The sequence below is a fragment of the Macaca fascicularis genome, chromosome 2 (assembly GCF_037993035.2).
Source record: "Macaca fascicularis isolate 582-1 chromosome 2, T2T-MFA8v1.1".
In the NCBI taxonomy this organism is placed as follows: Eukaryota; Metazoa; Chordata; class Mammalia; order Primates; family Cercopithecidae; genus Macaca; species Macaca fascicularis.
Genome location: NC_088376.1, coordinates 101,806,887 through 101,878,975, shown reverse-complemented (window position 1 = coordinate 101,878,975; position 72,089 = coordinate 101,806,887). Strand labels below are relative to the sequence as shown.

Genomic DNA, 72,089 nt, shown 5'->3' with positions numbered 1-72,089 from the left:
GTTCTGTGGGGCAGAAGGCTGACGTGGATGTGACTGGGCAAAAATCACCATGTGGGCTGGGCTGCATTCCTCACTGGAGAATTGTTTCCAAGTGCTTTTGGCCAAATATAGTTCCCTGTGGTTGCAGGACTGAGGTGTCTGTTCCCTTGCTCTCCATCTGTTGGGAGCTGCCCTCAGCTCCTGAGGCCTCTATCTGGTCTTTGCACGTAATCCCATCAGCTCAAGACTAGGTAGGCCAGGGACCTGGTCAGGCTCTCCAGTTCCCCTGTGTGCATTTCTCTTCTTGCACTCGGAGAAAGTTCTATTCCCTATTTTAAAATATTTTTTTGAGATGGAATCTCGCACTGTTGCCCAGGCTGGAGTGCAGTAGCGTGATCTCAGCTCACTGCAACCTCTACCTCCTGAGTTCAAGTGATTCTCCTGCTTCAGCCTCCTGAGTAGCTGGGACTACAGTTGCCCGCGACGACACCCGACTAATTTTTGTATTTTTAGTAGAGATGGGTTTCACCATTTTAGCCAGGATGGTCTCCATCTCTTGATCTCGTGATCCGCCTGCCTTAGCCTTCCAAAGTGTGGAGATTACAGGTGTGAGCCACTGCGCCTGGCCAGTTCTATGCTCTTAGAGGCTCATGGGATTAGATTGGACCTCCCTGGATAGCCCAGGATACTCTTCCTAAGGCCTGTGGCAAAGCCCTTTTGCTGCACGACATAGTCACAGGTCTCGGGGGCTGGAATCTCCCACCACAGTTACTGATCCACTTACTACAGCAGCCTGGGAGGTGCTTTTTGTTGCCTCTGGTTAACAGATATCTTTTGTTTGTTTGTTTGTTTTGCAAATTGGCAGGAACATGAAGATCCTTTTTTTTTTTTTGAGACGGAGTCTCATTCTCTTGCCCGGGCTGAAGTGCAGTGGTGCAGTCTTGGCTCACCACAACTTCCACCTCCCAGGTTCAAGCAGTTCTCCTGCCTCAGCCTCCTGAGTAGCTGGAACCACAGGCACGTACCACCAAGCCTGGCTAATTTTTGTATTTTTAGTACAGACGGGGTTTCAGTATGTTGGCCAGGCTGGTCACAAACTCCTGACCTCGTGATCCGCCCGCCTTGGCCTCCCAAAGTGCTGGGATTACAGGCGTGAGCGACCACACCCAGCCATGAAGATCCTTCTTAAATGAAAAAACCGTTCCTCTGACGTGATGTGAGGTTGTTGGTGAGACTGATAGCAGTGGAGACAGGTCCATCAGAAATGAAGCTAAACTTTGTTTTCTGGAGTATTTTGATGGCCTGCCCTGATCATGTAAGTTTTGCTAAGAAGTCATTAGAGTAATTCCTCTACTGGAAGAAACACCATATGGGGAATTTGGGACCTTCCCTTTTCAAGTTTTACACAAAGGACTCTTCATGGGCGAAAAGTACATGATTCCAGGTCCATTTCTAGAATGGAAACAGCTGCATCAACCCAACAGCGATTCACATTCCTGAGTTTGAGAGAATCTGATTGTTTCAAGGCTGAAGCCAAAAGCCCAATAAACAATGTTTGTACCTTTATTCGTAGTTAGGAATTAGGTGCATCCTGTGGTCAAGCAAACAACTGATGGTGGTCACCAAGTAGTTTAAAACCAAGTAGGACCTCATTTTATCATGTGGGTGTTTTTGATTTTCTTAACTAAGTTTTTATTTTCCTGTGCAATAAATTACAAACTCTGACTTGAAATGCATTTCCTTTAATAAACCAGAATCTAGGGCCGGGCGCGGTGGCTCACGCCTGTAATCCCAGACTTTGGGAGACCAAGGAGGGTGGATCACGAGGTCAGGAGATTGAGACCATCCTGGCTATGGTGAAACCCTGCCTCTACTAAAAATACAAAAAATTAGCCAGGCATGGTGGCGGGCACCTGTAGTCCCAGGTACTCGGGAGGCTGAGGCAGGAGAATGGCGTGAACCTGGGAGGCAGACCTTGCAGTGAGCGGAGATCACGCCACTGCACTCCAGCCTGAATGACAAAGCAAGACTGTCTCAAAAAAAAAAAAGAAAAGAAAAAAAAAAAAGAAACCAGAATGTATAATCCTAAGGTTTTTAACCTGGCTTTCAGGACTTTGTGAAGTCCCCAAAATCCTGTGCAACAATTTTGTGTATCTGCATCCATGTGTGTTTATGGGGAGATGATTTATAGTTCTCCATACTTTTTCAAAGTGGTTGGATTCCAAAAAATTTTAGAATACACCACTTTGGCCTAGTGTAGTGGCTCACACCTGTAATCCCAGAACTTAGGGAGGCTGAGGCAGTAGGATCCACTGAGGTCAGCAATTTAAGACCAGCAACATAGCGAGACCTCCACCTCTACCAAAAAAAAAAAAAAAGAGAAAGAATGCTGGGCATGGTGGTGCACACCTGTGGTTCTAGCTGCTCGAGAGGTTGATCACCTGATCCCAATAATTTGAGGCTGTAGTAACTTAGAATTATACCACCGCACTCCAGCCCGGGCAACAGAGCAAGACCCTCTCTCAAACAAAAACAAAAACAAAAAACCATATCTCTTAATATACTATTGTTGTTGGTCAAGTATCAGATTTTGTTTAAAAACTAAATACTCTTTTTATTTTTGAGATGGAGTCTCGCTCTGTCGCCCAGGCTGGAGTGCAGTGGCATAGTCTCAGCTCACTGCAAGCTCCGCCTCCTGGGTTCACACCATTCTCCTGCCTCAACCTCCTGAGTAGCTGGGACTACAGGCGCCTGCCACCACGCCTGGCTAGTATTTTGTATTTTTAGTAGAGACGGGGTTTCACCGTGTTAGCCAGGATGGTCTCGATCTCCTGACCTCGTGATCCACCCACCTTGGCTTCCCAAAGTGCTGGGATTACAGGTAAATACTCATTTTTAGCAAAGTTGTACAGGCCTACAGCTCTAAGAGTCAGAAATTAACAAGGCTTAGGACAAAACCCAGCAATCCCCCACCTTACCTTTCTCCACTCTGATCCCTGCTCCTTGGAGGTTACTGTGTTTATGTTTTAGCTCGTTCTTCTAGATTGTGTGAAAGACAGGGAGGTGTCCTACTATGGAAGACAAGGATTCAGGCTGCTTACCTTCCCCGCTCCTCCTGTTGCCCACGTTTTTCTCCCCCATCCTCTCAGTATAATTATTGTGATAGTGAGGCCAGGCACGGTGGCTCGTGACTTATCCCAGATTTTTGGGAGGCCGAGGTGGGCAGATCACTTGAGGCCAGGAGTTGAAGGCCAGCCTGGCCAACACAGTGAAACCCCGTCTCTACTAAAAAATACAAAAATTAGTCAGTTGTAGTGTTGCACACCTGTAGTTCCAGCTACTCAGGAGGATGAGGCACAAGAATTGCTTGAACCTGAGAGGTGGAGGTTGCAGTGAGCTGAGATCGCACCATAAGCTGAGATTGCACCACTGCACTCCAACCTGGGCAACAGAGGTAGATTCTGTCTCAAAAAAATTATTTTGATAGTGGGATACATAGTATAATAGTGTATATATTTAGTATTCTTCCTGGTTTTTGGCCCACAGCTTCTAAAACCCTTGTAATTTCCTGAGTGATAGGAACATCATTGGTTATAATATTTGGTCTTAGGTTTCAATCCCTGACACAAGAGCTTCTAAGACTTTGGGAATCTCTGGGGTGATAGGAGTGTCTTTTGTATGATAATGAGATGACAGGGGGCTTCGGCCCCTAGACAGGTTCAGGATCAGGGCTGGTTGCCAGAAAGATGAGTCATGATTATAGAGTTGGACATGTCAGCCCCACACCTACCTCTGGGAGGGGAGACGAGACAGGCTGGAGATTGAGCTAGTCATGGGTAGCCAGTGACTTAATCATGTTGATGTTATTAAAACTCCATAAAACCCTCTAAATACTGGGTTTGGGGAGCTTCTGGTTTGGTGAACTCATTTGGTGCTGGGGAGGTGGCACTTCCAGGGACGGCATGGGAGCCCCGACCTCTCTGCCCCGTGGTGTGCCCTGTGCCTCTCTTGCATTTGGCTGTTCCCGTGTTCTCTTCTTTGTAATAAACCAATAAGAGTAAGTAAGTGCCAAGCACTTTGCGTCTGTCACCTCTCTTACTTTTTCAGCAACACTGTGTGGCAGATAATGTCCTCATTTTGCCGGTGACAAAATGAGACTGATGCATTGAGTAACTTGCTCAAGGTCACATAATAAGCGGAATTCAAGCTCTGACTCCGAAGCCTGTGCTTTTTTTTTTTTTTTTTTTTGAGACAGAGTCTCGCTCTGTCGCCCAGGCTGGAGTGCAGTGGCCGGATCTCAGCTCACTGCAAGCTCCACCTCCTGGGTTTACACCATTCTCCTGCCTCAGCCTCCCAAGTAGCTGGGACTACAGGCATCCGCCACCTCGCCCGGCTAGATTTTTGTATTTTTTAGTAGAGACGGGGTTTCACCGTGTTAGCCAGGATGATCTCGATCTCCTGACCTCGTGATCCCGCCGTCTCGGCCTCCCAAAGTGCTGGGATTACAGGCTTGAGCCACCGCGCCCGGCCCGAAGCCTGTGCTTTTAACGAGCATGCTGCATACGTGGCCTCTTTATTTGTTAGGAGTTTCGGTGTCTCTAGGGCCTGACACCAAGTTGACCATTGTGGCCTAGAGCTGTTATAAGGGAGCTTTTAGCGGCCCTGCTGAGAACAGAGCCAGCACCTCCGGATTGGCAGGGCAGGGGCTGTTCCTGCTGGGAGCTGCAGGTCACTCCCTGTAGCCCTTGGCTGATCTTGCTCATCCACTCCCTCCCTCATTCAGTAGTTCCTGAGTGCCGCCTGTGTGGAGGAGAAGAAGGCAGCCTTGCAGCCCAGGTGGGGCCTGCAGGTACACAAAGGGAGAGGCAGCTGTGCACTGAGCTGGCTGTAGGCTGGGACAGCGTGGCTCCAGAGGTGGTGATAGAATGCTCTGGGACTGCAGAGGGAACACATGCTTGTGAAAGGGAGGAAGGGGCAGTCAAGTACTGCCTCCGCAGAGGAGGTGTACTTGAGTTGGACTTTGAGGGAGGAGTTGGATTTCCACAGTGGAACCGAGCAGCTGAGGCTTTCTCAGCAGCTGAAGATTACAGCCAGCCAGCCTCAAATGTTCAGTTTTTCCTGAATTCCCTTTTTTTAAGAGAGTGCAGTAAGTTTTCAACAGAGATAAAGCAGTCACCTCCATGTCATTCATGTTCTGCAAATCCTACGTGTAGTTTTTGATGCTTAGCAGATGGGGGCAGCCTGGGCCATAAGAGAAGAGCCTGTGTGTCCACTTGTTTGGACATCAGTCAGGTGTGGCACAGGGCAGTGATCACTGCCTTTCCCTGAGGAACTCAGTTGTACTTTTATGTGGAGAGGACAAAGAAAGCTGTTGTACAGGGGGCAGGAGACATTTCACCTGCAAAGCAAGGCACAAAATACATAGTCTGTGCCCTGTATGAGAAACCTAGCAGAACTGTGTGCTGATTCCCACCCCTGCCTCCCCTTCTGAGAGCGAACCGTCCATTGTACCATGGTGGAAGGCATTTCTGAAGCCTCTGCAATCGGAGTGATCTGTTACTTGCCCATTGAGCCTTAGGGGCAGCAACCAGATGGTGTGGCTGAAACACAGGCCTTGGCCAGACGTGGTTGGTCATGTTGGTTCTGCCACTGATTGTGAATTACAAAACCTTGGAGAAGTCATTGTCTTTGTCTGTGCCTCTCATGTAAGATGGGGAACACTGTGGCCATTGCAGAAAAGCAGATAGGTGGAGCGAGTATGGAGTGCTTTGTGTGTGTCATACGGTGAATGAAATGGCACTGATTGACATTATTGATAGTAATAACAGGTTTAATTCAGGAATAAAATTGGTAAAGTAGGCCAGGTGCGGTGATTTACGCCTGTATTCCCAGCACTTTGGGAGGCCAAGGCGGGCGGATCATGAGGTCAGGAGTTTGAGACCAGCCTGGCCAATGTGATGAAACCCCATCTTTACTAAAAATACAAAAATTAGCTGGGTGTGGTGGTAGTCCTGGGTGTGCCTGTAGTCCCAGCTACTTGAGAGGCTGAAGCAGGAGAATCGTTTGAACCCGGGAGGTGGAGGTTACAGTGAGCCGAGATGGTGTCACTGCACTCCAGCCTGGGCTAGAGAGTGAAACTCCATCTCAAAAAAAAAAAAAAAAAAAGCCTGGTAAAGTATTTTACCCAGCCTAGGTACATGTGGTAGAGCTGAATGAAAGCTTAGAAAAAGATGACTTGAGAACTAGCCCAGCAGAGGAATCAGGTGGGATGTGTTGTTACTGAGTAAGTGAAATTTGCACCTGCTTTCTCCCAGGCCTCGCTGAGTTGTGTACAACAGAGAGCTCAGGTGTTGGGGGCAGTTGACCGGTTGAAGAATGCATTGCTATTATGTGAGGAACATTGGGCTTTGAAAAAGCAGAACTGGATCCACGTTCTTGCCTGGTAACTCTAACTATCATCTAGTTTGTAAAGGGGTATACAGTTCACTGAAAAATTCTTATGACAGTGGAGAAAGGATTGGGGCATCTGCATTGGTGTGTGTAATATAGGTCATATGAAAGAGCATTTAGGCTGGAGGGAGACTTTTCATCTCTATAACTTTACTTTCACAGGACAATTCCATCATGATTTGAAGATTTTTGAGTCAAAACTACATTGTTCTGCTATGTGTTTGGGGGCAAATTTATACATACAATTTGCTTAAATATTTCAGATGATACAAGAATATATGTGTAGCATAAAAAGCTGAAACTTGCATTTCCCCTTCTCTAGAAGTAACCATTGTGAATAGTTAAGTCTGTATTCCGCTATTTTGTGTATTATAAATACACTGTGAATATATGAGTCTATATATACATATATGTTACAGAAACACATTTGTAGAGATGGAATATTGCTGTGTTGCCCATGCTAGTCTCAAACTCCTGGGCTCAAGTGATCCTCTCGCCTCAGCCTCCCAAAGTTTTGGAATTACAGGCGTGAGCCACCGCGCCTGGCCTGGATGAGTATATTTACTAATTGCTAAGTTACTCTGTTCATTACGTGTCTATTGAACTCCCCCATGTGCCAAGCATTGTTCTGAATACCTTATATGCACCAATTCACTTAATTTTTAGAGCAGCTCTATTATTGTGGCCCTTTTAGAGTGAGGAAACTGAACCACAGAGAGGCTGGGGACGTTGTCTAACATCACACAGCCAGTGCTGTTGGAATTGAGGTTGGAACCCAGACAGCTGGCTTCAGATCTCTTAGCTGTTATCATAGATGGCACACCCAAACCTTAGGGCCGCCTCCCAAGGCTTGCCTGAGCTCTGCCTGAGCTCTGCGAGAGCCGTGTATGTGAGGTTTCTTTCCTCTTTAAGAACACAAGTCTTGGAATTGTCCCAGACCGTGGTAGGACCTCTTGAGGACCAAAACACAGGGATTCTTCAAGCCTGCCCCAAGGCCAGATCTCTGATTTAGCTACTTGGAAGGCAGACGTGGAAGAGAGTAATTTTGCCAGAACAAAAAGTCAGGATGGCTGGGCTGACTCGGCCAGATGTGGTGGCTCATGCCTGTAATCCCAGCACTTTGGGAGGCCGAGGCAGGTGGATCACCTGAGGTCGGGAGTTCGAGAGCAGCCTGGCCAACAAGTTGAAACTCCATCTCTACTAAAAATATAAAAATTAGCTGGGCGTGGTGCTGGGCGCCTGTAACCCCAGCTACCAGGGAGGCTGAGGCAGGAGAATTGTTTGAACCCGGGAGGCAGAGGTGGCAGTGAGCTAAGATTGCACCACTGCAGTGCAGATTGGGTGACAGAGTGAGACTCCATCTCAAAAAAAAAAAAAAGAGGGAAGGGGAATGGCTGGGCTGTCTCATCCTGGGGAAGAGGCCCTACAGCAGCCGTAGGACCTTGGCCACTTGGTTGGAAAAGAAGGAAGGAAAAGCTTCACCCATGGCGGTGACCTGGACTGCAGAAACCACACTAAACAGTCCACGTCCTGGAGCCTGGCCACCCCATTTGCTTCTCTTCTCCTTGGGTAGAGGGTGTGGGGAGCTTTCTACCCTGGAGGCTGAGCAGTGCAGCTTCTAACCAGGGTAGGCATTTGTCTGTCCCTGGGAATACAGACAGCATTCTCATAAGCAGCCCAAATACTCCTGAACAGCTTTTTGTAGGGTGGGGCGGAGGGGGGCAGAGGGTCATTTTGACTCATAGGTACCTTTTCCACTTTCACGGCTGATAACTGTGTTACAGATTAAAGTTTCGTTTTTGATACTGAAGAGGGCTTAAGAGAGTGAGCTATTATGGCACATCTAAGTCTGCTAAAATAGAACCGCGGGGTAGTGTAGGAAAATCTCTTCTAAATTATGGATCATATATGGTGAACGTTAGAAGCCACGTGTACCTAAGTTGACAAATCAAAACATGGCTTGTCTTTGGGTGACCCAGGTAAGTCTGGATGCCACTGCGCCTTGTGTGAACACAGGATGCTGAGGTGTAGGGATCAACAGGCTTTTTCTGGACATCTTGCGCTTCTCCCTTGGGGTAAAGTGGGGCGGCAGTAGGAGCGCACAGCTGTTGGGCCCCTAATATTTGTCAGCTGTTTTACATGTGGGATTCCATTTAATGCAATCTTAGAGGTAAAATTATTTTATTGAAGATAGAGGCTTAGAGAAGTTAAGAAAATTGTTAAAGTTCACGTCATTTTTTTTTTTTTTGAGACAGAGTTTTGCTCTTCTTGTCTAGGCTGGAATGCAATGGCATGATCTTGGCTCACCACAACCTCTGCTTCCCAAGTTCCAGTGATTCTCCTGCCTCAGCCTCCCGAGTAGCTGGGATGACAGGCATGAGCCACCACACCAGGCTGATTTCATATTTTTAGTAGGGACGGGATTTTTCCATGTTGGTTAGGCTGGTCTTGAACTCTCAACCTTGGGTGATCCGCCCAACTCGGCCTCCCAAAGTGCTGGGATTACAGGTGTGAGCCACCACGCCTGGCCAAGGCCATGTAATTTGTTAAGTGGAAAGATGAAGTACTTGATGAACTCAGAAGTTTGACTTCAAGACCCTTGATCTTTCCATAACACGTGGTTCCTTCCCTGGTTGGTGGGGAGTGACTGAAGAACTCAAGGAAGCTGTGTTTTGTGGAAAGAAGACCTGAGGGGTGTATGGTCTTTCCAGGCTTGGAATTGCCATGCTGGGCTTCTGAATTGTGTAGCTGGGCCATATAGAGAGAAGCCCCTCATTTAAGACTGATTATTTGGGGAAAATAAAGGAAGGCCGCCCACATGAGACAGGCAGAGATGACTTTCTCAGAGCTGCTGTGGCAAGGGAGTCGGCACCATCACTTGCGTGTGACAGAGACTGACATGCAAGTGAGTGGCAGATGAGGAGTGGGGAAGCTTCAGGATGGAAAAGAACGGCTCTCAGTGGAGGCTGTTGTGGGGGCTGGAGGCGGCTGTGCAGAAGTGGGGTGTCCTATGTGATTCGTTAGGGGCGTATTTGGCTTTCTTTGAATTATCCTAAATGGAAATAGGGGCCAAAATTAGGGTGGATGTCAGTTTTGAGTCAAGTCCTGGCCACGTGGGTCAGAATCATGGTTTAGTTTCTGGGTTGTGGAGAGAGAGCAGTTCGGCTTCCTGTCTGATGTGCTAGCCTGGCTGGCCTCCTGGCTGTTTACTGTAGATAGGGGATTGGTTTCCTGGGTGGGCAGCTACAGGTTGTGGTCTGAGTTCTGTCTTTATACATATGATCAGGCATGTTCTGTTTGTATATTCAGTCCCTCATTTTTCTTGTCAGTAAAAATATCAAATGACAAATTGGATACATTGGGAACTTTTTAGATGTCTGTGTCCCCTGGAGGAAGTTTTCACGTTCACATTTAATCAGAATGAATATAAACAATTGGGCCATTTATCTTGAAGTTGTAAAATAGGAAATCTTCAACAATACTACCTCAGCGCCATTGCCTGTCTGTCCATCGTTAGGGAATGTGTTTTTATCCCCCGCCGGCTCATCGTCCACCAGTTTGTGGTTGATCCACTTCTCTATACGTCTTGTCTTGTGTGCATCTCATTGTTTGCTAGTGTTAGCTTTCCCCTTGGTCAGTGTAGTTTATTTGTGTAGCCTCTGTTGGTAGGAAGCTATTTGTGGAATTTGTGAATGGAAGGGACCTTGGAGGTCTGCTAGGTCAGCCCAGTGATTTTCAAGATAAACGGAAATACAGGGAAATGTTCCAGCTTCTTTGGTGGCAAAACCAAGAATAGAAAGCAGTGTTCTTTGTGCCACAATGTCATTGGAAGACAACTCAAGGTGGCCCTAAAATGCAGAGTAACTTAACTTTCATTTATCTCTGCTTCTGACTCTTGTTATCAGACATTTTAAATTGACCTTAATGTGTTCGCAGAAATATGAAAAGTTCTGACTTGTTTACATATAAGGTACTTTGTCGCCTACTCATTTGGTTGTTTTTTTCAACAGGATTGAAAAGACATTGTTATAAACCGAATGTTTATGTCCCCTCCAGATTCTTGTACTGGAGCCCTAACTGCCAGTGTGATGGTATTAGGGGATAGGACCTTTGAGAGGTGATTAGGGTTAGATGAGGTCATGAGCGTGGGCCCTGGTCTGACAGGATTAGTGCCCTTAGAAGTAGAGAAACCAGGCCGGGTGTGGTGGCTCACACCTGTAATCTCAGCACTTTGGGAGGCCGAGGTGGGCAGATCACGACATCAGGAGATTGAGACCATCCTGAAACCGTTTCTACTAAAAATACAAAAATTAGTTGGGTGTGGTGGCACGTGCCTGTAATCCCAGCTACTCGGGAGGCTGAGTCAGGAGAGTTGCTTGAACCAGGGTGTCAGAAGTTGCAGTGAGCTGAGATTGTGTCACTGCACTCCAGCCTGGTGACAGAGTGAGACTCTGTCTCAAAAAAAAAAGAGAAAGCAGAGAGCTCCCACTGCCCTGGTGTGAGGAAACAAGAAGAAAGGTGGCTATCTGCAAGCCAGGAAGAGGTCCCTTTCCCAGAACTGAGTTGGCCGACACCTTGATCTTGAACTTCCAGCCTCCAGAGCTGGGAGAAATAAACTAATGTTTAAACCACACAGTTTTTACATTTTTTTATGGTATTTGCCTATAGTATTTTTATGGTGTTTTTTATGGTATTTGCCTATAGTATTATGGCCATCTGATTTGACTGATACAGAGATGGTTCCAGAATACTGTAGCCTGTATCTAAGTTGGTGATGCCATGAAAATAAATGTGGTAGTTTATTCCTTTATATAAAGATAGCGCTGTGAGCCAAGGGCCTTTGCTCATGTCTTAGTTGAGTCTTGTCTTCTTATAATAGCTTCCTAATTTCTCTTTTCCCCCTCTAATTTATATTATATATCTGGATTAAATCATATATGGTATGATTTTATACTTTATGTCTATACAAACTTTTAGTGATTTTATTTCATTTTATTTTTGAGACATGCCCTTGCTCTGTTGCTCAGGCTGGAATGCAGCAACAGAATCACAGCTCACGGTAACCCTAAATTCCTGGGCTCAAGTGATCCTCCCGCCTCAGCCTCCTGAGTAGCTGGGATTACAGGTGTGCTATCCTGCCTAGCTAATGTTTAAATTTTTTGTAAGGACAGAGTCTTGCTGTGTTGTCGAGAGTGGTTTCAAACTCCTGTCCTCAAGCAGTCTTCTCACCTCAGCCTCTCAAAGCACTGGATTACAGGCATGAGCCTCCACACCCACCCCAGTGATTTTTTGTTGTTAAGATCAAGGATGGGTTCCCTGGCTTGGCATTCAAGGCTCATGATCTGGGCGTGATATGCAAGTTGGGTTTCAGTGTTTCCGTTCCCGCCATCAGCCTTGCATTCCAACTTGTTGCCTAAGCCCTGTTCTGAAGCCCAGCCTGAGAGCTGCATTTAGAATTTATACCTTCTCATCTCTTCATCTTCTTTGCCTATGTTCTTATCTCCATCTGGGACATCGTCTTCACCTGTGTTCTTATTTCCGTCTGGGACATCATCTTTACCTGTGTTCTTATTTCCGTCTGGGACATCGTCTTTACCTGTGTTCTTATTTCCGTCTGGGACATCGTCTTTGCCTGTGTTCTTATTTCCGTCTGGGACATCGTCTTTACCTGTGTTCTTATTTCCGTCTGGGACATCGTCTTTGCCTGTGTTCTTATTTCCGTCTGGGACATCGTCTTTGCCTATGTTCTTATCTCCACCTGGGACATCGTCTTCGCCTATGTTCTTATCTCCATCTGGGACATCATCTCCACACTTCTGCCTCTTTAAATCTTCTCCATCCTTCAAGACTTGAAATACTCACTTCCTTTACATGATCCCCGCTCTGACATCCAAGCTAGAATTAATCTTTCTTCCTTTGAACTCTGATAGTGATTAATGTTTTTCATCCTTTATGCAGCAGTCCTGTGTGTTAGATATTATTTCCCCAGTTTTTCATAGTTACTCTGAAAATATTTACTGTAGTCATATATTTTGAGTATGAAATATGAGCGACATTCAAAAGGTCCTGGAGAGTGAAAGGCAGTCCTACTCCCATCACTGCTCTGTGACCACTGTTGCCAGTTTTGTTTGTTTGCTTGTTTGTTTTTCCAAGATGGAGTCTTGCTCTGTCACCAGGCTGGCGTGATCTCAGCTCACTGCAACCTCCACCTCCTGGGTTCAAGCGATTCTCCTGCCTCAACCTCCTGAGTAGCTGGGATACGGGCGCGCGCCACCATGCCCAGATTATTTTTGTATTTTTAGTAGAGACAGGGTTTCACCGTGTTGGCCAGGATGGTCTGGATATCTTGGCCTCTTGATCCACCTGCCTCAGCCTCTCAAGGTGCTGGGATTACATGTGTGAGCGACTGCACCCAGCCTATGTATCTTCTTTTTAAAACACAGGTGTTGGCATAAGATAAACAGTGTTCTCCACCAGTTCCCCACTGGTAAATATTTAGGTTATTCCCAACCGTTTGGATTAATCAATGCTGAGTTGTACATAATTCTTGCATATTTGCATCAATATATTCATAGGATGCATTGCTAGGAATGGAATTGTGGGATCCAGGGTTCTGCACATTTTAAATGTTGATGGGTGTTGCTCAATTCCCTTCTGTTAGGGCCATACTGTTATCTCACTGTCAATGTGTAAGGGCGCCTATTTCTATTTCCTTGCCAACAGTTTCTTCTGACATCACACACACACATAAAAATAGTCCTTTGTTCCAAAAACATGGACATTTTACCTTTCTACTTAAAGTGTGCGCACACTGACTGAAGCTCTGTGTTGCAGTGATATGTGCTGCTAGGATTGTGGCTCTGTTTTGAATTTGCTAGCCAGGCTACGGCTTTCCAGTCAGGTATTTTTTGTTTTGTTCACGTTGTTGCTGCCGTTGGGCCGGGGTAACCTGTGTGAATTTCCCTCTACTGCCCAGCCAGATTTCCTTTCCAGTGGACGGGCTTAGTGTCTCATCCGGCAGTCCTGTTTCCTGGTGATCTGGGCCAAGTGTCTCATCCGGCTGTCCTGTTTCCTGGTGATCTGGGCTTAGTGTCTCATCCGGCAGTCCTGTTTCCTGGTGATCTGGGCTTAGTGTCTTATCCGGCAGCCCTGTTTCCTGGTGATCTGGGCTGAGTGGCTCCATGAGAAGTTGCACCCATCTTCTCCAGTAGTGCGTCTTTTCACAGCAAGCAAAACATTTTCACCATGTTTCTAGCGGGACAGGCACTAGCTCTTTTCTGGACATCAGGAGACCTGGCTTTGTTCTGGTTCAAGCAACAGCTGGTGAGTTACCAAAGACAAGTCGCATCTGGCCCCTGGTCCTTTGCTTTATAAGTAGAATCACAGTCCGAGTGGGCATCACTGCCCTGGTCTCTATGCGGTGCTGAGTGTTGTGGGGATGATGGCTAAGTGTCAGGATGCATTTCCACCACTAGGGGATTATAGGCCAGCCAAAGACACAGGAGGAAAGCTAACAGCCCTGGGCAGGTACACAGAACCAGAGGAGTTTGAAAGGGTGGTTCCAAGCTCCTTGGTGTGATTGATGTGATCACAATAAACATTTTATCTCTAAGTCTTGGGTCATTGGACCAACAGAAGAGAGAGCTGGTGTTGAGTTGTAGTGAGAGGTGCGTGGTTTGTGAGCCTGCTGAGCCTGGCTGGGACTCAATTCCATTGAGTCCCATTCCATTTTACCTTCTGTTTCCACCTTTTTCGTGCTCCTGCTTGTTTCTCCAGAAAAAAAATGCAATAAATTCCTTTCAAAAACTTTACAAAAGCCATAGATGCTTATTGAAAATAGTTCAAATGATTTGGAAGACAGAAAGATAGTGAGTGTTTTTCTCCTGTGTGTTTGGATGAATGTGTCTTTGGGGTAGTCACTATTAACACTGGGTGTATTTCCTTCCAGATCTTTTCCAGTGTACCTACAAATATACATGTACACATAGTAAAAAACAAAATAGTACCTGATAGACATTGAGTTCCCCTACTCCCACTCCGCAGTCTACATGGACATCCTTTCAGGGTGATACGATGAGACCTGATCGACTCCTTTTGTTCGCTGGAGTGGCAGGTAATAATAGCTACAGATAACTCACCTTCAGTGGGCATTTACCATGTGGCAGGGTCTGTGCTCCAGGCAGGCTACATGAAGTGGGTCTTAAGGCTTTTTACAACAATGCTATGGGTGAACACAGTAATTGTTAACATTTTGCAAATGATAGAATTGCAGTAGAGAGAAGCAAAGCTGCTTGCTCAAACTCATGGCACGATTCTTGAGAGAGAGAGAACACTTTTAAAACAATTGTTGTTATAGTCAGGTGATTTATGATCATTTCAAGAAATAGTGCATTCAGCGAATACATTTCAGGGTCTGGTACAGTCTGGGAGCTGGTCCTGAAAATGCACTGGGCTAGAGGTAAGGGAGCGGTCCGTTGGCCCTGGACCGCTAGTGCAAGGAGGGAGGTCCCGGGGAGAGGGGGTATGGAGAGGAGGTCTCTGAACAAACCTTGCAACATCCATTTCTGCTGAGTCTGGTCCGAGGTCTGGTTCTTGACATGTACACTTTTCAGAGATACTTGGTTTGATTTTTATCATGGCTCACCTGAACAGCCATGGTTTCAAACTGCCTGGAGATGTGGTCTGGAAGGCCAGTGCTATGCCCATCCTTCCCGCTCCTGCAGGAGAGGAGTCATCCTGGGACTAGAGGGCTTCGCCTGTAATCAGCTATCTCATAATACGTGGATTTGATGCTGGTTTCACTGTGTCAGGAAATTTCCCATTTGGAAGGAAAACTGATACTTGTTTTTGGGTTTTGCTGAGGAGTCACAGGGTTCAGAGCAGGGACTGGAGGTTTGTTGAGACACACGTGAGTGCACTCAAACATCTTCCATGAAACGTAGAAATAAAGACAGTGTTCCAGAGAGGTCCCTGGCTTTGGAATATAAATATTTCTGTAACAGAATGGCACTGGATGTCTGCTGTATTTTTTTCTCTGCTATTTTGGCAAATTTTATTTGGGTGTTTGTCTCCTGTACAGAAGGTATGACATCAGTTTTTGCCACCAAGTATTTACAGCCATTGGTCCCTCCTATGTGGGTCACTTTTGTGCCGTGGTTTCTTTGGGGAAATTGTAGGTCTCCTACCCAAAGCATATTGCCCATTTCAAGGTGCTCCTGGTTTCTGAACACCTGTGTCAGTGCCTTCCCTATAGGTGAAGCCAGCGGAGAAAGTACTCCTCCCCAGGAGGTGGGGACTGGTGATTGCCTGAGTGAGGAGGCCGGGGATGAGCCCTGGACTAGAACTTGTGACTGGCTGCTTTTCCTTCCCCTCCTCTCCCTCCTATTTTGCCACCACCCCCACTTTTTAAAAATTTCTTATTAAAAATTAAGCAATTATTTTGGTTTCCTTTATTCGCTATTCCTTTCTAATCGCATGCAGAGTGAGCCTAGGACAGTGGAAAGGAAAGTTGTACTTAGCTTCAGATGATCCTACCAGTCTCGCATTGAAGGGCTTCCGCCAGGCAGCATGGTCAAGTGGCGTTGAGGTTCTCCTTTCAGTCCTCAGCATTAACCAGCAGAGGCAGGTGGTACTTATTCCTGGTTAATGTTGAGGAAGTTGAGCTCAAAGTGGCTAAGGGAACTTCCCAAAGTCACATAGGAAGTAGCAGAGTAGAACCAAACACAGATTGTCTCTGTTTTGTTTTGTTTTGTTTTTTTTGAGACGGAGTCTCGCTCTGTCGCCCAGGCCGGATCTCAGCTCACTGCAAGCTCCACCTCCCGGGTTTACGCCATTCTCCTGCCTCAGCCTCCCGAGTAGCTGGGACTACAAGCGCCCGCCACCTTGCCCGGCTAGTTTTTTTGTATTTTTTAGTAGAGACGGGGTTTCACCGGGTTAGCCAGGATGGTCTCGATCTGCTGACCTCGTGATCCGCCCGTCTCGGCCTCTCAAAATGCTGGGATTACAGGCTTGAGCCACCGCGCCCGGCCCACAGATTGTCTCTGAATCAGGCAGGTCGTCCGATTCCAAAATGGGCTCTTAATTTTTGGAGGTCAAAAAGCTGAACAGACACAGATATTTCTTTTTTTTTTTCTTTTTGAGCTAGGGTTTTGCTATGCTGCCTAGGCTGGTCTAGGCTCAAGCTGTCCTCCTGCCTTAGCGTTCTGAGTGCTGGGCTTACAGGTTTGTGTCACCACACCCAACCGAACAGACATTTCTTGAAAGAAGACATACAAATGGCCAAAAAATATGTGAAAAAAATGTTCAGTATCACTTATAATCAGAGAAATGCAAATCAAAACCGCAGTGAGGTATCATCTCACCGATTAGGATGGGTATTATCAAAAAGACAAAAAATAACAAGTGCTGACAAGGATATGGAGACAAGGGAGCTCTTACAGGGTGTAGGGGGGTGTAAACTAGAGCAGCTGGCTGGGCACGGGGTGCACGCGGACATCCCAGCACTTTGGGAGGCCGAGACGGGCAGATCACCTGATGTCAGGAGTTTGAAACCAGCTTGGCCAACATGGTGAAACCCCGTCTCTACTAAAAACACAAAAATTATCTGGGCATGGTGGATCACACCTGTAATCCCAGCACTGTTGGGCGACTGAGGTGGGCGGATCACTTGAGGCCAGGAGTTCAAGACCAGCCTGGCCAACGTGGTGAAACCGCATCTCTACTAAAAAATACAAAAATTTGCCAGGTGCGGTAGCAGGCGCCCGTAATCCCCGATACTCAGGAGGCCGAGGCATGAGAACCACTGGAACCCGGGAGGCGGATGCTACAGTGAGCAAGCCGAGATTGCACCACTGTACTCCAGCTTGGACAACAGTGAGACTCTGTCTCAAAGAGAAAAATGAAAAAGAGTAAGAGTAAGCTAGGGCACCCACTATGGTAAACAGTATGGAAGTCCCTCAGAAAACTGTAAATGAAATTACAGTGTGATCCAGCAGTCCTACTACAGTGTAGATACCCAAAGAAAAGGAAATCAGTGTTGGAGGGGCATCCACGCCTCTGTGTTTCCTGCAGCACTGTTCACCATAGCCAAAGTATGGAATCAGCCTCGGTGTCCAACAGCAGATGATGGATAGAGAAAATGTGGTCTTTATACACAGTGGAGTACTATTCAGCCATAACACAGGATGAAGTCCTGTTATTCTCAACAATGTGGATAGAACTGGAAGATATTATGTGAAATAAGCCAGGGACAGAAAGTTACACAGCATATGTTCTCTTATGTGGAAGGCAAAAGGAGTAGATCTCATGGAAGTTGAAAGTAGACAGAGGATCCTAGAGTGTTGGAAGGGTGGGGGAAGAGGGAGATAGGGAGAAATTTGTTAAAGGATGCAAAATTATAGCTAGATAGGAGTAAGTTCTAGTGTTTTATAACATAGGACGACTATAGTTAACAAGTATATATAGTTTCAGGCTGGGCACCATGGCTCATGCATGTAATCCTAGCACTTTGGGAGGCTGAGGTGGGTGGATCACCTGAAGTCAGGAGTTTGAGAGCAGCCTGGCCAATGTGGGGAAACCCCATCTCTACTAAAAATACAAAAATTAGCCGGGCATAGTGGTGGGTGCCTGTAACCCCAGCTACCAGGGAGGCGGAGGCAGGAGAATAGCTTGAACCTGGGAAGCAGATGTTGCAGTAAGCTGAGATCACACCACTGCACTCCAGCCTGGGCAACAGAGCAAGACTTTGTCTCAAAAAAAAAAAAAAAAAAAAAAATATATATATATATATATATATGTGTATATATATATATTTCCAGATAATTGGAGGAAGGGTATTGAACGTTACCAACACAAAGAAATGATAAATGTTTGAGATGGTGGATATGCTAATTACGCTGATCACATACATTACATGTATTATAACATCACTATGTGTACTCCATACATATGTAGAGTGCACAATTATGTGTCAATTTAAAAAGAAAAAGCTGAACTTAGATTGCAATGGCTAAGTAGCTAGCTTTTTCATATTTTTGATATAGACCCTGGACATTTATTTTAAGTAAACTACCCTTGGCTTCAGGAAATGTTTAGTATTTGAATTTTAGCCTTGCATTTTAGTATACAGAGAAGTAAAACTGTAGGCTTGCTTTAGATACAGTCACAGGGGTTTGCCGTGATGACTTTTTGTGTAATGAGGGGGAAATATACCTTAATTAATAGGCATACATGCTCATTTTTCTCCCTCGTACACATTTTTAGTTGTTGTCCAGGCATTGTGATACTTATGTAAACAGTATGCGATATCTTAGGTAGGAATCAGAATTTTAAGGTAAGAATACTTAGAGTTATATATTTTTCAAGCTTTCAAAGTGGACATTTTACATGTCTATTATATAACTGTAATTAAATTTTCAAAAAGACAATACCTGTCTCATATGGGTGATGCTCTAGCATTTTTTGTTTGTTTGTTTGTTTGTTTGTTTGTTTGTTTTTTGGAGACAGCGTCTCACTTTCTCCCAGGCTGGAATGTAGTGGTGCAATCATGGCTCACTACAGCCTCAGCCTCATAGGCTCGAGAGATCCTCCCACCTCAGCCTCCCAAGTAGCTGGGACCACAGGTGTACAACACCATGCCCAGCTAATGTTTAAAATTTTTTGCAGAGACAGGGCCTCCCTCTGTTGCTCAGGCTGATCTGGAATACCTGGGTTTAAGTGATTCTCCTGCTTCATCCTCCCAAAGTGTTGTGATTACAGTCATGTGCCACTGCCTGGCCCCATATAAGTGGGATGATGACTTTAGCCTAGGAGTTCCACACCAGCCTGGGTAACATGGCTCAAGACCCTGTCTCTACAAGAACTAAAAAATTTACTGGTCTTGGTAGCACCTGCCTGTGGTCCCAGCTACTCCAGGAGGCTGAGGCAGGAGGATAACTTGAGCCCAGGAGTCAAAGCTGCAGTGAGCTCTGTTCTTGTCATTGCATTCCAGCCTGGGTGACAGAGTGAGACCTTGTCTCTTAAAAAAAGTTACTGGCTACCTGATTATTCATAGGAAAAAAACCTGAACTCTGATCTAAACCTCATACCTCGTACAAAAATTAACTCAGAATGGATCATGGACTAAAATGTACAGTGCAAAATAAAGATGAAAAGAGGAGTTAGAGACTGGGATAAACTATTTGCAAACCACATGTCTGATAAAGGACTCATATCTATAATACATAAAGAACTATCAAAATTCAACAGTGAAACCAAATCATCTACTTTGAAAATGAATAAAAGACCTGAAGAGACATTTCAGATAACATATAAGCACAGGAAAAGATGTTCAACATCATGAGCCATCAGAAAAATGCACACTAAAGCCACATCACTATACACCTATCAGAATGCCTAAAATAAAAAGTAGTAACAAGACCAGTGCTGGTGAGGATGCAAGGAAATGGGATCACTCACACTTGGCTGGTGGGAATGGAAGATGGTACAGCCATTCTGGAAAACAGCTGACAGTTTCTGAAAAAACTAAATGTGCAATTGCCATAGGATGTAGCACTCACATTCATGGGCAGTTATCCCAGAGAAATGAAGACTTATGTTCACACAAAAGCCTTTATGTATCTGTTCATAGCAGCATTATTTATAAAGGCTAGAACCTGGAAACAGCCTGGAGACTGTTCAGCAGGTGAATGGTTAAACAAACTGGTGCACCCAGGCCCCAGATACCACTCTGCAGTAGTTAATGACATCGTTGTTCATCAGTCTTTCAAACTAGAAACCACTATCATGCTTAATCCCCTTTTTTCCATCCTGGGTCTGAGTGGACTTCATTTTGCATTTCTTTCCAATGCGTTTTCCCTCTGTCCTTTCTGGTTGCGCCTCATGCCTCATTTGAACTATTGTAAGAGCCACCAAACTGTTACTCTGCCTCATCATGGAATCCTTTCTACAATTCATGCCCCGCATTGTCATTGGAACAATCTTTCCAAAACATGAACAAACTAACTTAAAAGAAATATCCCAGGTAGCCTTCCAAATAAGTATAAACTTTCTGTTAGAAGTTTTAGTTCTTGTCTATAGGGAACCCCAGGACTCTAGAGAGACGGATTTGCTGTCTGCATTTTAAGATCAGGCAGAAATCCCTGGAGGGGCCCATGTGGAATAGTGGCACAAATACTGGTTGTAGAATCAGAAGCCCTCATATCCTGGTTCTAACACTAGCTGGATGTTCTTGGGAAAGTTTTGGTTTCATAACCTCAGAAACTCCATTTCTTAAGAAATGGAGATGAGGAAGCATACTGAAGGGATCACACAAGGCTGCTGGGAGGAGCGGATGAGGGGCATGGTGAAAATGCTGTGTAATCCGTGAAGCACGTCGTATGTGTGAGAAGTGGAGCTGTGTGAATAGCGGTTCTGGAATCATTGTATGAAAATGATGGAAAGCACATTCATAGTTCTGCCTGATGATACCACTGGGTGCCTGTGTTGTACATGCCTGCAACATGGGTGAGGCCCGGGTCAGTACGGCTCACAGTTTGGTTTTCATGCAGTTAGAAAGGCCCGAGAGGACCCTTCCCCCCTCCAGCTGTAGGAAGGTGGTGGCTGTCTCCTGCCTATATTTGGTGGGATTGTCTGTGGCTCCTTAGGGACAGGAATGCAGGGAGTGGGGGAAGAAAGCCGGCCTGACTGCTCGCTAATCAGCCTTCCCCCAGGGAGGAGTGGAGGGGTCATTTCGTGGTAACTTGCCAAGTGTTTCTTAACCCATCTGCTCTTAGAAATGACCAGCATGACAAGTAAAAGACCCGTTAGAGACAGATGGGCTGTGTGTCCCCTGCGTTTATGGCTTTGTGGCCTCAGAGCTTCCAGAACTCGATAGCTTTCTGGGGAATGCTGGGTCAGCCAAGGGGCTGAAAATAGTGAGAGGAAGAAAATTCCCCCTTGCTGCTCTGGTCTGGGAGTGATTACTGAGGAGAGCAGCATGGAGAGCCCAGCCGTGGGGTCCCTCTCAAGCACACCCTCACCGCAGTGGGAATGCGGGTCTCAACCTCCCTAGGCCTCTGTGATTTTCGTCTGTCACATACTCACCTCCAGCAGGGATGTCTATGGTGATGAGATGAGGGAGCATCAGAGCAGATGTGGCACTTAGTAGGCTTGCGGTGAGTGGACGCTGGCGTCAGTGGAACAGGAGACTGGGCGCTGCGTGTGGACGCACTCACGTGCTGGTGGCATGGGTGGACAGAGGAGAGAGGGACACTCTGCCATTCTCCTTTTGGTCTGTCACCCCCGCTGTTTTGAACAGAATCCGTGAGTGTATTCTGTTGCCCCAGTCAACTTGGTAGGCTGATTGCTCAATTTTCTGCTTCCACATTTGATTTCTTATGAATGGGAAAAGGAATACTTCAGTTACTTTTCTGGTTGATGGCATATATTCCTTGATATCACCTTAATGCTTTTTAATTTCTATGTATTTTGGATGCTGGAGCTTGCCTGACATCTGTGTTTTTATGCCTCACCCTCTCGCGTAACTGTTGGCCACACCAGGACCAGAGAGAAGTGACCAGACTGATTGGTAGCAGGGCTAGGACTGGAATTCCCCAGCCTTTTGGCACCCAGCAGGCTCTGTTTTCTGTATTGCACTGCTCTTCCCTATTTCGACCCCTGTTAGGACAGTGGATGTGAAATGTAGCTGGGCGCTTTTGGGGGTGTGCTAGGAGTGTGGCAGATGCCTCAGACTGGCATTTTCCCCTGATTCTGAATTCTCATGGCTCAGAGTCAGTCTCTAGGCTACGGACCGGGAAGATACAGGAAGTTGTTTTGTGTGGCAAACTTTGCCTGGGCATTTTTTTCACCCGGCAATTTATTTGGTTTGGACTGGAATAAATTTCTGATATTGGTTTCTTTGCCAATATTATTAGGGAGTCAAGCCTGACTTGTTAACTTAGCCCAATTCATAGTGCTTAGAATCTCAGTGAGTGTGTGTTGAACTGAGCGGAAGTGTGAGAGCATCTTGGACAGTGGTTTGCAAACCTAGCTGCATCTGGGGGACTGAAAAAAGCATGCGTGCTTACTCCAGACCAGTTGAAATAGAATCTGCAGGAATGGAGCCTGGGCAGCTATAGTGCTGTTAAAAACTGATATACCATAAAAGTTGAGATCCACTGATCCACAGTGAATTGGAGTCCTGGATCATAGACATGCCTTATGCTTTCACCAGCTTAGAATGGTTCTTGTGCTTTAGAACTGTGAAAAAAAGTCTTATGCAAACAAATGTAGAAATAGCGTAAATGCCACCTCCTGTTACTACCTGCCATGAAGTATATTTACCAGTTATTCACTCTATTCTGATCTCTACCCTTTCCACCTTTTCTTCATGGAACAATGATTTGACAGTTGGTTACACAGAACCAGAGTAAGTGTAGTTTGATTGGTGGGAAACAATTTTGGGTATGAAGTACTCTTTAGGCATTTATTAAACTCTTGTTTGTACCACCGCTGTGCTGGACAGTTTATAAATATTACTTCTTTAAGCAAGGCCTATGGAGTCAGGCTGCCTGGGTCTTGCTAACTAGCTGTGTCATCTGGGGCAAGTTTTTAAGCTTATATAAACCTGACTTTCAGCTATGAAATGGGATGACAAGGAGTCATTATCATCTCACAGGATTGTGCAAATGTGTGTGTAAAGTGCTTAGTTTGGTGCCTAACACATAGTAACTAAGTAAAGTTATTATTACACCATCATCATCATATTTAAATGTAAATATTAAGAGCTAATAAATTTGTAAAGGTAGCATATACCCTTACCCCTTGAACCAAAGACTAGTTTAGTTTTAAGTGGTTGGGTTAATTTATCACTTAAATATTAGCCTCTTGAATACCTTGAATTTCAATTGAACGTAGCCAGAGGATTTCATAATTGGACTGTTGCCTCTGGAAGTTGGAGCTTTGTTTGGTTGGTTGGTTTCACTTCCTACACTAAGCATGTGGCTGTGTGCACCTTTATGGTGACTTCCGGTACTGGGGAGTCAAAGCTTCATTCGCTTCTTTGGAGGAGATGATCTTATGCCATATGAAGCACTCAGACTTCGTTAACTATGTACCATCCAGACAAGACCAGGTGCTTCCCATGGCAGCCTGTCCTTTTCTTAGCTCTCTCATCAATCTAGCCTGTTCCTTCTATTCCTCTTTATATTAGAACTCCTCTTTGAACAAGGAATGTTGTTTTGTCACTGCTAGGTCCCCAGCAATTAGTAATGCCTAGCACATACTAGGTGCCTCCTGAATGTTAATAGGTGATAATCTAGCAGAACACAAGATAAATCCGCAGGTTGAGATTTAAGCTGTGTGGTATGAACGCTGCATTGGCAAACGTATTGAATCAATTTTGTTAATACAAGTTAAACATGTCTTAGTAACTGACTTAGTTCAGTAATCATTTACTGAGTGTCTTCTAGGCCAGACATTGGGGACAGAAAGGTAATAATATATGATCCCTGCCTCATGCACAGGAAGTCTAGTGTGATGGACAGACATGTGCCAATGGCTGCCATGGAATATGGTGAGTATTGATAAAGGGGCACCCTGTGTGCCCTTGGAGCATAGAGCAGGGCTTGTGTTCTGGGAACATGGGCTCGATGTGAAAACACAATTTAAATTAATTTTCTTTTTTCTTTTTTTTTTTTTGAGACAGAGTCTTGCTTTGTCATCCAGGCTAGAGTACAGTGGTGTGATCTCGGCTCACTGCAACGTGCTCCCCCCAGGTTCAAGCGATTCTCCTGCTTCAGCCCCCCGAGTAGCTGGGATAACAGGTGTGCGCCACCATGCCTGGCTAATTTTTGCATTTTTAGTAGAGATGGAGTTTCACCATGCTAGCTGTGCTGGTTTTGAACTCCTGACATCAGGTGATCCTCCCGTCTCGGCCTTCCAAAGTTCTGGGATTATAGGCATGTATGTGTTCATCCTTTTAAATATCTGCGGGTAGCACTTAACTTTAAATGGGTACTAATTAAACTATTGAATGACTTTAGTATGGATTGAATGACTTTGCTCGGTCCTCATTTTTAATTTCCTTCATTAGAGGAAAAAAAAAAATGCAGGTTGAATATCCCTCATCCAAACTGCTTGGAACCAGAAGTGTCTCAGATTTTTTTGCATTTTTGGATTTTTGAATATTTGTATTATACTTGCTGGTTGAGCATCCTGAATTCAAAAATCCAGAATCTGAGCTGCTCCAATGAACATTTCTTTGAGCGTCACGTCGGCACTCAAAATCCACACTTGTGGATTTCGGTGTTTCTGGTTAGGGAGACTCATCCTATATGGGTGCTGGATTGTCGCAGGAGTTCTGGACCAGAGGTTAAGTGACTAGGCTTTGGTATCCGCTTTGTTCCTAACCAGGCTGTTTTCTTCCATAAGCTCAGCTTTAGATCCCCTGGTTGTCAAAGAAGGGGATGGGCCATCTGATGTTTAAGGCCTCTGTTAGTTCTGACTTGGAGACACCTGGCTTCAGTTCATCTTCCTTAGGAGTGGACAAAGAATATGGGAATTTTGAAATTGTTAGTCAACATCTACAGGGTCGTTGCAGCCTGGTTTTAGGTAAAGGTCATCTTTAGTGAGCCCAGGGAGAAGCACTGGTTTAGCTGTCAGCTGAGAGGGGTAAGCGGTCCTATTAATTTTTCTCTGTGTTAGTGAAAGCATTGTTAAGGGTCACAGCATTAGTGGAGCTGGCTGGAAAGAGGAGGGGAACTCACTGTTACAGGTTATATTGAATGTCTTTTCAGTCACTAAATGCTTTTTATGATATGTTTTTCAGGATTTCAGTGTTGTATGATTTCTCTGTATTAAGCACAGGAAATTTAACATCAGCAAAAAAGAATGCTCTTTATTTTTTCTTCTTTGAGGTGGAGTTTCGCTCTTGTCCCTCAGGCTGGAGTGCAGTGGCGTGATCTCAGCTCACTGCAACCTCGGCCTCCTGAGTTCAAGCGATTTTCCTGCCTCAGCCTCCCGAGTAGCTGGGATTACAGGTGCTCGCCAGCATGCCCCGGCTAATTTTTGTAGTTTTAGTACAGACGGGGCTTCACCATATTGGCCAGGCTGTTCTTGAACTTCTGACCTCAGGTGATCCTCCTGCCTCGGCTTCCCAAATTGCTGGGATTACAGGCATGAGCCACCACGCCTGGCCTTGAATGTTCTTTCTATGGGAATCTACAAAAGCCAGCTTTTTGAGCCTAGTAGCAGAAAACCTCTTCTTCATTGTTTAGCTGTGCTGTGAGCTTGGAGGGCTTCAAGCCCAGCTGAAAAAGCTGTAGTATTTTATGTCAGTGGCTGTCTTGGAGAACTTAATGAGCACTGGGCTGGAGTGATACTGTCAGAGTTCCTGAGCTGTTTGAGGCTCTCAAGGCCTAGATACTGGGGTTGCCCAAATACATCAGCTGGACTCACTATTTCTCTCGGGAGTCGGGGGGTGGAAAATGCTGTGGTCTTAACTCTGCTCTTAATTTTACAGTGCTGTTATTAATGGTAAGAATGATTTCATACGTTTGTATTTTGCTTCGTAATTCACAGAGAATTTAAAAATCCATTATCTGATTTTATTCCCTCAGCAGTTCTGTGAAAAAGGCAGAGCAGTTTTCCTATCTTCTGTTTTCCCGTGATTCTCTTGTGGCTCACAGAAGCTAAGAGCCTTCACCAAGGTCATAGGGTGAATGAGTTGCAGAGCTGGGAGTAGAGGCTCAGGCTTCTAGTGACCCTGTTTCTTCCTCGATAGCTCGCTCTGGTGGCGCTATGCTCAGGTAACTGCGCATGCTCGGTTTGATCTTTTGTAAATCCCTGCCCCATTTTGGGGGAGGTTCTTGGGAGGCTTCTATTCATTTTGGAGCATTTAAGTATCTTGTCCTCTCTCCCTCCTCCCAGATGCATGGGCATTTCTGCAGGCCCCCAGGCTGGCCCTTGTGCGTGGGAGTGTCTCCTGCCTCCACGTTGCTTGCATGCCCCCTTCTGAAGGTGCTCTTCCCCGCATGGAGCCCCCTCGTGCCTGCCTCCACACTGCAGGCTGTTCGGTAAATGTTACTGACTCAGCATCGTTGTTTTCTAGAAATGGGACGGGGTATGGAGGCCAAGTTCTTTTCTGTTTGAAGGCTGCGATGGTATCGTCTTGCCTTCCCCGTGTGTGCTCCTTGAGGGTGTCGCTGTGCTGCCGTCATCTGTGTTCCCTAGGGTGCCTCCCTTGGAGTCCCGGCCGTAGCAGACATGCAGTCAGTGCTCATGGCCTAAATAAGAGGAAGGCCAACGGAGCCATTAAATCTGGAAAATGACAAGTGAGGGAAAGGAATTATTATTGAAGGCATGTGAAAAAGAAATCTTTTTAGAAAAGTTGACCTGTTTCTTAGCTGGAGCTGAATTTCAGCTCAGAAAAGCAGCTGTGTGCCCAGAGGGCTTTGGGATTTCAGTTTGGACAGATGAATTTAATTTGTTGTTATATTATCCTTTTGTGGTTTTATTAGACCTTTCTCGATTTTTCTATAAAAGTCTCACTTCCTTTTTGAGAAGTGTAACACTAATTGTATGGGATGGTCTCCCAAAAGATTACCTGCCAGGAACCAAACACACTGCCTCAGACTCACGGCCCCTGGTTTCTGCCTGTGCAGCTGCAGGGGAGAGACGCACGCTCGAACTGAAATCAAGACGCATGTCTGCATCTTCTCTTTCTTTACTGCTGTTTCGTCTCTGAGCTGGCCTGCCTTCAACGTCTAGGAGCTTGGTGGGTGTAGACACATTACGGTATGGAGGAGGGATATGGTGTTGCAACATCCAGGAGACTCACTGAAGTCTCTGTTCTCTTCCTGCTCACTGCTCTGACTTTGTACAAGTCGCATTTGTAGGGCTGTGCACAGTGGTTTACACCTGTAATCCCAGCACTTTGGGAGGCCGACCTGGGAGGATCTCTTGAGCCCAGAGTTCGGAACCAGTCTGGGCAACATGGTGAAGCCCCATCCCTGCAAAAAATAAAAATTAAAAAATTAGCCAGGTGTGGTGGCTCATGCCTGTAATCCCAGCTACTGGAGAGGCTGAGGTGCGAGAATCACTTGAGTCCGGGAAGTTGAGGCTGCAGTGAAACATCATCACGCCACTGCACTCGTCTGGTCAGAGCAAGACCCTGTCTCAAAAAAAAAAGAAAAACAAACAAACAGAAACCCATTTGTAATAGTGGCAGTAGTTAACTTTTGAAAGTTTGGAGAAAAGTTCCTAAATAACCTGTGACCATGGACAACTTACTTAGCCTTTCTGTGACTCAGTTTCCTCATCTATGAAAAATGAGAGAATATGGTACTGATCTTACCGGATTTCAATGAGAACTAAACGAGATCAAACTCAGAGCCTGGCACCTCGTGAGTGCACACTCAATGTTATTATTTCAACATTTTAGAGGAAAAAGAATGCTAATGGGTCATTATGGCTAAACATAGTCTATCACTGGCGTTACTCATGGTATTGGAAGGAACTTGAATTCCATATAGATAGTGTGATGGAGAAAGTATTTTGGGCATTGGCAGCATTTATTCAAAGAACAAAGGACGTGTCTGTCCTGTGTGGAGAGCTGTTTCCGCTTGTTTCTTTAAATGCTATGGGAAAAGCAGTCGGCCCTGTGCTCTCTGCCGGACAGCTTCAGTCTCCATGTATTGATTTGGCCAATTGTCGCTCGCTGTCATCATGGCAGCAGCAGTTGAAGGGACAGCTTGTCTTGATTTGCATTTTTGTGTGTTTGTGCCATTTATAGACAATTAAGACATGGAAGCCTGTTTATGGCAAGCTGGCAAATTCAGCAAAACATGGAAAAACCTGTTAGCACAGCTTGCACGTGTGCAGGCACAGAGCAGCCAAATAAACACACACGTTTTCCTGTACTTTAAAAACCCTCTGAAAAAAAAAAAAGACATTAAACCATTGCCCAGATGGCTTATAGAGCTAGAGCTTTCTCCTTGAAGTACATGAGTATGTTATGCCCAGACCATTTATTCCCCGAAGAAGACCACCAGAGTCCAGAGTCAAAGCTAAGCAGCAAGGATCTTTATTACAGGTTCGAACCTGGAACTCTCCCTCGCTCGTGAAACGAGACGGGCAGGAGAGCTCCCCCACTCAGCTCCGAACAATGTTATATAGTCTAAGAAAAGTGGGCATAGAGTTATTATACAAATCAGATATATGATTGGCTAGTGTTTGAACAAGGCGATTTGGCTAACTATGATTGGTTCCTGCCATTTCTGATATTTTGGTTCAAACTTTGAGGCGGGAGAGCAGGTTTATGGCAGCAAGAGTTTATCTTACTTAAACACGTCTTGTGACCTTGCCTCAGAACTTACAAAATCTCTGGTATGTGCAAAACAAAATCTCTGGTACGTGCAGAAAACCAGGTACTCACAGAACTTACGAAATCTCTGGTATGTGCAAAGATTAGAGAGCAGAACAAGGGTGTAGCGGATGGGGGGCGGGTACACATCTATCTTTGTGTCCTTTCAAGTATGGCTGTCAGACATCTGAAACCCAAAGCCATCTTAAAACATCACCATCATTTTGATGCTACCCCTACCCACCGTTTTTTTCCATTTGTAAGGTACAAGGATCCAGGAAGGAAAGTATCAGCTTACAAAGGCTTTTGTTACAATTAATCGTTCACATTCTTTCTTTTGGTATCTTATTCTCTGTTTACATTTTATTTTTATTTTTACTGTTTTTGAGACAGAGTCTTGCTCTGTCACCCAGGCTGGAGTGCAGTGGCGCGACCTCGGCTCACTCCAACCTCTGCCTCCCAGGTTCAAGTGATTCTTGTGCCTCAGCTTCCTGAGTAACTGGGATTACAGGTGTGTGCCACCACCTCCAGCTAATTTTTATGTTTTTAGTAGAGACAGAGTTTTGCCGTATTGGTCAGGCTGATCTTGAACTCCTGAACTCAGATGATCTGCCTGCGTCAGTCTCCCAAAGAGCTGAGATTACAGGTGTGAGCCACCGTGCCAGGCCGCTGTTTCCATTTTGTAACGCTGGCATCACCCCAGTGTAGGGTGGCTAGGGGTATTCTTCTTTCCTGTTTCCTGGTGTATTTTCCTCTACAGCATTGATCACTCTTTAACATACTTTTTGGTTGTCTGTCTCTACCTACAAAAATATATATGTTCCTTGTTATATCACCAGTGCCTGGCACGTAGTCAGTCAATATTTGTTGAATGAATGAATGAATGAATGAATGGGCTAAAAGAACCTTCTTCTTCTTTCTTCTGTCACTTCACACCAAATGCTTTTGGAAAATGCTATGTGAACAGGGATCATAAGCAGGAGAGGTTACACACATTGCTGTGGGATAGCCCATCATCCTCAGATACTTGTCTGGAAGGAGGTGGAGTACTTGAGTAGAAATGATACAAGATAACTTCTTCAGGGAATCAGCCAAGTGTCACAGCTTTTCACATAGGCGTGTGATATTTGCGTATGTGTGTATGAAGAGCTGTCGTGGCCTAGAATCACGGGCCTTTAGATCCCTTGTTCAGATAGAAAAGTAAAGGCCGAGGCCCAGGAATGCTGCAGGACACCGAGGTAGAGTCCCTGTCTGCCCTTCTCAGTGCCCAGTCACTTCTCACTGCACTCCCCTCTTTACTGCTAAAGCCACTTTCCCTGACTCTGAATGTGTAACCACGAGGGAGAAAAATGTACTCCAGGCTCACAGTTTGTGGAGAAAAAGCCCAGCAACTGAAAATCATGTTAACGAAGTTTGTACCTAGAAAAAGTGGCCATTTCTATAGTGTCTTTTAATTTCCCTGTTTCTCATACATTTTATAAACAAGACAGTAGAAGGAGATTTGGGAACAGCAACTTTAGAACAAGGGGGAAAAAATCAAACCTAGAACATTCCAGTTTCTGTTTTCTTCTCAGTTTAGGGCTGAGGCACTTTAGCTTCCTGTCTAAGGGACCACTCAAATCTGATTAGAAGCCATTGTGGGCTGGTAATTATCCGTAATTTTAGGAAGACAGATGCAGCACCAACTCTGTTCTCTAATAGCAGGCTTATTAATTTTATATTTGCATGGCAGGAGAAGCAGATGGCAAGGTGGGATAAGCGTCCAGATGCTTGGTCATTGATAGCTTTTTACTTCTACGTATCACATGGGGATTCCCGGGAGGCCTGCTGAGAACTGATGATCATCTGTCCCTTAACCAGCTGGGTTCTTTTTCATCCTGAGCTCAGAAAGATTGCTCCTACTGCAGCCAGGGAAGACAGGTGGTTGACTGGTTAGAAATCATGGCAGGTTATTTTCTCCACCTGCAGTTCCCAGTTGGCAAGCAGAGCTATCAAAAAGTTGTCTTCTTTATTGTATTTCAAATCTGGGTGTTTAAAAAATTGTGTAAGCAAATAAAGCATTTATTTAATGGTAGTTGTGTGTGTTCTTGATGCGAATGAGAGGTGCGTTCCCTTGTAAAATCCCTGGGACACTGTAGGAGGACGTGAGCCTTAGAACTGAAGTTGGTTTTCTAGATAATCATGTAGACCTGATGCTGAGCACCAGACAAAGATGTTGATTGAAGCGATTTAAAAAAATTTTCTGAATTCAGATTTTACACCAATATTTAGAAAATCAGCAAAGGAACTTGGAGGAATGTTCTCAGGCATCCAGTTCAGCCCCCTACCCACATTGTCATAAAATCCGAGTGTGTGTACAGGGAGGCGCATTCCTTTCTGTTCTCATCACAGATCCTTCCCTGGCTCTGCACCTGCCTGTCATGTATGTCCGTGTGAAGAGACCACCAAACAGGCTTTGTGTGAGCAATAAAGCTTTTTAATCACCTGGGTGCAGGCGGGCTGAGTCCTAAAGGAGAGTCAGTGGAGGGAGATAAGGGTGGGGCCGTTTTATAGGATTTGGGTAGGTAAAGGAAAATTACAGTCAAAGGGGGGTTGTTCTCTGGTGGGCAGGAGTGGGGGTCACAAGGTGCTCAGTGTGGGAGCTTTTTGAGCCAGGATGAGCCAGGAAAAGGAATTTCACAAGATAATATCATCACTTAAGGCAAGAACCGGCCATTTTCACTTCTTTTGTGGTGGAATGTCATCAGTTAAGGCGGGACAGGGCATTTGCACTTCTTTTGTGATTCTTCAGTTACTTCAGGCCATCTGGGCATATATGTGCAAGTCACAGGGGATGCGATGGCTTGGCTTGGGCTCAGAAGCCTGACATTGCCCTCTTCCCTACCTTCCCTACCTTTTCCCTCCTGTGCGGTTCTCTCACAAAGTGAATGGCCTCAGCCACAGCTTCTCTGCAGCTGCATCAGACTGTGGCGACAGGAGTGATGGCTGCTGCAGGGCCTGCTGTCCCCACGGAGCCCAGTCTTGCTTGCCGCTACAACCTGGTCACCATTTTGCCCCGAAAGTATGTAATTCTACAGAATGTGAGCCCACATGCTGGGGATGGAGGTGTGTTTATCACGGTGCTCTGCATATTTTAATCTTGGGTGGAAAGTATGGAAAAGTATGTGATACCTGTGGTTTGATGTCAGAAGGACGTTGTGAACTTGATGTGGACTGAGGATGTTAAGGTGCAACAGGCACCCCGGCTTCATTAAATGAGACTTCCCCATCTCCCTGCCAGGCACGCACAGGTGTATGGCCACGCCTTATGTGTTATCCTTATCTAGAATGTGTCTTGTTGTCATGCTTAAAATTATATGATGATATTCTGCCTCATAGAGTAGGTCCCAAACCGCATTCAACACAGAAATGTACTCTTGCTATTATACATAGAAAGTGCTTTCATATACCAAGTGGGAGAGCAGTCCTAAAATCTGGGCTGGAATCGCAGAAGGAAGGCATTGGAAAGCAACAGATTCCCTAATCCGAAGCTGATTTTTGATGAACCTAGAAACAGGACCAAGAGAAGTGAATTTGCCTAAGGCCCTGACAGTGTCTCACGGTAGCATCTGAACCTAGCAGTTTCTTGACCTATTTCTTTAAATGATTAGTCATGCTTCCTCTGATTCCTATATAAACATTCATTTATATAATGTTCATTCTTCATTCATTCTTTTATATTCATTTATATAATGTTCCTCATTCATTCTTTTGTTTCAGTGAATTATTGCAGTGCTACCACGAAACAGTATTTGAGTCAAAATGTGGCAGTGTTGATCCTTTCCAAGGATTTTAGTTGCACAGTTTTTCAAAGTTGTGCTAGCAGTTTCTTGTTGGTTGCAAGGTGTCCTTTCAGAAGCCAATTGTGTGGTGTATTTATGTTGATTGTTGGAGGTAGTTTGGTTAGAACCTACTTCGAGTGGCTGGCGTGGGCCTGGGGGACAGTGACAGCTGCCTGCTTCATGGGCAGAGATGAAGTAATTGCTTCCTGGGAAGTACCATCCTCCTGGCCACACTCTCCAGCCCATTTTGTTTGTGTTGGTTTCCTTGGCATCTGCACATTTCTGGCTTCATGTGAGTCTCATTTATTTTAGCGTATGACTTCAGGCTGTGGGGAAGAATGGCCATTTTAGCACAGAGATGCACACAAAGGAACAACTGGCTAAATGTGAGTGAAGACATTCTTAGGGGGGGTTTCATTTCTTTTATTCTGTAACAGGCAGTCTGGGAAGCAGTCTGGACACGTGGCCTGCGCTGTCACAGTTCCTCCTCGCAGGATCGCAGATGTTTGGAGATTGTAGTGATAACTGTTATCATTGAGAATGTCATTCTCGCAGGCTCTAATAAGTCAGGATTTATTCAGTGTTAATTTGTTAAAGACAACTGTATTTCTAGCCAAATCCATGTTAGACATTTCTCCTGGCATTGTTGCTGGGGATATTCCCGTGGCTTAGTCTTAGGGAAGCACACGCCTTTGAATACTGCTGAAGCTGTGAGTACCCAAAGCGCACCGGAGTACTTTTGCCATATGGGGTGTTAGTCACTGATACACATCTCAGTCAGACCTGATGGATTCTTGACCCCTTCCTTTTTTAATTTTTTAATTTTTAATTTTAATTTTTGTTTTTTAAGAGCACAACCCCTCAGGTGGCCACCATGAATCTCTGGTGTTTTCAGTTGGCTGCAGCCTATTTGCCATCTCTGGTTCAAACATATTCAAAGCCTGATGATGCTTCCCTCTGTTGTTCTTCTGCTGTGTGACCCCCGCACCCACAGGGTTCAAGACTGTCAGAGCTGGGAGCCACCTTCACAACTACCAGGGTTTCCGGAACCTCCTTCTTCTAGCCCTGGGGATGGAAGAGATGTCATCAGAGGTGAAGGCTTATTAGGTTTCCATGCCATTGATAACGAATGAGGAGGTTTTCTTTTATATAAGGGGAGCTTCTTATAACGTGCTTTAGTAGGGTAAAGAAGCTTTTGAGGTTTGCTCTCTCTGGAAAGATAATTTGTGATCCTGCCCTTGCTTTCAACAAAAATATAATTTGCATACCAGTGCATTTTGTATTACTGAGCACTGGCTGACAAATGGTTCTTAACTCGTCATTCACTCAGCCACTGTTTCTTGAATGGCATATGTGTGCCAGCTGTAGTAGGAACTTGCTAGGCTCTAGGACTAACCCTTATGAAACGGGGGTCCTGGGGGAAACAAATGCATATAAATATAAACGTTTGAGGGGATATCAGAGGGGGTGCCTATAGGTGCAAAACTTCGTTCATTCTTTGCCCCATCTAGGAGGTTTTGTGTCTTAGCAGCATGTTCCATAGCAACACATCCCTCTATCAAAATGTTCATCATATTATTTTGAAATTCTCTGCTTAGGTATGTGTTTTTCCGACTAAGTTTAGAACTGGTTAAGGACAGGCTATGGGGTATGTATTATATATATCTACACACACACATATATTTATATATATACACATTACCATTGTAAATTTACAATATATTTATATATATATACACATATATATTTCTCCCTTTCTGTATATACACACACACCACACACATATATGTACACACACACATATATATGAAATTCTACTGCCAAGCACAGAAAGTCAAAACTAGTCAAGGGTTCTTTTAGTGTTCATGAAAAAATAGATGTGCTTAGTTGAGCGCGTCCTTCAGTTGCCAGGGGAAAGACAGGATGGATTCACAAAGGGAGATAGTGTTTTGTTTTTGTTTTGGTTTTTGTTTTTTCTTTGTTTAACTCTTGAATTCAAAATAATCTAGACTTATGGAAAAGTTGCAAAAATAGTACAGAGAATTCCCATATACTCTTCCCTCAGATTCCCCAAACATTTTACCCCATTTGTACTTTCTCTTTCTCTCTCTGTGGATATAATTTTTTTTTTTTTTTCTGAAATGTTTGAGAGTGGAAGGTAGAATGCAGGGCAGGGTGAAAGGTGGAAGGAGAGAGGTAGGTTGGGAGGCTTTTTTTTTTTTTTTTTTAAACCTTCTGAGATGGAGTTTCGCTCTTGTCACCCAGGCTGGAGTGCAATGGCACGATCTCGGCTCACTAACCTCTGCCTTCTGTGTTCAAGTGATTCTCCTGCTTCAGCCTCCCGAATAGCTGGGATTACAGGCACCCACCACCATGCTTGGCTAATTTTTTGTATTTTTAGTAGAGGGGTTTCACCATGTTGGCCAGGCTGGTCTTGAACTCCTGACCTCTGATGATCCACCTGCCTTGGTCTACCAAAGTACTGGGATTACAAGCATGAGCCACTGTGCCTGGCGATTGGGAGGCTTTTGCAGTAACCCAGAGCGCTCTGATGAGGGCTGGACCTGGTTGGAAATGATGAGAAAGGTGAGAAGTGGTTAGGTCTGGCATATAGTTTGAAAGGAGAGTTTAAATGGGTTAGATGACAAGAGAGAGACGTGGCTCTGAAGGCATAGTAGCCCTTGCCCTGCTGGGCCGGATGAGACAGGCAGCCTAGGGCTACTACCGTACCCTGCGGGTGGCTCAGGACCTGGGCCAGCGGAGGAACCAGGCAGTGGTGCTGGCCAACTTCGGGACCCTATGTCTGCACGCGGGTGCCAGCAGGCTGGCCCAGCACCACCTCCTGGAGGCCGTGCGGCTGTTCTCGAGGCTGCCCTGCAGGGAGTGTGGCCGGGACTTCACCCACGTGCTCCTGCAGCTGGGCCACCTCTGCACCCACCAGGGTCCGGCCCAGCAGGGCAAGGGCTGCTATGAGTGGGCCCTTCTGGTCGCTGTGGAGATGGGCCTTGTGGAGAGTGAGTGCCCCGGTTCCTCCTGTGCGCCTTCCGGGGCCACTCGCGTCAGGGCACACCTGGGGTTTGTGATTCAGAAACAAGTGGTGGTTTTTCTACCATCGAAAGTGCTGAGTCATGGCCAGCAGCAGATGTTGGCAAGCGCCCTGGAGACAGGCGGTTCCCACGCAGGGCCAGGCCCTCTGCCCTACTGGGGCAGCCAGCTCTTCCCACTTTGCCCAGGGACCATGCCGCCTTGAGCACGGAAAGTCCTGCATGCTGGGAATCCCTAGCCATAACCCTGGGATCAAGACAGGCTCTGCTGAGCTGGGACTTGGGGCCCCTCCATGAGCCAGGCCCTGAACGCCGGTTCTTGTGCCCGTGTTATCTGCTTGGTGTGTTGGCAGCCTGCGCACCTGTCATCCCACTTCACAGAGGACATGGGGCGGGTGATTGCCCAAAGCCGCAGAGCAGTTCATGCAAAAGCAGCTCGTTGTGCAGTGTGTGCCAGGCCCCACCCATAAATGGGGCTTGTGGGGTCCTTGGGTGGCAGGGACTGAGCGTGAGAATGTGAGCTTTAGGCCAGAGAAGCCACAAAAGGGTGAGTGGCGTGATGGCGGGGCAGCACTTGGCCCCGGGTTAGGGAAGACTCTTAGTCTGGGACCAGAGGGTTGAGAGGATTTAGTCAAGTAATAGGAGGTGGGGGAGGGGCTGGTGGTGTAGCCTGTGTGAAGGACCAGGGATAAGCTAGTGGGGGTGAGTGGTGGTGAGTGAGTGGGGGTGAGTGAGCGGGGATGAGTGAGTGGGGGTGAGTGAGTGGAGGTGTGATGGGGGTGAGAGAGTGGGAGTGTGAGCGGGAATGAGTGGGGTGTGAGCAGGGGTGAGCGAGTGGGGGTGAGTGAGCGGGGATGAAGGGGGTGTGAGCGGCGGTGAGTGAGTGGGGGTGATTGGGGGTGAGTGAGTGGGGGTGAGTGAGTGGGGGTGAGCGAACGGGAGTGTGAGCGGGGATGAGTGAGTGGTGGTGAGTGAGCGGAGGTGTGATGGGGTGAGTGAGCAGGGATGAGTGAGTGGGGGTGAGTGAGCAGAGGTGTGATGGGAGTGAGTGAGCAGGAGTGTGAGCTGGGATGAGTGGGGTGCGGTGGTGAGTGAGGGGATGAGTGAGCGGGAGTGTGAGTGGAGATGAGTGAGTGGGGGTGAGTGAGTGGAGGTGTGATGGGGGTGAGTGAGCAGGAGTGTGAGTGGGGATGACTGAGTGGGGGTGAGTGAGCGGAGGTGTGATGGGGGTGAGTGAGCGGGAGTGTGAGTGGAGATGAGTGGGGGTGAGTGAGCGGAGGTGTGATGGGGTGAGTGAGCGGGAGTGTGAGTGGAGATGAGTGAGTGGGGGTGAGTGAGCGGAGGTGTGATTGGGGTGAGTGAGCAGAAGTGTGAGCGGGGATAAGTGGGGTGTGAGCGGGGGTGAGTGAGCAGGGCTTATGCAGGGAGGTGCAGAGTTAGGAGTGCGTGGGTTGGGTGCTGGATGGTGAGAAGCTCTTCTGGAGAGCTAAGCAGGGCCTGGGGCCTCAGGCTGTGGCTTGGCCTTTTCCCCAAGAGCACTGGGGAGCCATGGAGTGCTATCCAATAGTCACTGCAGACTGAGCAGTGAATGGACAGTAGGTGGGCAGGGCTGTCCGAAATCTAGGCCGCAGAGGATAGATGAGGAAGTTGAGTCCAGGGAAATGGCCGAGACAAGGGATACTGTTGTGGGTCCCCTCTGCCTTGCAGCGCTTTGTCATGGCATCGTGAGACCACTCAGAGCTGCCTCCTGTGGCCTGGACCAGAGCCCCAGGGGCTGTGGCCAAATCTGCCCATTTCCCAGCACAGGCCTGGCACCCACTCCTGGCCCTAGGAGGGATGAGATTTTGGGAAGGACCGTGTGAAGGGGCCCCGGTCCCACACATCTGCCCAAGGAGGGTTGGGAGGTTCAGACCCAGGCTTCTTCCCCAGGGGCATTCTTTGACTGGAAGGAGACCCTCCAGGAATCCAGCGCCCCAACCCCCACTGCAGCCTCCCGTGGCTCCTGGCACAATAGCCTGTGGCACCTCCTCCTACGAGGCCCTCCCCAGGGTGCTGGGGGATTCAGACTTGGAAATGCAGGCCAGGGAACGGGGATCATGCTTCCCTATCTCCCCACCCTGCGCTGAACGGTCGAGGAGACCGAGGGCGGGGCTGATACCCCACATGCTTACTTGGGGTCATTTTTGAGTCATTTTTGGTAGTTTGTGTCATTTTAGGAGTTTGGCTGTTGTGTCTAGATGGTCTGATTTGTTGGTGTAGAGTTGTTCGTAGTGTTTTCATGGAATCCTTTTATTTCTGTCAGGTTGGCAATAATGTTTCCTCTTTCATTTCTCATTTTAGAAACTTGGGTTTTTAATTTTTTATTTATTTCTTTTTATTAGAGATGGGGTCTCATCATGTTCCCCCAGGCTGGTCTTGAATGCTGGCCTCAGCGATCCTTCCACCTCGGCCTCACAAAGCGCTGGGATGACAGGCGTGAGCCATGGTGCTCAGTCTCTGATTTCAGTCATTTGTGTCCCTCTTTCTTTTCTTGGTCAGTCTGGTGAAAGATTTGTCAATTTTGTTATTATTTTCAAAAAACCCACTTCTGGTTCTGTTGATTATCTCTTTTGTTTTTCCATTCTCTGTATTTTTACTTCCCATTTCCACTCTCATGTTTATTATTTTCTTCCTTTTATTTGCTTTGGGTTTAGTTCATTCTTTTTCTAGTTTCTCAAGGTGGAAGGTTAGGTTTTTGATTTGAGATTTTTCTTCTTTCTTTGAATGTAGACATTTACAGTTATAAATTTCCCTTTCAGCACTGCCTTAGCTGCATGTTGGAATTTTTGATACACTGTGCTATTTTTTTTTTTTAAAGACAGAGTTTTGCTCTATTGCCCAGGGTGGGGTGCAGTGGTGCAATCTTGGCTCACTGCAACTTCTACCCAGGTTCAAGCCATTCTCATGCCTCAGCCTCCCGAGTAGCTGGGATTACAGACGTGCACCACCCTACCCGGCTAATTTTTATATTTTATTTTTTTATAGAGACGGGATTTCACCATGTTTCCCAGGCTGTTCTCAAACTCCTGGACTCAAGCGATCCTCCTGCCTCGGCCTCCCACAGTGCTGGGATGACAGGCGTGAGCCACCGCGCTGGCCCGGGCTGTGCATTTGTTTGCATTCTTCTCAAATTAGTTTTCAGTTTCCCTGATGGTCTCTTTGACTCACTGGTTGTTTAGGAGTGTGTAATTTCCACATATTTTTGAATTTCTCACATTTCCTTCACTGTTGATTTCCAGTTTCATGCCAGTACAGCTGAAGAACACCTCTGCTTTGGTCTCAGACCTTCTCCATTCACTGAGGCTCATTTTGTGGCCTGGCACATGGTCTGTCATGGGGAATGTCCCATGGGTGCTCGAGAGGACTGTGTATTCAGCTGTTGTTGGGTGGTGTGTGTAACAGATGTCCATTCGGCGTACCTGGTTTCTTGTGTTAATCTCCGGAATGTTTCTGGCACTAGAAAATCAGAAGCTTTCCACCGCCAGGGCCCAGCTTTGAACCCCGTTCCCCCAACATGATGCCGTATGTGGCAGACATGACGCTTGGCTTTGCTCTCTCAGGGTTCCATCTGCGACAGGGGCTACTTGTGCCCCTGGCCTCATCAGCTCAGGCTGAAGGCGGCCGTGGTCCTGGCCAGAGAGGCTTTGTGAAGCAGAAATAGATGGCCTGGTGCAGGGGCCGAGCCTGGCCAGGACCTCGGCCCTGGGAGTTGTAAAGAAGGCCGGCCTCTACCATGAGCATCTGCACCAAGGTGTGCCCATGTGACTGTGTGTTCGGAATCTGTCCTGAAATGGGTGCATGGCCTGTCTGTGCTCAGTCTCCCCACCTATGGGGCCCAGGCTCACAGAGGTGTGAAAGAGGCAAGCATGGCGCAGGGGCCTCCGAGCCCAGCCAGCCTCGCTTCGATGCTGGGAGACTAACATCTTCCATTTTGTCTTCTGCCCAGGCCAGCTGTGGGCCGTCCAGCGGCTGTGCTACTTCTACGGCACCGTCATGCCCAGCGAGGCCCAGTGTGTCATCTACCATGAGCTCCAGCTCTCCCTGGCCCGCAAGGTGGCCGACAAGGTGCTGGAGGGGCAGCTCCTGGAGACCATCAGTCAGCTCTACCTGTCCCTGGGTACGGAGCGGTAAGGGCTGGCTTTGCGGTGGTGGAGGTGGGGACGGGCAGGGCAGGGAGGGGGGCACAAGAAAGCTGGCCCAGGACCCTAGCAGCCCCTCTCCTTTTGATCATTTGGTTCCTTGGCATCAGATGCTTTGAGCTGGTGGGCCTGGGGTCGTTCCAGGGCTGCTGCTGGCCCGTGAGTCCCAGCTTGAGCCTCCCTTGTTGGGTCAAAGGTCATCTCCACCCCAGCAGAGGCAGTACGTGCACTCTGGGCTGTTCTTCCTACTATGGTGGCTTTTGTCATCTGACCTCTGCCTGCCCTGAATCTTCACTCCTGGCCTTCATCTGTCCCCTTAAATGTGACCACAGCAGCCACCTGTGGCTTCTCTCCCACAGAAGACAGAGCCAGTTGTGTCACCTGCTTCCCTGGGGCAGGGTTTCAAGGTCTCACATCCCATATGTGGCCTACTCGGCTTCCCCCAAGCATCCTGACCTGGTGGGGTAACCATGGCCCTGGCCACCCCACCCACAGGGCCCAGTGACATTGCTGCAGTCACACCCCCTCGAGTGTCGGACTTACTGAGAGAGCAGGGAAGGAGCCAGATTCCATGGGGACCTGGGAGACTGGCTCCAGTCTTGGCCTCAGGTTCACAGAAGGAAAATGGGCCAGTGTGCTAGAGCCATGCTTCTCAAAGGGTAGTCCCTGGACCAGCAGAGCAGCATCTATGTCACCTAGGAGCCTGTGGCAAGTGGGAGTTCTAGGGCCTGCCCCAGGCCTGTGGAGCCGGAAGCTCTGTGGGCAGGGCCAGCAAGCTATAGGGACAGGTCTCCGGGTGACTGTGATACCTGCACACCTTGAGAACCATCGGCCCAGATAGCCTCTGAACACTAACGGCTCCTGGTGCGTGTGGAGAAGACACAGGCCATGTCTGGGAGGCAGGGGAGATGGACTAGCACACTCCTCCTGCTACAGGGCAGCATGATGCTCAATTCCCTCAGAAGGATGTCCTTCATCTTTTCCATGCTATGTGTGTTCACCCTGGCCCTCCTAGCAGCTTGGGAAGGGCAGAACACTGCACACACAAGAGGGCCGTTCCCAGTCCACACATTCCAGATTCATCTGTCACCAGACCCACAGGAGAGGCAGAATGGTTCCAGGAGGATGAAAGCCCTTGTTCTGACACCTGTGTCTGATTCCAGGGCCTACAAATCCACTCTGGACTACACTAAATGAAGTCTGGGGATTTTCATTGATCTTCAGAAGAAAGAGAAGGAGGCGCGTGCCTGGCTGCAAGCAGGGAAGATCTATTACAGCCTGCAGCAGAGCGAGCTGGTGGACCTGTACATCCAGGTGAGTGGCAAGGGATGCAGGAGGACCCCTGTGCTGTTCACTCTCTGTCCATCCACCCATCCATTCATCCTTCCATCATCTATTTACCTGTTCATCCATCCATCCATCCATCTGTCCATCCATCCATCCATCCATCCATCCATCCATCATTCATCCATCCTTTTCTCATCCATCTATTCACCCGTCTATCCATCCATTCACCTGTCCATCCACCCATCCATTCATCCTTCCATCATCTATCTGTTTACCTGCTCATCCTTCCATCCATCCATCCATCATCCATCCATTCTTCCATCATCTTCCCATATACCTGTGGGTCCTTCCATCTATCCATCTATCATCCATCCATCCATCCTTCCATCCTTCCATCATCCATCCATTCACCTATTTGTCTTTCCACGCATCCATCCATCAATCCATCATCCATCCCTCCGTCCATCCATCCATCCCTCCGTCCATCCATCCATCTATCATCCATCCATCCTTTTATCATCCATCCATTCACCTGTCCATCCATCCATTCACCTGTTCATCCATCCATCCATCCTTCCATCTATCTTTCCATCATCCATCCAACTGTTCATCCTTCTATCCATCCATCCATCCATCATGCTTCTGTTCACCTCTTCATCCATCCATTCACCTGTTCGTCCATCCTTCCATCCATCCTTCCATCCGTCTTTCCATTATCCATCCAACCATCTTCCATCCATCCATGATGCTTTCATTCAGCTGTCCATCCATCCATCCATTCATTCATCATCCATCCTTTTATCATCCATCCATCCATTCACCTGTTCATCCATCTCTCCGTCCATTCTTCCATCATTCCGTCATCCATTCACCTGTTCATTCTTCCATCTATCCATCATCCATCCATCCTTCCATCATTCATCCACTCACCTGCTCATCCTTCCATCCATCCATCCATCCTTCTATCATACATCCATTCACCTGTTCATCCTTCCATTCACCTGTTCATCCTTCCATTCATCCATCTATCGTCCATCCATCCATCCATCCATTCGTCCATCCATCATTCATCCATTCTTTTATCATCCATTCATTCAGCCACCATCCATCCACCTGTTCGTCCATTCATCCATCCATCCTTCCATCATCCATCCATTCACCTGTTCATCCTTCCATCCATCCATCATTCATCCATCCATCCATCCATTTATCCATTCATCCATATATCCATCCATCCATCTATCATCCATCTATCCTTCCATCATCCATCCACTCACCTCCTGTTCATCCTTCCATCCATCCATTTATCCATTCATCCATCCATCCATCCTTCCATCATCCACCCATCTTTCCATCATCTATCCTTCCATCATCCATCTATTCATCTGTTCATCCTTCCATCTATCCATCATCCATCCATCCATCCATTTATCCATCCATCCATCATCCATCCAGCCATCATCCATCCATCTGTCCATTCATCCATCCATCCTTTTATCATCCATCCTTTTATCATCCATCCATTTATCATCCATCCATTCACCTGTCTATCCATCCATTCACCTGTTCATCCATCCATCCGTCCATTCATCCTTCCATCAACCATCCATTCACCTGTTCATCCTTCCATCCTTCCATCCATCCACCTGTTCATCCTTCCATCCATCTACCATTCATCCATCCACCATTCATCCATCCATCATTCATCCATTCATCCATTTATCCATTCATCCATTTATCCATCCATCATTCATCCATCTATCCATTTATCCATTCATCCATCCATCCTTCCATCATCCATCCATTCATCTGTTCATCCATCCATCATCCATCCATCCATCCATCCATCCATCATCCATCCTTCTGTCCATTCATCCATCCATCTGTCCATCCATCTGTCCATTCATCCATCCATCATTCACCCATCCTTTTATCCATCCATTCACCCGTCTATCCATCCATTCACCTGTTGTTCCATCCATCTGTCCGTTCATCCTTCCATCATCCATCCATTCACCTGTTTATCCTTCCATCCATCCATCATCCATCCACATATCCTTTTATCCATTCATCCATCCATCCATCATCCATCCATGCTTCCATCATCCATCCATGCTTCCATCATCCATCCATCCACCTGTTCATCCTTCCATCCATCCATCATCCATTCATCCATCCATCCATCCTTCCATCATCCATCCTTTCTCCCATCCATCCATTCACTGTTCGTCCATCCATCCATCATTCATCCATCCACCCACCAATCTACCTATTAATCCATCCCTCCATTCATCTATCTGTCAGTTTGTTTATCCATACATTCATCTATCCACCATCTATCCATCCATATGCACATACATCATCTACCCTCCACCCATCCATACATTATCTACCCACCCATACATACATACAGACATACACACATCATTCCACCCATCCATCCATCCATCCATCCATCCATCCATCCATCCATCCATCCACCCACCCATTCATCCACCCACCCGTCTGTCCGTCCATCCATCCATCCATCCATCCATCCATCCATCCATCCATCCCAGCATTAATCTATCTACACACTCATCCATCCATCCATGTGTCTACATCTCCTCATCCATTCATCCATCCATCCACTCATTCCTAAGCCACTGCTGAGCACCTGTTGTGTGCCTTTTTCCTCCCTCCAACTGGTTCCCTCATATCCTCCCCCAGTGGCCAGCATCTTCTCCCTGAGGGCAGAGGCGCGGCCCCTCACAGTGCCCAGCACCTGCTCAAATACAGCACATGCTCAAATAATGTGACCACTCAGTTAACACACAGAAGAACTTGCTCCAAGCACCAGGTGGCACATTTCCTTACAAAATGAATCTATCATAGTGGCTGTTTTCAGAGGCTTTCCCAAACACAGTGTGATCTGGAACAAATTGTGAAGCCCACAAGCCTGGTGAAGCTTTCATTACTGAGCACCTGCTGTATACCTCCTTGAGCTGAGGAGAGGGATCAAGAGCTCATGGCCAAGAGGGGACCAGGCCCACCCACAAACACTGTTGATGTGGCAGGGATGTGGCAACGCAGAAAGGAGCCAGGGGATGGGCTCCCAGCAATCTGGGGGCCACGGAGACTGGTTTGAGTGCAGGGGGAGTGGGCTACGGCTAGCCCTGGTGGTAGGATTCACAGGTGTCGGGCTCCTGGGCTGCAGCTGCTCAGTCATCTCCTGGCACTCAGGTGCATCAGTTCATTGTCCTCATGCCAGTGGTGGGGGCAGCCCTAATGCACAGGGTCTGAAAAATGCTCAGGTGTACCTGTAGTGTGTGAGAGGAAGGAGGCTGGAAAAGGTGGGCGTGGCTACCTCACCAGGTGTGGGTCTTGAGGGAACTTCTGTCTCCTTTCAGGTGGCACAGAATGTGTTCCTGTACACAGGCGACCCCAACCTGGGGCTGGAGCTGTTTGAGGCAGCTGGAGACATCTTCGTCAGTGGGGCCTGGGAGCGGGAGAAAGCTGTGTCCTTCTACCGGGTGAGCTGGCCTGTGGGCTGATGTGGGTGGGCCTCAGGGGGGCACCTGGAGGGCTGAGGCACAGGTGTGGCAGGGCAGAGGCCTCCCACCTGGAGGCAGGGCCACCCATGCACATGCTAGTTTCCAAGTGGTCTCACCGGGCATGATATTGACCGTGCCCCTGCCCGGGAAAAACGCTCGGGGCCTGGATGTGACAATGGCTCTACCCTTGTACCTGATGATCTCAAGCAACCATGAGCGGAAAGTTCTGTCCCCATCTTTCAGATGAGGAAACTGAGGCTCAGAGAGGCACAGGGACATGTCAGAGGACACACAGCATGTCAGTGGGAGGCCCAGGTCTGCATGCACCCGGAAGTGGGATGGCTTCTCCCTTCCTCTGAGCTCACGGTGTGGCTCAGCCCTGGGCACAGATAAATGTGGTGTTTTTAGAGCAGAGAGGAGTGCTGGCTCCCCTGAGTCAGACCCCCGGTGCCCAGGTGGGAGAGACGGGTCTGAGGCTGCCGGGTGTAGCTGGATGGGCCTCAGGTGATTCTTCAGCCCCCAACTTGGGTGTCTGAACTGTGTGTTATCCCAGAGCACAGAGCTGTGTGGAGGTGTAGGGGTAGCTGGGGTGTGGGAAGCTCCAAGCACATGTTTGAGCTCTGAGGAGGGCGCTGGGCAAGGTGGGTGCTACGGGAAACCTGAGCCACCTGCCTGTGTGGTAGGACCGGGTCCTGGCCCTGGCAATGACTACGGGCAACCGCAAGGCGGCGCTGCAGCTACAGCTGTGCAACAAGCTGGTGGCACTGCTGGCCACACTGGAAAATCCCCAGGAGTGCTTGGAGTTTGCCTACGTGGCCCTAGCACTCAGCATCACTCTGGGTAAGTCCCCTGAGCCCCCACCCTGCCAGGACCCACACTTTGCCAGAGCCCAGCCTCCAGGTCTGCAGGGCAGGAGCTGAAACAGCTGCTGGATTTTCCTGGTCTCCTGTCCAGGCAGGCAGATCTACCCAACTGGCTTCCCCATCCGGCTGTGGGGCACTGCCCGAGGTCTCTCACGCAGTGCAGAGCTCCCTGCCTGACTGAGCTCTGTTTCCTCTGCCTGTTCCCGCTGCTGACCACAAGGGCCGCCCAGTGTGCCCTCTGCCTTCCAGACATGCCAGGCATCTCGTTGGTCCCTGTATGTGCCAGGCCGAGTGGCATATTCCCTTTCTCTTGTACCCTTCCCACCCTCATCAACCACACAGCTCTCTGGCTGATAAAATCCCAGTTCCCCTTCCAACAGTCTGCCCCTTAAGGCCGGGCATCCCCTGGTGCTGTGCCAGGGTCATCTGTCCCCCTCCAGAGACAGGGAACCCTAGGCAGGCCACATGCCCCAGCGCCTTGTGCCCTGTGGCCCAGTACACAGTAGGTGTGCAGCTGACTCCCCAAAGTAGGGGGCTCTGATTGTGACACACCCAGGAGGAGTCGGATGTTATGTCTGTGGGTTGCCTGGAGCTGGGGTGCCTGGGAGCACCTGGACTGCATGGCTTTTGGGCTCCCCTGGTTAAAACCAGTGAGCATAGGCAGGTGGCTATGTGTAGGCACAGAGCTGGGCCATCCAAGTCCGACTTTGCCAAAGCCTCACAGTAGACAGGGGCAGGCCTTATTAATTCTGCTTTGCAGATGGGAAAGTGAGTCTGGGAACCCAGAAGGGACTGGCCAGAGCTGCCCAGGTGACCGCAGGTGCCTGGAGGCAAGCCAGGTGTGCTGCCTGGGGTCTGCATACCTGCTCCTGAGGGGCCTGTGCCCTCCCTGCCCCAGGGAGCCACGTCCTCACACCTGCCCCTTTGGCCTGCACCCCAGGGGACCAGCTGAACGAGCGCATGGCCTACCACCGGCTGGCCGCCCTGCACCATCAGCTGGGTCATGGCAAGCTGGCAAAGCACTTCTACCTCAAGGTCCTGTAGCTCTGCAACTCGCCGCTAGAGTTCGACGAGGAGACCCTCTACTACGTGAAGGTGTACCTGGTGCTCGGTGACATCATCTTCTACGACCTGAAGGTGGGTGGGGAGGGGCAGGGCTTGGGGTGTTCCTGGCCCCCTTGGAGTGGGATCTCCACCCAGACCCCAGAGGCCTGGGTTCCAGCCTTCCTTAGGAATGGCCCAGTGGCCTCCCTGGAGCTCTGCACGTGGCTGGAGGAGCCGGCAAGGTCAGCAGATACAACCCAGCTCCCAAGCTGGCCAGGCCCCACCCTCAAGAACTCAGTCTCAGCCCGGGAGGCTGACACATGAGTGGGCAATGGTGTCCTCTGGGTAAAGAAGGAGGATTGTAGTCGGGGGGCCCTCCTGGAGGAGATGACACCAAAGCTGATTCTTGACAGTCAAGTGTCAAGTTGCATTTAACAAAGAAAACAGGGTCGGGAGAAGGACATTTCGGAGGACGGCATCATCCTCACATTGAATCAACGTTGCAAGATCCAACCCAAATCCTGGCGCCTCGTCTAGGAAGCCTGCCCAGGGTGCCAGCCTGCACTGAGCAACTCCCTCCTGGAGCCCCGAGACACCTTGAATCTTCACATCACCCAGGAAGGGTGGGGTGGGACCAGTGTCTTACCATTGGGTTCACAGACAGGGAAACCCCAGCTCGGGGCAGGTGCGGTGGGGCCTGAGCCAGCCAGGCTGAGGCCTTGCTGGGTCGGGTCTGTCTCGAGGGGAGGTGCTGTGCTCCCTCTGCCCCCAGCCCTGCAGGGGTGGAGAGCTGGGACTGTTAGACTCAGACCTGGGGTGTCTCCACCCCTCTGCCCAGCAGGCACCGCCCCTCCTCAGCATCGCACCGGCACCGCGTCAGTGCTCCTTATGGGCTGAGGGGCCAGGGCACTCCAGTCCTGGGGCCGAGATCTTGGGGGCCTTAGAACAACATGAGGAGCTGGGGCAGCCCTAAGACCCCACCCCGTATCCCCCACCGCAGGCCTGGGGCTGCCCGGGAGGCCCCCGCCCAGTGCTGGCGACACTTGGTGGTCAGAAGTGGTCCCTGTGGCCTCCCAAGTCCCAGCCAGACAGGGAGGTGCCAAGTGTCAGACCCAGAGGGACGCTGCTCACCGCTCAGGGGCTCGCCTGGGACCCAGGGGGACGGGCCTCCCAGAAGAGGCCTTTATCTCTTTTGGTCAAGCCTGCCACCCACTCCGCTTGCCCAGGAGGAAGGAAAGGGCCAAGTAGTACCTGAGAGGCCAAAGTCCACGGTTGGGGTTGAGGGGCAGAGGCCTCCTTCACCTCCTTCCCATGCACAGCCCTCCTTCACCTCCTTCCCATGCACAGCCCTCTGGGCCTCATCGTGACTATGCTGTCAGCGCAGGCCAGCTTCCCACAGGGAGGCCCACTTGGAATTCCCCAAGGGCGGCTGTCTTTCCAAGACTACACCCTCCTCCTTGTATAGTAGGCTCTGGACCCAGGGCCCAGAGGAGTAGGAGAAAAAGCCGGGCTGCATGGGGCCTGGAAGGCTGGCAGAGAGGCAGGGGTAAATGGGCATCTTTGCCAATTGCCTCTAAAAAGGGGTCCCCTTTAGTCTACACGTGAGAGCGAGCCCTGGAATAGGGAGGATTAGGTGTGTCCTGGCTCAGCCTGCCACTCACTAGCTGCTGCACACACTACAGGCACATGGAAATGCACACGCAAATGCACACGGGCACAGGCACACGCACACACAGGCGCGCACACACACACAGGCATGCACACAGGCACACACACGGACACGCACACACAGGCACACAAACACGCACAGACACACAGGCACCCACATATGCACAGACACATGCACAGGCACACGCAGAGACATATGCATTGGCTGGCTCCTTCCTGTTTAGTTGGGATGTCCCCACCCCTTCAGGAAGCCTTTGCCTTCCACCCCTGGCTGAGTCTGGGGCCTCCTGGGCCCCCCACAGGCTCCTGGGCTTCCCTCTGCCACAGCCCGGGCCACCCTGTGTGGTCAGTGTTCACTCCCAGGTCCCTCAGACTGGGAGCAAGGACGTTAGGCTCAGCCACGCACCCAGCACAGAGCCCAGTGTTCGGCTGGGCCGAGGGGCATTGGATGAGCAGTGGCGGTGACTCGGGGCCTTCTCACGCCCCTGCGCCATGTGTGGGGTGGGGCAGTGGGGGAATGGACTGCTGCATCTTGGACTTTGTCCTTGGCCCTGGGAGTCATCTTGAGATGGTAGAGGGACAGGCTAGGCATGGGTCTTAGAGAGGTCCCTTGGGTGACCCCATGTGGAGGAGGCGCCTGGGGAGAAGCCGGGTGGGGGATGGGAGGGTCAAGGAGGAGGTCTGGGAGACGGCATCCCAACCCAGGGATGGTGAGTTTGAGCCAAAGATGCATTGAAAATGGGAGTGGATGTCTGGGGAGTCACACTCCGTCAATATTTCAGGGAACATTGCCAGATAGAACACCTGTGAGATGGTTTTGTACCTGGCCTGTCCCGTGGAGGGCCTGGAAATGGTCAGCATGGACAGGGGCCAGAGGGGAGCCTGGGTCACTCAACGCTGTGCCCCTGCTGTGGCTTGGAGCCACGGGCCCTGCATGGAACTCTCAGAGCAGGCAGGATCTGCCCTGACCTCAGCCCATGGGGAAAGCAGCCACTGCCTGCAGAGAGGGTGGCACTGGGGCAGGACACTTGGGGTGAGTGGGGCGTAGGGGCAGTCAGGAAGGCTTCCGGGGTGTCAGTGTCGTCCCCACCTCCTGCAGCTGAGACCACAGCAGTGTCACAGGCTTCGGGGTTCATGGGGTGAGCCAGCATTGGCTGGACATGTGGAATGACCTGGAGACAGGAACGGCCTCTGGGAAGACGGGCTCCGAGTCCCCCTCTTGCTGAGCATGACCTGTCCCCTTCAGGACCTGTTTGATGCAGCCGGGTACTACCAGCTGGCACTGGCAGCCGCCGTGGACCTGGGCAACAAGAAGGCACAGCTGAAGATCTACACGCGGCCGGCCGCCATCTCCCACAACTTCCTCCTGGACCGTGAGAAGTCGCTCTTCTTCTACCAGAAGGCCAGGACCTTCGCCACAGAGCTCAACGTCCGCAGGGTCAACCTGCCTCCTCTGCCACTCTGCGGGTGGGCCCCCTGGTTGGCCCCCAGCCACCCTCGCTGAGGACAGCATCCGAGGGAGTGGGTTTTGTGCAAGGAGGATGGTCTCCTCCCTCTCCTGGTGTCTCCCGTGGCTCATTTTCTGGGAAATGGAGGCATGAAAGCAGGGTTCAAATAGCAATAAATGGTTTTTTTTTTGCAATAACATACCGAAGTCCCCAGGGCATCCTTCCCTGTGTGCTTCCTGGGCTGTGTCTGGGGGCCATCTCCTTCCCTGGTGGCAGCCCTCTGATCTTGGGGATGAGAACAACTGTGAGTCCAACAGACCTGGGCCAGGTCATCATGAGCCTCGGTTTCCTCGGCGGCCAGGTGGGAGATGGTGGTGGAACTCTGGGCAGCTCCTTGCTCTCCCTGCTCAGAGTTCTTGCTGTAGGTCTCGTGCCACCCTTGCCTTTAACCTTCAGGCCACTGTGCCTGGATGTGGGGGCTGCTAGTGTCCCTGTTCGCCATTGAAGAAATAGAGGCACAGAGAGGTTAGGTGTCTGGCCCACCGTCACACAGCAGGTAGGGGCAGAGACACAGAGCCCAGTACACTGACCACCACACCACCCTGCCAGCCTGCAGCCAGGAAGATGTCCCCCATTAGGACCCAAGGTCAGCTCCTGGACCTCTCTTGTGGTGTCAGGAGAGCCACAGGCCAGTGAGGGTGGCCCCAGGGATCCCTCACTCAGTGTCCTCTGCTCCCAGACTTGGTTGGGCCAGGCCTGGCCAGTCCCACCTCTGGCCACTGGTCAGCCCTGCGGGAAGTGAGATGCGGGGATCTTCGCCTGTGTAGATGCTGGTACCCAGTATTGAAAGCCTTATCTGGGCTGCCCCCCAGCCGTCCCCACATACCCCTCCCCTTCCGGCCTCCAGCCCTCATCCCAGTCCCTGGAAACCCAGGTTTTCCTTCTTAGAATCTCTGGGCCCCAGGAACACAGCTCACACGGTCTCTGCCAGTTTATGGCAAGGAAACCGAGGTTAGAGACTGTGGGTGTCCCACGCGATTCTCGCATACACTGCACTCTCCCAGGCCCCTCTTTTAAACACTTTAAATGAGGTGACGTTCACATCGCATGCAATTAACTATTTCAACGCAAATAATGTGGCATTTGTGCATTCACAGTCCTGTGCAACCACTCACGCCATCAAGTTTCATAAATGTATTCGTCTCCCCAGAAGAAACCTCCCATCCTCACTAAGCTGTTACCTCTCCTTTGTATCTCCCAAGCCCCTTGTTTAATGGAGGAGGAAACTGAGGCCCGGAGAGGGACTTGTCAGTGGGCGGAGCTCTGATAATAAGGAATCAGGCACCCATCTGCTGCTTCAGTCCTGGGTTGGTGTTCCACCCAGCAGAGGTGACAGAGCCAGGAGGTTCTGGGACCCCATGCTTGCAACCAGAGCCCTGCCCCGAGCCTCCCCACCAGGGGACAGCAGAGAGCTTTCCAGAACGGGCCGCGGGGCTGGCGGGAAGCAGCGGGTCAGAGCTGCTGACAAACCTCACGTTGACCCCAGATCGCTGTCTCTGTGGGTTGGGCTTGGGAATTGGAGAGGAGGCCGCATGACTGGAAACGTGAAGACGGCACGGCCTTGGCTGGCTGGAGGAGCGGGAAGCGCCGTCACGTTGACTGAGGACACAGACCTCCTGCCCGCTGGGCCGGACCTGCAGCCATTCTTCTCGGGGTGGGGTCCGCAGGTCCGGGTTGCTCTCGGCCCCCGACCTGCCTCAGAATCCGGGGGGCTTTGGAACTGTGCCTCCTCATCTCCACCCACCCTGGCTGGTGCCATGAGGGGCCTGGATCCTGGGATCCTGTTTCTCCTGGGCAGCAGAGACTGGGGGACCAGAGGAGACGATGGGTCTTCAAGCCCCACATTCATAACCCCAGCCCACCACTGACAGTCTGGGGGTTCGAGATGAGGGAGTTGATGTCTCTGAGCCCCAGTTTTGTCACCACTAAAATGAGGCCGACATACTTGGGCAGAGTGCCAGCCCCAGGGCTAACAGAGGCCTGTTTCCTACTGACAATACCTGTTACTGCTAGGAACAGCTCCAACAACCACACACTAGGGAACACTCAACCCAGGCCAACTTGTCAGAGGCACGTGAACCAGAGCAACTCCATCTTGAATGGGGGCTGGGAAAAGGGAGGCTGAGACCTGCTGGGCCGCATTCCCAGGAGGCTAGGCATTCTTCGTCACAGGATGAGATAGGAGGTCCCCATAAGATACAGGTCATAAAGACCTTGCTGATAAAGCAGGTTGCAGTAAAGAAGTTGGCCAAAGCCCCAAACCCAAGATGGCAACGAGAGTGACCTCTGATTGCCCTCACAGCTCATTATGTGCTAATTATAATGCCTTAACTACTACAAGACACTCCCACCAGCGCCACAACAGTTTACAGATGCCATGGCAACATCTGGAGGTTGCCCTACATGGTCTCGGAAGGGAGGGCAGAAACTCTCAGTTCTGGGAATTGCCCACCCCTTTCCTGGAACACTCATGAATAGTCCAAACCTTGTTTAGCGTATGATCAAGAAATAACCATGAAAATGGGCAACCAGCAGCTTTTGGGGCCACTCTGCCTATGGAGCAGCCATTCTTTTTTTTCTTTTTTTTTCTTTTTTTTTCTTTTTTGAGATGGAGTCTTGCTCTGTTGGCCGAACTAGAATGCAATGGCATGATCTTGGCTCACTACAACCTCCGCCTCCTGGGTTAAGCGATTCTCCTGCCTCAGCCTTCCTAGTAGCTGGGATTACAGGCACCTGCCACCACACCGTTAATGTTTTGTATTTTAGTGGAGACAGGGTTTTGCCATGTTGGACCAGGCTGGTCTCGAACTTCTCACCTCAGGTGATCCACCTGCCTCGGCATCCCAAAGTTCTAGGATTACAGGAGTGAGCCGCTGCACCCGGCCAGAGTAGCCATTCTTTTATTCCTTTTCTTTCCTAATAAAGTTGCTTTCACTTGATGGACTCGCCCCGAATTCTTTCTTCTGTGAGATCCAAGAAACCTCTCTTGGGGTCTGGATCGGGACCGTTTTCCAGTAACAAACTTGCTTAACCTGTCAGACCCCTCGTCTCTTCATCTGTAACCAGAGATAAAGCCTCCCCCGAGGTTCCAACAGTGAGGAGAGAACGCATGGAAAAGAGGGGCACAGAGTTGGTGTGCAGAACCAATATCACAGACTGGGTGTCAAGCCACTGTCATATTGGAAGTAATATCACACTCTCCCCTACAAGTTATGAGGAACAATATCACAGGGGGGTGTGTACCTTCTCCGGTAGTGGGAGTAGTATCATCATCTCTTCCTTTAGATGACAGGAACAATATCACAGGGTGGGTGTACACCCCGTGTGTTTTTGGAAGCAATGTCATTCTCTCTTCTTCTAGGTTTTAGGATTCATATCACAGGCGGGGTGTACACATCATCCACTCACCCCCTGGATATCAGGAACCATATCACAGAAGAGTTGTCCACCCCCTTCGATATTGTCAGCAATGTCATCTTCTTCCCGCCTGGATATTAGGAACGATACCCCGGGGTTGGGGGCGGTGTACACCCAGTGCGATATCGAAAGTAAAATCAGCCTCTTTCCCGCTGGATATTAGAAACTATATCACAGGTGTGTGTGCACCTTCTGGGATATTGGGAGTACTGTCAGCCTCCACCCCTCTGCATATTAGGGACAATATACAGGGGACAGGGTGGATACACAACCTGCGATATTGAGAGTAATATTCTTCTCTTTCCCCTGTACATTAGGAACCACATCACAGGGGTCTGTACACCTTCTGCGATATTGGGATTAATGTGATCGTCTCCCCCAACTGAATGTCAAAAACGATATCACAGAAGGGTGTACACCCCCTGCGATATGGCCAGTAATATCATGGTCTCTACCTTTGGATACTAGGAACAACATCACAGAGGGTGTGTATACTCCCCAGCAATATTGGGCATAATGTTATCCTCTCTTCCCCTGGATATTAGGAACGATATCCCTCGTGGTGGGAGGTGGAGTACATTAAGAACAACATCACTGAGTGGGTGTACACCCCCTGCGGTATTGGGTGTAATATCATCCTCTCTTCCCTAGGATATAAAGAACAATATCACAGGAGGGGTGTACAGCCACAGCCCCTACGTTATTGGGAGTAATAGCGTCTTCTCCCACTCTCGATATAGGAACAATATCCTAGGGTGGGTGTACATCCCCTGCGATATTGGGCATATTGTCATCGTCTCCCAACGTGAATATTGGGCGTAGTGTCCCAGGGGGGTGTACACCTTCTTCGATATTGGGAGTAACATCATCCTCTCCCCTCAGGATTGTAGGCAAAATATCGAAGGGGTTTTACACTTTGTACGATATGGGCAGTAACATCATCCTCTCCCTACCTGGATGTAAGGAACTATATCACAGCCGGCTGTACACTTCTTGCCATACTGGGAGTCCTATCATCCTCTCCTATCATGGATATTAAGAAAAATATTACAAAGGAGGTGTACACCCCCTGAGATATTGAGAGTAATATTATGCTCTCCCCTTCGGGACATTAGGAACAATATCGCAGGAGGTGTGTACAACCCCTGTGATATTGGGAGTCATATCATCCTCTCCCCTGAATATAAGAAACAATATCACAGGAGGATGTACCTCCCCCCCTGTGATATTGGGAGTCATGTCGTGTTATTCGGAACAATAGCACAGTGGGTGTGTACAACCCCTGCGACATTGCCACTAGTATCATCGTCTCTCTCCCAGGATGTAAGGAACAATATCATAAGGGGGTGTACACCCCTGCGATATTGGCGGTAATATCTTCCTCTCCCTGGCTGGCTATTAGGAACAATGTCACAGAAGAGGTGTACACCCCCTGCTTTAATGGGAGTGATATCATCCTCTCCGTCCCTGGATATTAGGAACAATATCACCAAGGAGTGTACACCTCCTGCAATATTGACACTGATATCATCCTCTCGCCAGCTGGATAGTAGGAAACATAGAACAGGGGTGGTGTACAACCCCAGCGAAATCGGAAGAAACATCACCCTCTCCACCTTTAGATGTTAGGGAAAATATCACGGTGCAGGTCCACGCCCACGGTGATATTGGGAGTCATATCAACCTCTCCCACCCTGGATGGAAGGAACATGACCGACGGCATGTACACACACTGTGGTAGTTTCAATAATGTCCTGCTTTACCCCTGGCTACTAGGAATAACATCATAGAGGGGTGTACACTTTCTGCGACACTGGGAGTAATATCCTCTCCTGGCAGGATATCAGAAACAAGATTATTAATAACTAATATTAATAAATATAAAAATTAATATTAATCACAGATATTGAAAATCAAAACTAAGATACTATGAATACTGGTGAAAAATGTTAACGATTAGTATTAATAATTAATAATATTAACACAACTAATAATAAAATGATGATATCAACAACTAATGTAACTCTAATCAATACTAAGGGATGTTGGCAAAAAATTAATAATTAATATTAAGAAATAATAATATTGATAAATGACATTAATATTAAAAATAATTCTTAGAGTAGATCATAATCTATTTAAAACAATTATCTGTAATTAATAAAAAATTATTAATTGATAGTATTACTGATAAATATTAAAATCGATCATTGATGAGTACTAATTAATGATATTCTTGCCCCAAGAGCAATACACTGAGGGTGTACACCTGTCTGTGAAACAGTTCATTATTTCCAGAGAGGCAGATGATACTACTCAAAATACGGTAACCAGGCTGTGAGTCCACCATGGCTCCCAATAGCCAAGGGGGGGAGAGGGGGTGGCTATTGGTCCCCACCTCGCGGGGGGTGGCTCACCCCCCTGCGAGGTGGCTCCCAATAGCCAAGGGGGGGAGAGGGGGTGGCTATTGGTCCCCACCTCGCGGGGGGTGGCTCACCCCCCTGCGAGGTGGCTCCCAATAGCCAAGGGGGGGAGAGGGGGTGGCTATTGGTCCCCACCTCGCGGGGGGTGGCTCACCCCCCTGCGAGGTGGCTCCCAATAGCCAAGGGGGGGAGAGGGGGTGGCTATTGGTCCCCACCTCGCGGGGGGTGGCTCACCCCCCTGCGAGGTGGCTCCCAATAGCCAAGGGGGGGAGAGGGGGTGGCTATTGGTCCCCACCTCGCGGGGGGTGGCTCACCCCCCTGCGAGGTGGCTCCCAATAGCCAAGGGGGGGAGAGGGGGTGGCTATTGGTCCCCACCTCGCGGGGGGTGGCTCACCCCCCTGCGAGGTGGCTCCCAATAGCCAAGGGGGGGAGAGGGGGTGGCTATTGGTCCCCACCTCGCGGGGGGTGGCTCACCCCCCTGCGAGGTGGCTCCCAATAGCCAAGGGGGGGAGAGGGGGTGGCTATTGGTCCCCACCTCGCGGGGGGTGGCTCACCCCCCTGCGAGGTGGCTCCCAATAGCCAAGGGGGGGAGAGGGGGTGGCTATTGGTCCCCACCTCGCGGGGGGTGGCTCACCCCCCTGCGAGGTGGCTCCCAATAGCCAAGGGGGGGAGAGGGGGTGGCTATTGGTCCCCACCTCGCGGGGGGTGGCTCACCCCCCTGCGAGGTGGCTCCCAATAGCCAAGGGGGGGAGAGGGGGTGGCTATTGGTCCCCACCTCGCGGGGGGTGGCTCACCCCCCTGCGAGGTGGCTCCCAATAGCCAAGGGGGGGAGAGGGGGTGGCTATTGGTCCCCACCTCGCGGGGGGTGGCTCACCCCCCTGCGAGGTGGCTCCCAATAGCCAAGGGGGGGAGAGGGGGTGGCTATTGGTCCCCACCTCGCGGGGGGTGGCTCACCCCCCTGCGAGGTGGCTCCCAATAGCCAAGGGGGGGAGAGGGGGTGGCTATTGGTCCCCACCTCGCGGGGGGTGGCTCACCCCCCTGCGAGGTGGCTCCCAATAGCCAAGGGGGGGAGAGGGGGTGGCTATTGGTCCCCACCTCGCGGGGGGTGGCTCACCCCCCTGCGAGGTGGCTCCCAATAGCCAAGGGGGGGAGAGGGGGTGGCTATTGGTCCCCACCTCGCGGGGGGTGGCTCACCCCCCTGCGAGGTGGCTCCCAATAGCCAAGGGGGGGAGAGGGGGTGGCTATTGGTCCCCACCTCGCGGGGGGTGGCTCACCCCCCTGCGAGGTGGCTCCCAATAGCCAAGGGGGGGAGAGGGGGTGGCTATTGGTCCCCACCTCGCGGGGGGTGGCTCACCCCCCTGCGAGGTGGCTCCCAATAGCCAAGGGGGGGAGAGGGGGGTGGCTATTGGTCCCCACCTCGCGGGGGGTGGCTCACCCCCCTGCGAGGTGGCTCCCAATAGCCAAGGGGGGGAGAGGGGGTGGCTATTGGTCCCCACCTCGCGGGGGGTGGCTCACCCCCCTGCGAGGTGGCTCCCAATAGCCAAGGGGGGGAGAGGGGGTGGCTATTGGTCCCCACCTCGCGGGGGGTGGCTCACCCCCCTGCGAGGTGGCTCCCAATAGCCAAGGGGGGGAGAGGGGGTGGCTATTGGTCCCCACCTCGCGGGGGGTGGCTCACCCCCCTGCGAGGTGGCTCCCAATAGCCAAGGGGGGGAGAGGGGGTGGCTATTGGTCCCCACCTCGCGGGGGGTGGCTCACCCCCCTGCGAGGTGGCTCCCAATAGCCAAGGGGGGGAGAGGGGGTGGCTATTGGTCCCCACCTCGCGGGGGGTGGCTCACCCCCCTGCGAATTATGAAAGATATTACAGAGTGTGTGTTCAACTCCTGTGATATGGGAATTAATTCCATCTTCTTCCCTTCCGGATTTCAGGAAGAGTATCACACGGGGATGTACAGTGTCTTCAATACTGGGAGTAGTATGAACCTCTCGGCCTTGAGATATTAAGAAGAGTATCACAGGGTGGATGTTCACCCCCTGTCATATTGGGAGTAATATCAGCCTCTCCCCTCCATGGATATTAGAAACAATATCCCAGGCTGGTTGTACACCTCCTGCTCTATCGGGAGCCATATCATCCTCTCCCTTCCAGGATATTAATAACAATATCACAGGGCGGGTGAACACAGCCTGTGATACTGGAATTATTATCCTCCTCTCCCCTTCTGGATACTAGGAACAATATCACAGAAGAACTGTACACTCCCTGTGATATTAGGAATGATATCATATGCTTCTTCCGTGAATATTAGGAGCAGTATCACCAGGTGTCTGTCCATTCATTGCTATGTTGGGAGGCATGTCATATTCTATCCGCCTGGATATTAGGATCGGTGTCACAGCTTGAGTGTACACCTACTGCGATATTAAAACTAATATCATGCTCTCCGTCACTGGATATTAGGAATGACATCACAGTTAGGTGTACACCCCTTGCGGTATTAGGAGTAATAATTTGATTAATTATTAAACATCAATGATCAATTTTAATAATTTTCAATGACACTATTAGTAGGATACCATTATTAATTATGGATAATTATTTTACATATATGATTATGCACGCTTAAAATTAATTATGAATATTAATGTCACTTAACAATATTATTAGTTCGTAATATTAATCATTATTTTATTACCAACATCTCTTAATATTGACTTAAGCAACATTAATTGCTGATATCATTCTTTTATTATTAATAGTGATATTACTATTAATTATTAATACCAATTGTTAACATTTTTAACCAGTATTCATTTTTACTACCTTTATTATGAGTATTAATATTGATTATTATTATTAATTTTTATTATATTTATTAATATTAATAATTAATAGACTTGTTTCTGATATCCGGCGGGGAGAGAATGATATTACTCCCAACATTGAAGAAAGTGTACACCCCTCTATGATGTTTTTCCTAATAGCCATCGAGTAGAGGATAACATTATTGAAACTGTCACAGTGGTTGTATATCCCCTCGGTCGTCTTGTTTCTTATATCCTGGGTGAGAGAGAATGATATGACTCCCAATATCGCAGGGGTTGTAGACCTCCCCCATAATATTGTCCCTAACATCCAAAGGTGCAGATGATGGTATTTCTTTTGATTTCGCAGTGGATGTACACCACCCCTGTGATATGATTCCTGATATCCAGGGGACGAGAGGATTATTCTCAATATTGCAGGAGGTGTACACTGTCTAGTGATATTGTTCCTAATATCCAGGGATGGAGAGGATATCACCCCCTACAGAGCAGGGGTTGTACACTCCTTCTGTGACATTGTTCGTAATAGTCAGCGGGGGAGAGGAAGACATTACTCCCAATATTGCAGGGGATGTACACCCCCTTGTGATATTGTTCCCTATATCCTGGGAGGGAGACGATGATACCAGTGGCAATATCGTAGGGGGTGTACATCCTTCTGTGATATTGTTTTTGACATTCAGTTGGGGGAGAGGATAACATTAATCCCAATATCGCAGAAGGTGTACAGACCCCTGTGATGTGGTTCCTAATGTACAGGGGAAAGAGAAGAATATTGCTCTCAACGTCGCAGGGGGTGTAACCACCCTGTCCCCTGTATATTGTTCCTAATATGCAGAGGGGTGGAGGCTGATAGTACTCCCGATATCCCAGAAGGGGCACACACACCTGTGATGTAGTTCCTAATATCCAGCGGGAAAGAGCATGATTTGTTTTGATATCGCAGGGGGTATACACCGCCTGCAACCCTGGGGTATCGTTCCTAATATCCAGGCAGGAAGAGGATGACATGGCTGACAATATCGAAGGGGGTGGACACCTCTTCAGTGATATGGTTCCTCTTATCCAGGGGGTGAATGGATGACATTACTCCCAATAAAGTAGGAACCGTACAGCCACCCTGGGATTTTGTCCTTAATAACCACAGGGGAGAGGTGATATTACTACCAACATTGCAAGGGGTGTACACCGCTCCAGTGATATTATTTCTTATGTCCAGGAAAGGAGAAGATGGTATTACTAACAATATTGAAGGGATGGACAGCCCCCATGTGATATTGTTCTAAAGATACAGGTTGAAAGAGGATGAGATTCCATCCAATAAAACAAGGGGTGTACATCCTGCCTGTGATATGAATCCTAAAACCTAGAAGAAGAGAGAATGACATTGCTTCCAAAAACACACGGGGTGTACACCCAGCCTGTGATATTGTTCCTGTCATCTAAAGGAAGAGATGATGATACTACTCCCACTACCGGAGAAGGTACACACCCCCCTGTGATATTGTTCCTCATAACTTGTGGGGGAGAGCATGATATTACTTCCAGTATGACAGTGGCTTGACACCCAGTCTGTGATATTGCTCCTAATTTCCAGTAGGTAAAGTATGATGTTCCTTCCAAGAGAGTAGTGGGTGTACAACCGCCCTGTGATATGTCTCCGAATATTCAGGGAAACACAGGACGACATTACCCCAAATCTCCCAAAAAGTGTACACCCATTGTGTGATATGGTTCCTAATATCCGGAGGTGCAGAGGATGGTATTCGTTCTCCTGTCGAAGGCTGTGTACACGCAACCTGTGAAATTGTTCCTAATATCCTGAATAAAAGAGACTGCTAATAATGGACACACATTGCAGGGGGGAGTAATTGGCTATTATGATCCACATCGCAGGGGGTGAGGCACTCCCCATGATATGGGGAGTAATAGCAACCCCCTCTCCCCCCTGGCTATTACGATCCACATCGCAGGGCAGTTCAGGACACCACCCCTGCCCCAATCTTGACCGAGACAGTGAGTGTCATGGGACCACCTCAGGGTGGGTGGCAGCTCAGCTTGAAGGTATCCCTGCTGCCAAAGACCAACCGCTCCTGCTAGTTTGAATCTGGCCACAGGGTCTCTGTTGGTGAGACAGGTGACCATGAGGCAGACACCCTGAAATCTAGCACGACAGAGCTCAATGCCCCCATGAGAGGCACCATAGCACGCAGACTTTGCAGACATACTAGGGAAGGCCACAGCAGGCCCTGAGTGAGGAACAAGCTGACCAAGATCCTGGGGTCTTGCCACACAGTCCTTAAACCAGGGACTGGAAACTGTTTCCCTAAAGAGCCGGGAGTCAGTATTTTCAGCTTTGCCAACTGATCTTTACCTCAAGAATGCAACTCTGCCATGGCTACACCACAGCAGCCTTCTGCAGGTGGCCTGTGAAGAGATGGGCATGACTGCACCCACATCAAACTTTACTTATGGACATGGAACCTTCTCAGTGTCATGAATTGTTATTTTTTTATTTGTTCAGGCATTTGGAAATGTAAAATCCATTCTTGATTCACGGGCCACAAGAGCAGGCAGGTACGGGCTGCCTCTGCCCCTGGCCGACCTCTGGAATGAGCTTAGAGAAGGAAATGACAGGCTGGGTCAGCGCAGCCTCCTCACAGTGGGTTCACTGCAGGAGGGTCCTTCGTAGCAACCACTTCTCATCCTTCATCTTGGCTTCAAGTGCAATTCACATGGAGAAAGAGAGAACAGAACCGGCCTCAGCAACAAGGAAGGAGATGCAGGGTCAAGCAGCCGTGTGGATCCATCACACTCAACATTCACACCAAGCGGAGCACAAGCAGGACCAGCCCAGGGGGGGCCGAAGTGGAGGCTCTCTGGGGTGGGGGCCCTCTGGGTGGGCAAGATTCTCTACATAAAACTCCAATAGAAGATCTACACAGCAGTAGTTAAAGAAAACACACACTAAGAAAAAGGCCAAAATAAAAATAGGACACCAAGTTTGGCCAACCGGGTCTCACAAGCCAGTAGGTAAGAAATCCCAGGAGGGCCCACCAGAGGAGCTGGGGGTGGGTTCCTGCCTGCAGGGGGCCTGGGACACCCCATTCCCACAGACGAGGACCCAAGCTTTGGGGAGGAAGCTGTTAGAGTCATCAGTGAGCTTTTCAGAGCTGGAGCCATAGGTCAGGGGGGGAGCCCTGGCCACGTCCCTGTGTAGGCTCAGAAGCTGGGGTGGGGGCACACCCCCAGGGGCCGATACAAACAGTGGACCGCGAGTCCTCCTCCTGTCCAGAGGATGCTCAGCTCCCAAGGGACCACCAAAGTCTGGAACCCAGGGACACACCACCTGACCCTCATGCCCAGGCCTCCTGGACCAGGCAATGTCCAGTACAGGCAGGCAGTCTGGGCTTGGGGCCAGGACAGGGGTGGATGGTCCTGCTAGGCAGGCCTCCTTCTCCCTACCAGCTGTGCTGGTTGCACTGTAGTTTTGTTCTGGCAACATATTGCTGCCCACTTTGGCCACACCAGTCCCCGGCTCCCTGGCTAGGCCCAGTGCTGTCCAACCCACCTACACAGGCCCCACACACCCAGTGCCCACCAGACTCCCATCAGCCAGGAGGACCCATGCTCACCCCCTGAAGTATCCGTGGGAACCTGCATCCGACAGGGACCCACAGCTCAGGGCCAACCTCCATGGGGCCTTTTGGTTGTGGTGGTAGGGGCGGGGGGGAGTTGACCTCCAGCCCTCCCATCCTGGCCACTGTGTTCTGTGGGGATCATTCAGTCCTGGGAGCTTCCTAGGGACCCCAGAAGGAAGAGAACAGGGTGGTCATGGCGGCCTCAGCCCCAGGCTCTGGGCCCGAGTGCAAGAGTCTTTCGGTTCTGGTTTGACCTGGGCGGTAACAACAGGCCAAGTCATTCACACAAGGATTGGCTTTGATATAATGCATCAAGGGACTGTGGAGGACACAGATCAGCCTCCAGGCCAGTTACACCTGGTGGCTTCGCCAGTGCAGGCTAGGGAGTGGAAAAGCTGACCCCTGACCTCCCCACCTACCCTGCCCACCAGACGCCAGTAGCGGCCAGGGATCCCTGACTTCAGGCAGAGGCAGGCAGCACAGTTGCTGCCTCCTTTGAGCCCATCCCAGGGCCCACAGGACCTGGAGAAACCTGGCAGGGGCTGAGTTGGGAGAATCCGGCAGGGAGATGCCAAGTGAAGAATGTGAGGGACTGGGTATGAGGGGTGCTAGGGCACAAGGTCTGCTTCCTCTGGGGAGGTGGCAGTGAGACATATAGTAGCCAAGCCTCCGCAGGCCCCACCCTGCTGCCAGGCACATGTGGTGCCCATACCCACCCCAACGGCTGCAGGAAGGTTCTTCACCAACAAAAGGGGAGGATGTACCCACACCCACATAGGCATTGGTGCCCACAAACATCAGAGAAGAAAATTGCTGCTGTGCCCAAGGTGTGGGGAAAGGGGCAATGTCCCCTTCCTCCCCATGGTGGGTCCAAAATTACCTGTTCCTGCCAGCACCCCCACCCCCAACTCCACAAGCTGCTGACCTCCACCCCAGTGCCATGCCACGCGCCAAGAACAGCTCAGCAGTACATCCCAAAGGGTGCTATCCTGGCGCGGCTGTGCTGGGCAAGTGACATGTTTCCTAGTCACAGAGGTTTTCTTTCTTTACCGCTCACTGGCCCTGTGCCTCGGTTTCCCCCACTGTGGCAGAGTGTAAAAATCCCATCTTGAAGGCTAGGAACCCAGGAAGATCACCACACCTGGTGAAATGGTGGGTGAAACTCCCTGCCTTGGACCTCTTGCTCCAGGACTGATGTCCACTGGGACATGGCCAGGCCAGCATTCTGGGGAGGGCTGCATTCCTTGCCTGGGGAACCTTACTCCCAGTTAGGAATCACTGGAGTTGAGGCCCCTAATGAATTGGGGGAGGCACAGGGGTAGAATGGAGGTAGCCCCATCATACGGGCCTGTGTAGACCCCAGAAAACAAGCATTGAGTTCAGACTCTTGTCTGAAGCTGGCCACCTGAAAGGATTTGGGGTGTGATGAGGGCCTGGGGTCAGGGAACAAAGTGCTCTGGTTTGGACACGTAGGAGGTTCTCTGCAGCTCTCTCAGGTACAGGGTATGTTGCTAAGTATATGCTTTTAAAAACCCTAGGAGGAGGGGGCACGCAGAAGGGGCCCTGAAGCCAAGGGCAAGGTCCAGGCTTTCCACCTCCCCAGCTGAAGACATGCTGGAGGACAATTCTCCGGAGTTTCATAACAAAGAAGAGAAAAAAGAAACCAAAAAGACCTGGAGGATAGGCAAGCTAATGAGGGCTGACTGGGATTACCCTGCCTAATCCTCAAAACAAGCCTTCCTTATCTGTCCTCTGGGCCAGGTGAGGAAACAGGTCACAGTAGGACATTCAGACCCTGGGCAGGCAGCTGGCAGTCTGGAGCCCAGGAGGTACAAACAGACTGTCCCAACCCCAGCCCTCAGCCAGGAGCGGCTCTGCCCACAGCTCATTCACTGGTAAATCAGGCCCACTGGGCTGCCTGCCCTTCCCCAATCCCCCTCGCTCACCAGGCAACAGCCGCCCTGCTCGTGGCTGCCAGACTGCGGATGGCAGTGCACGCCCCCTTCATTCTGGCTTCTCAGCTGCCCACCAGGCCATCCCTCTCTGCCAGGCCACCTGGAGCCTAGCAGTGTGCATGCGGGATGGGCAGCACCTGGAATACTTGGGGGGGCTTGGCTGGGGGCTGCAGTTCCTATGCAGGGAGGAGTTAGCGCCCCATCCCATTCCCTGGCCCCATGGCCCCTCTGAGAAGACCCTCCACATACTGCCAGGCCTTGACCACCAGTAGCCCCACATCCAGGAGGCATCGACGTGCTCACCTCTGATTGGCAGTGGACATGCAACCCTGGGGCAGACCCCTTAGAATCCCAGGTATGAGAGAGCTAGGTGAGGGCAAGGGTGGCATCAGAGTGAAGGGGGCCTGCCCCTCCACACCTGTGGGTATTTCTCGAAAGGTGGAGATGAGAGACTGAGAAAAGAAATAAGACACAGAGACAAAGTATAGAGGAAGAAAAGTGGGCCCAGGGGACCTGCGCTCAGCATATGGAGGACCCGCGCTCAGCATACAGAGGACCCGCACCGGCACTGGTCTCTGGAGTTCCCTCACTATTTATTGATCACTATCTCTACTATCTTGGCAAGGGGGATGTGACAGGACTACAGGGTAGTGGTGGGGAGAGGGCCAGCAGGAAAACATGTGAGCAAAGGACTCTGTGTCATCAATAAGTTTCAGGAAAGGTGCTGTGCCTCTATGTGCACGTCGGCCAGATTTATGTTTGACTTTACACAAACATCTCCGTGCAGTAAAGAGCAGTATTGCCGCCAGCATGTCTCGCCTCCAGCCATAAAGTGGTTTTCTCCTATCTCAGTAAATAGAATGTATGGTCAGGTTTTACCCCGAGACATTCCATTCCCAGGGATGAGCAGGAGACAGATGCCTTCCTCTTATATCAACTGCAAAAAGGCCTTCCTCTTCCACTAATCCTCCTCAGCACAGACTTTTTACGGGGGCCGGGCTGGGGGATGGTCAGGTCTTTCACTTCCCACGAGGCCATATCTCAGGCTGCCTCAGTGGGGAGAAACCTTGGACAATACCCAGGCTTTCTTGGGCAGAGGTCCCTGAGGCTTTCCGCAGTGCACTGTGTCCCTGGGTACTCGAGACTGGAGAACGGCGATGACTTTTACCAAGCATACTGCCTGCAAACACATTTTCACTAAGGCACATCCTGCACAGCCCTAAATCCATTAAACCTTTAGTCAATACAGCACATGCTTCTGTGAGCACAGGGTTGGGTCTAGGGTTACAGATTAACAGCATCTCAAGGCAGAAGAATTTTCTTAGTACAGATCAAAATGGACTTTCTTATGTCCTCGTCTTTGTCCATAGACACAGTAACAGTCTGATCTCTCTTTCTTTCTCCCACACAGAGAGTGTCACTACTGTATGTCAGCCACTGGGGGACAGGCTTCAGCTTACACCCACCTTCCAAATTCCACCCTCTCACCTTGGCAGAAGCTGGCCAGGAATTGGGGCCAATGGATGGGTGGGGTCTGCAGACGACACCGTGTTCAGGTCCCCATGATGGCCTCACACATGTGTAGTGGCCCTGCAGTTCCAGGTGCCACACACATGCCATCCCCTGCTTGGGCCCTGATCTTCGAGGAGGGGGAGCAGCAGAACCCAGGCACTGACCCCACAGTGCCACTCACACCCACAGACGATTCTCCAGACAGGCATCAGGTCTCGGTCCTGGCCACCTTCCCCTGCAGGGCCTCAGCTCTTTCCCGGGACTCACGTGGTCTTTCCTCACATGCAGCTCTGCTAGGATGCACTGATCTGTACACAGGGGCTCTGAGGTGACAATGGCCACGATCATGCAGAATGCAAGGGCACAGGCTGGGTGCCCATTGTGGGGACTCTGCAGCACTCCCAGACTATCATCGGGCATGCTGGCCCCCAGGCTTAGCTAGGGCACCAGTGGTAGGAGTGCACTGCTCTGGACTCTGCAGGAGGAGGACAACTGTCACCACATCTTCATGTTCTCCTGCTGGTGTCACTGTGTGTTTCTCATCTCCTGCTTGTAGGATTCAGGGCAGACTCTCTGAACACCTTGTGGGAAACAGCAGAATCCAGCAGAGAAGAGGAGAAAAGCCCAGCTGCAAAGATGAAAAAATGGCAGGTGTGACATGGACCCCCATTCAGATTCTGTATTTAGATGAGGTCTTCCAGAACACCTGCTCTCATTGGATAATACTTCAAATACATACATATATATATATATATATATATATATTTTTTTTTTTTTTTTTTTTTCCAGAGAGAATCTTGCTCTGTAGCCCACACTGGAGTGCAGTGGCAGGATCTCGGCTCACTGCAACCTCCGCTTCCCGGGTCCCGGTTCAAGCAATTCTCCTGCCTCAGCCTCCCGAATAACTGAGATTACAAGCATGCACCACCATGCCCAGCTACTATGTTTTCTTTTTTTTTTTTCTTGAGACGGAATCTTGCTCTGTCACCCATGCTGGAGTGCAGTGGCACGATCTCAACTCACTGCAGTTTCCAACTCCTGGGTTCATGCTATTCTCCTGCCTCAGCCTCCTGAGTAGCTGGGACTACAGGCGCCTACCACCACGCCCGGCTAATTTTTTATATTTTTAGTAGAGACGGGGTTTCACCGTGTTAGCCAGGATGGTCTCGATCTCCTGACCTCGTGCGACAGAGCGAGGTCACCTGGGCAAAAGAGCAAGACTAAGTCTCAAAAAAAAAAAAAAAAGAAAAGAAAAAAAAAGAAAAGAAAAGAAAAAGAACAATATAAGCCAAATTCACTCAAAAGAAATAAAAACAAGATGACAAGTCAATGGCACTGAAAACAGAAAATCAACAGAAGAACTCAATAGAACAACAGCTGTTTCTTCATAAAGATCAACAAAATTGGTCACTATCAAGCCAGGCTAACAAAGAAAAAAAGAAATCGCACAAATTACTATAAGGTGAGTACAAAAGCAATGGCAGTTTTTGCATTCTTGGAATTTGCTGTTTGATACTGGAATACCTTCTTAAATAAATGTGGTTATGTTATTCATCATTTTAATGGGCATTTCTTGCTTTTTATTGCTAATGACTTATTACTTATTTATTTTAGACTGTGGAAATGATGTCAGACAAAAAGCAAATTCAAGCGACTCTCTTATTCGAGTTCAAAATGGGTCCTAAAGCAGGGGAGACAACTCACAACATCAACACATTTGGCCCAGGAACTGCTAATTAATGTACAGTGCAGTGGTTCAAGAAGTTTTGCAAAGGAGGCAAGAGCCTTGAAGATGAGGAGGGTAGTGGGCAGCCACCGGAAATTGATAACAACCAATTGAGAGCAACCACTGAATTTGATCCTCTTACAGCCACACGAGAAGTTGGCGAAGAACTGAATGTCGACCATTCTATGGTCATCCGGCATTTGAAGCCAATTGGAAAGTTGAAAAAGCTTGATAAGTGGGTGCCTCATGAGCTGACCAAATATTTTAAAAAGCATCCTTTTGAAGTGTCATCTTCTCTTATTCTATGAAACAACATTGAACCATTTCTTGATCAGATTGTGACATGCCACGAAAAGTGCATTTCATACAACAGCCAGCTCAGTGGTGGGACTGAGAAGAAGCTCCAAACCACTTCCCAAAGTCAAACTTGCACCAAAAAAAGGTCATGATCACTGTTTGGTGGTCAGCTGCCGGTCTTCTGATCCACCACAGTTTTTGAATCCTGGTGAAATCATTACATCTGAGAAGTATGCCACGCCATTCGATGAGATGCACGGAACACTGCAGCACCTGGAGCCGGCACTGATCAACAGAAAGGGCCCAGTTCTCCACAACGCGTGACCACATGTCATACAACCAGGGCTTCAAAAGTTGAATAAATTGGGCTATGAAGTTTTGCCTCATCTACCATATTCACCTGACCTCTTGCCAACAAACTACCACTTCTTTAAGCATCTTGACAACATTTTGCAGGGAAAACACTTCCACAACCAGCAGGATGCAGAAAACGCTTTCTAAGAGTTCATTGAACCCTGAAAGCATGGAATAAACAAGTTTATTTCTCATTGACAAAAATGTGTTCATTTTAATGGCTTCTATTTTTTTTTTTTTTTTAATTTTTTTTAGACAGAGTCTCATTCTGTCGCCCAGGCCAGAGTGCAAAGGTGCAATCTCGGCTCACTGCAACCTCTGCCTCCTGGGTTCAAGAGATTCTCCTGCCTCAGCCTCCCTAGAAGCTGGAAGTACAGGCGCCCGCCACCACACCAGGCTAATTTGTTTGTATTTTTAGTAAAGACGGGGTTTCACCATGTTCACCAGGATGGTCTCGATCTCCTGACCTCGTGATCTGCCCGCCTTGGCCTCCCAAAGTGCTGGGATTACAGGCGTGGGCCACTGCGCCAGGCCAGGTGACTTCATTTTATTAGTTTTATTAGGAATTTAGGTAGAATCAACTTCTGATTAAAGGCTGAATTTCTGTCATTTTGTAGAGAAATGAATAAACTGGACACTGTGTGGTCAGTGTTTAGATTTGCCCATGGGTTTGTTTAAATCGATGTCATGGATCCTGAGACACAAATATAATTAAGATAGGTCTAGAGACAGGAGAAGCAGAAATAAGTTGACCCAGGAGTACAGTCTCAAGTAGTTCATTAATGAGAAAATGGACATCTGGCAAGAGTCTTTTTACTTTATCCTGGCTGAAAATCCAAATCTTGTTTTATTTTTCCCACTAAAAGTAACTAAAATAATAACGAATTTTATTTGTTCTTGGGTTCTTTTTTCCTTTAATGATTGTGCTGTAACTTAAAATAATGATGTTACTTTTGAACATTTTTAAAGCATATCTGAAAACGATTGATGTTTATAACTCTCTTTTGGCTTCAAAATAAGATTGTGTTATCACCATTTTGGTAGATGAGGTTGTCTGATGAAAATGATGCGCATGACTTGTACCGTTCAGTGTACATCTTGCAGTAGTGGACGATTGAAAACATAAAAAAGTGGAGTATAAATTAAAAATTAATTTGGTTTCTTCTATTTCTTAATTTAGGAATGTTAAACCACGGCTGTAAGGGATTTTCTTGGTGAAAAGAGAAGATCCTCAGAGTCAAAAATGTTCTTACAACTCGGGCTTGATGGCCTTTGAATTAGGAATGGATTGTTCCTCTCTCTGAAGCCTGTTGTCACATGGGTTTTTAATCCTGGCCTTGCTGCTAGAAATCTGTGCTTGAAGTCGTCTCTTTCTGGTGGTAACGTACCACTTAAAAGTCATGAGGTGGTGGAACTCAGTTTACTAAACTCTTTAGCCTTTGAGCTAAACTGAGCAAGCTCTTAGATGTACACACACCACTTTGTATGAAAGGGTTCTCTAGAATGGTTCTTTGGAGAGAAATATTTTCATGTAATTTTGACAGGGGTGTAAATAAAGCGTGGTGACTAATAAGTCTTTCACTCTTCATCTGATGAACATAAGGATCTATGCATCCAGATATTATTTTGTATACAAATATTTAATTTGGTGATTGATAATCTCTCTTTGGGGTAGTCACATGGAAAGCTCTTTTAAATTTAACTTTTGCCTTTGGATCTTTTTTGAGAAAAGCCATTGAAGAGCAAAACTAATGTAAACGTCTTGATCATTTAAAAAGCTTACTTGTCCTCGAAAGGAAACACGAGTCATCAGTGAGTATAAACGTAGACAGTTAATTTGTGAATGCTGTCGGCCTCAACGTGCTTGATAATAGATTCTACTGATCTAGCTGGAGTAACTTGATCACTTACTTCCTTATTAATACTAGATCACACAGTGTCTTTCTTACTCCTTCTTCTTTACTTACTGGCATGAGCACAGAGTCCCACTATCTGAAAGAGAAGGGAGAGTTTGGGGGATTATTGGAGGATTCTTAAAAACTTGGTTGGCAATTGGGCAAGATGGCTCATGCCAACCATGAGGGGCAGGTATCACTGAGCCCCATCTAGTGATATGAAAACCAGGGTTCATAGAGGTTAACTTCCTTGCCATGGTCATATGGATGGAAAGTAAAGACATTGAGCTTTGCATTTAGACTCGGACCTAGAGTTGTTCAAACCGTAGTTCTGCTTATTCCACGGAAACGTGGGTTTTTTGAGGGGAGTACAAGCAGAGGAAAGTGGAGAAGTGGATTGCAGTTTGATTCTTAGCGGTCAAGAATGCCACCGGGGGATTTAGACTTTAACCTAATCACATGTATTTATTTCTTCAAATGCTAGCCTTGGAACGTTTTTGAGCACGTGCTTTGGAAACATTCCTCTGGAAAACAGAGAAGGTGAGGGAGGGGAGGGGAGGGTCTGAGATTTGAGGGGTCTGCAGCAGGAGGTTGGGAGACACAGTAGTGAGCTGGGACAGCAGGTCTAGAAATGAAACTAGGACACGTCCAGACCTCAGGTGGAATTAACTAGAATCTGGTTAGAGAGCCAGAAAGAACAAAGCGAAAAAATACCTCCCAAGTTCCCACCTGGCTGCCCAGGAGGCTGTCATGCGCTTAACAAATAAAGCCTGCCCTTTAACAAACAGAGGAGGGAGGAGGTGTCTGCAGGGAGGCTACAGACAAAACGTGGAACGAGGCTGCCCTCTTCTGGACAATGAAAGCCGGATGCTGAATCAAAATCCTCATATGCCCAGGACAATTTATTATTATTATTATTTTATTTTCAGAGACAGGGTCTTGCTGTGTTGCCCAGGCCGGAGTGCAATGATGCAATCATAGCTCACTGTAACCTCGATCTCCCGGGCTCAAGCGATCCTCCTGCCTCAGCCTCCTGAGTAGCTGGGACTACATGTGTGTGCCACTACACCCAGTTATTTTGTTTGTTTGTAGACAGGTCTCATTATGTCGCCCAGGCTGGTTTCAAACTCCTGGCTTCAAGCGATCCTCCCAACTTGGCCTCCTAATGTGCTGGGATTACAGGTGTGAGCCATCACACCTGGCCATCAGCACGTTTAAATACACATCCTTATATATATTTAAATATATGTCTTATATATATACATATACATCCATACAGAACGGACCGATGCTGAGTTGATACTAACTAGTCAACTAACAAACAACTAGTAACTAATGACTTGGTAACCAGGTAGGAATTCGGACAAATCTGGTTGTTCAGGGAGAACAAGGGTCTGTCAAACAAGTTGTTACATCTTCTAATGCATCCTATTCAGACTCAGGAGCAGTTTATATTTTGCACAGTCTCTGCCTCTCTGATTCCTTCAGACTTGTCAAGCACAGGAGAAAACCTAGGTAAAGGCCGGGCGCGGTGGCTCGAGCCTGTAATCCCAGCACTTTGGGAGGCCGAGACGGGCGGATCACAAGGTCAGCAGATCGAGACCATCCTGGCTAACACACTGAAACCCCGTCTCTACTAAAAAATAGAAAAAAACTAGCCAGGCGAGGTGGCGGGCGCCTGTAGTCCCAGCTACTCGGGAGGCTGAGGCAAGAGAATGGCGTAAACCCGGGAGGCGGAGCTTGCAGTGAGGCGAGATTGCGCCGCTGCACTCCAGCCTGGGCGACAGAGCGAGACTCCGTCTCAAAAAAAAAAAAAAAAGAGAAAACCTAGGTAAAAAATAAATAATAAAACACTAGGGAGGCCTCACAATCATGGTGGAAGGTGAAAGACACATCTCACATGGCAGCAAACAAGAGAAGAGAATGAGAACCAAGCAAAAGGGGTTTCCCCTGATAAAACCATCAGATCTTGTGAGACTGATTCACTACCATGAGAACAGTTCGGGGGAAACCACCCTATGATTCAATTATCTCCCACTGGGTCCCTCTCACAACATGAAGGAATTATGGGAGCTAAGATTCAAGGTGAGATTTGGGTGGGGACACAGCTAAACCATATCAGACATATTATCTATTGCTACATAACAAACTATGCCCCAAACTTAGGGCTTAAAACCACATCCATTTTTTTTTTCTTCACACTTTCTGAACATCTCAAATGAAAAAAAAAGAGTTATAATATCAAATGTTGTTGCAGATGTGGAACAAGATGTGGGAAAACTTGAAACTCTACTAATAGGAGATACTGAAAAGCCAGACAGCAAGGACACAG

At 48.8% G+C, this 72,089-nt stretch overlaps 2 pseudogenes; both read left to right on the top strand.

Moving 5' to 3' along the window:
• The first annotated feature begins 23,932 nt into the window (after positions 1–23,932).
• Positions 23,933–49,853, top strand: LOC135969451 (SH3 domain and tetratricopeptide repeat-containing protein 1-like; annotated as a pseudogene).
• A 15,685-nt stretch (positions 49,854–65,538) lies between these two features.
• On the top strand, positions 65,539–68,117 carry LOC141409757 (histone-lysine N-methyltransferase SETMAR-like; annotated as a pseudogene).
• Positions 68,118–72,089: the final 3,972 nt, after the last annotated feature.